The 72,089-nt window shown below is 34.5% G+C and overlaps 6 protein-coding genes, 2 long non-coding RNA genes and 1 pseudogene across 8 annotated transcripts; 6 read left to right on the top strand and 3 right to left on the bottom strand.

The window, feature by feature from the left end:
• Positions 1-3,810: 3,810 nt before the first annotated feature.
• LOC134275898 (uncharacterized) lies at positions 3,811-10,402 on the bottom strand. The gene is made up of 2 exons (XR_009993944.1): positions 5,518-10,402; positions 3,811-4,784 (listed from the first exon to the last, which is right to left on the bottom strand). It is a non-coding gene; the product is annotated as an uncharacterized LOC134275898 (long non-coding RNA).
• Positions 10,403-12,958: 2,556 nt separating this feature from the next.
• LOC134275896 (glycerol-3-phosphate acyltransferase 4-like) lies at positions 12,959-33,593 on the bottom strand. The gene is made up of 15 exons (XM_062758178.1): positions 33,197-33,593; positions 30,775-30,892; positions 28,846-28,991; positions 28,524-28,566; positions 28,195-28,249; positions 26,167-26,229; positions 23,811-23,885; positions 23,609-23,698; positions 23,339-23,429; positions 23,033-23,148; positions 22,882-22,937; positions 22,300-22,385; positions 19,408-19,536; positions 15,136-15,215; positions 12,959-13,375 (listed from the first exon to the last, which is right to left on the bottom strand). The coding sequence occupies exons 1-15, from the start codon at positions 33,341-33,343 to the stop codon at positions 13,288-13,290; spliced, it is 1,383 nt and encodes a 460-aa protein (XP_062614162.1). The 5' UTR covers positions 33,344-33,593; the 3' UTR covers positions 12,959-13,287.
• Positions 33,594-35,384: 1,791 nt separating this feature from the next.
• Positions 35,385-38,096, top strand: LOC134275871 (uncharacterized). Its single transcript, XM_062758154.1, has 4 exons — positions 35,385-35,539; positions 35,761-35,815; positions 37,408-37,509; positions 37,926-38,096. The coding sequence occupies exons 1-4, from the start codon at positions 35,489-35,491 to the stop codon at positions 38,018-38,020; spliced, it is 303 nt and encodes a 100-aa protein (XP_062614138.1). The 5' UTR covers positions 35,385-35,488; the 3' UTR covers positions 38,021-38,096.
• Positions 38,097-40,404: 2,308 nt separating this feature from the next.
• On the top strand, positions 40,405-41,457 carry LOC134275872 (uncharacterized). Its single transcript, XR_009993941.1, has 3 exons — positions 40,405-40,725; positions 41,048-41,124; positions 41,304-41,457. It is a non-coding gene; the product is annotated as an uncharacterized LOC134275872 (long non-coding RNA).
• A 2,531-nt stretch (positions 41,458-43,988) lies between these two features.
• Positions 43,989-46,965, top strand: LOC134275879 (XK-related protein 6-like). The gene is made up of 3 exons (XM_062758160.1): positions 43,989-44,751; positions 45,949-46,166; positions 46,391-46,965. The coding sequence occupies exons 1-3, from the start codon at positions 44,219-44,221 to the stop codon at positions 46,963-46,965; spliced, it is 1,326 nt and encodes a 441-aa protein (XP_062614144.1). The 5' UTR covers positions 43,989-44,218.
• Positions 46,966-47,594: 629 nt separating this feature from the next.
• LOC134275880 (uncharacterized) lies at positions 47,595-48,547 on the top strand. Its single transcript, XM_062758161.1, has 2 exons — positions 47,595-47,873; positions 48,316-48,547. The coding sequence occupies exons 1-2, from the start codon at positions 47,656-47,658 to the stop codon at positions 48,545-48,547; spliced, it is 450 nt and encodes a 149-aa protein (XP_062614145.1). The 5' UTR covers positions 47,595-47,655.
• Positions 48,548-49,287: 740 nt separating this feature from the next.
• On the bottom strand, positions 49,288-51,669 carry LOC134275881 (uncharacterized; annotated as a pseudogene).
• Positions 51,670-52,453: 784 nt separating this feature from the next.
• LOC134275899 (uncharacterized) lies at positions 52,454-53,365 on the top strand. The gene has a single exon (XM_062758179.1). The coding sequence runs from the start codon at positions 52,766-52,768 to the stop codon at positions 53,300-53,302; it is 537 nt and encodes a 178-aa protein (XP_062614163.1). The 5' UTR covers positions 52,454-52,765; the 3' UTR covers positions 53,303-53,365.
• A 6,539-nt stretch (positions 53,366-59,904) lies between these two features.
• LOC134275873 (XK-related protein 9-like) lies at positions 59,905-67,560 on the top strand. The gene is made up of 3 exons (XM_062758155.1): positions 59,905-60,617; positions 61,768-62,063; positions 66,724-67,560. The coding sequence occupies exons 1-3, from the start codon at positions 60,100-60,102 to the stop codon at positions 67,425-67,427; spliced, it is 1,518 nt and encodes a 505-aa protein (XP_062614139.1). The 5' UTR covers positions 59,905-60,099; the 3' UTR covers positions 67,428-67,560.
• The last annotated feature ends 4,529 nt before the right edge of the window (positions 67,561-72,089 follow it).

Below are 72,089 nucleotides of genomic sequence, written 5' to 3' on the forward strand. Positions count from 1 at the left end.
GCGGATCTGCAGAGTTACTAAATTTATATACTTTGCAAAGTAAGTGACCTTGGACCCCCTCTCCCCCTCAAAAACTTGGATATTGGTTAAGTTGGTATGAAAAGTCATAGGTACATGTATGAGTAGGTATGGAAAAGATTTGAAAGTCAATTATTGTTCATTATATTTTTATTAAAGAATGAAACTAACGTGCAACCAAATAAAACATCTATACTAATACGCTGTAATAGTTTTTTTTTTATTTCAGTGAAAAGATTTCAAATTACAATTATTTGTCATGATACTCTGCAAATTGATTGTTAAAAAGAAAATCATATTATACAAAATCAAATTAATCTCGATAACTTAATATCAAAATCATTTTAAAATTAGAAAGTTGGTCATCCAGTAATTAAGTCCTTTGACAGACAATAAATTACAATTAAGAGAATTAGAGAAGAGAGATCTTCAATTTTTTTTTTGCCATATTCCCGGAAGATATAGATAACACATGCTTGATCAGAGATGCTTTCCCAACTTCTCACACCAAACTCATTAATTTTTCTTTAAATGGATGCATGTCCACTTATTAATCCCAAGGGACAAATGGATTTACATGTGAAATCTGTTTTAACAACTGATGATTTTTTTTAGTTTTATTGAGCGGTTTTAAGCTGTTGTTCACATTTTGACTAATGTACCAATGTTCTAGATTCTATGCCTCAAACCTTACGCATAAACCCAAAATGACCAAGTCAATAGAAATAAAAAAAAATACCTGTAAAATGTAGAAAAATCAACAAATAATGTTGAAAATACCAAGTACATACACACTTTCATATAGTGAATAGTAAGTGTACAAATTTTCAGACAAATCCTTGCAGTAGTTTCCGAGAAATGGTCCGAAGATGCGGAAAAAGCAGCCCATTGTGATGAAAATACCAGGTGCACACCTTCATAAGGTGAATATTAAGTGTACAAATTTTCATACCAATAGTTTCTGAGAGACAAAATCTCATCTACAGACATACAGACAGACAAACAGACAAGCTAATTCCAATATACCCCACTAAACTTCGTTTGCACGGGTATAATTATGACTGCTATTTCAGTGAGAAGAGACACCAAAGAGTCTGGGAACTATTCCCTTTCCCCTCTGCCTTTGAGAAAAAAGGAGTAAAACACCATCCCCTCGTCCATTGAGCAAGGCAAAGTCGGGCAACATCCCAACTACTCCTTCCTATATAGCTGCAGGAACAGGTCGGGCAATAGTACCCCACCCCCTTCTGTTCCATCAGGATCCAGGTGCAGCACCCGTTCAAGTTATGGCAGGCATCCTCCTGCCCCATCAGGATCCGGGCACAGCACTAATTCCAGTCAAAGCGTGCAGTCTAGGTGCAATAGACCATCTCCTCCTGCCCCATGAGGATCCGGGCACAGCACCCGCTCAAGTTATAGCTCGCCTCCTCCTGCCACATCATGATCTGGGCACAGCACCCGCTCAAGTTATAGCGCGCCTCCTCCTGCCAAATCAGGATCTGGGCACATCACCCGCTCAAGTGATAGCACGCCTCCTCCTGCCCAATCAGGATCTGGGCACAGCATCCATTCAACTGATAGCGTGCCTCCTCCTGCCCCATTATGATTCAGGTGCAGCACCCGTTCAAGTGATAGCATGTCTCCTCCTGCCCCATCAGGATCCAGGCACAGCACCTGCTCAAGTCTTAGCATGCAGTTTACACACAAAAGGCCGCCTCCTCCTGTACCATCAAGATCCAGGTGCAGCACCCGTTTGAGTGATAGCACACCTCCTCCTGCCCCAACACGATCGGGGCACAGCACCTGCTCAAGTGATAGCACGCCTCCTCCTGCCCCATCAGGATCCAGGCACAGCACCTGCTCAAGTGATAGCACGCCTCCTCCTGCCCCATCAGGATCCAAATACAGCACCTGCTCAAGTGATAGCATGCCTCCTCCTGCCCCATCAGGATCCAGGCACAGCACCTGCTCAAGTGATAGCATGCCTCCTCCTGTCCAATCAGAATCTGGGCACAGCATCCGTTCAAGTGATAGCATGCCTCCTCCTGCCCCAACAGGATCCGGGCACAGCACCTGCTCAAGCAAAATAGTCCATCTCCTCCTACCCCATCAAGATCTGGGTGCATCACTCCTTCAAGTTGTAGCATCCAGTCTAGATGCAGTAATCCACTTCCACCTCCCTTAAGCTATGGGAGCTATGGGAGCAGCAGTCCTCCAGTTACCAGGCAGCAGTCCAGATATAACACCACACAATCTTCTCCATTACGCTCTGGAAGAGAATTGGATCCATCTGTTCACCATTTTGCCCAGTTAAGTCCTTACATAGTGGACAAATTTCAACAGAAGCAAATATGCAATATGGCATTCAAAATAGGTGAAAAATAATTCCAGTTCAAAAACTTTTGACGAGTTGACAAAGCCCTTATTTTAATAATTGCAGATCTGTATCATTATGGTTTTATATGACCATAACGCTACAGATCCTGTAATGCAAAAAAAGTGCAATTTATTGCGAAATATTTTTTGCAAACTTTTGGGGAGAATTTCTCCATTTTCTAGCATTAGTCAATCAACTACTTTTCACTCCCTAATTATAGACACATTTTGTAGCCAATATGTATATTTTATCCACCTCCCAAGCATTTATAGTTGTCTCTACAGGCAATAAACATGCTTGAAGTGAATTTTCAGCATTCTAACAAATAATTCTAATCAAGCACTCAGTTTATCACTTGTAGAGATGAGTATAAAGGGTTGAGAGATGGATAAGATATACAGATTTAGCTAAATAATGTGCCTAGATATTGGGAGTGAAAGGTAGTTAATTCAATTGATTGATGCTGGAAAGTGGAGAAATTCTCCTTAAAAGTGTGCAAAAAGTATCGTGCCATAAATTGCACCTTTTTTTAATCACGGGATCTGTAGTGTTATGGTCAAAGACATATATATAAAACCATAAAGCTACAGATCTGCAGCTATTATTTTAACAACCTGTTTAAATTTCCTAAAGAGGCTGTCTCCCCTAAAATTATACTTGCACAAGGTGTGTCAGAGGAGGCAGTGATAATGTTTCTCGAGTTTTTGTACTCTGGAACAATCAACATCAAAACAGCCGTCATTGCTGACCTTCTGAAATTAGCACGTTTTTCACGTCGAAAAAATTAAAGACCTTTGCCTTAATCAACTGAAAGAGGCGAGCAATGAGCAGTTGCTTGAAATTCTACCAATAATGAGAGCTATGGAAGAAGAAGAATACTGCAATATCATCATGAGAGGAATTGGGAAAAACTTAATTCATCAATGTTAAGAAAACCCCTCTTTTTTCAATTTGGATGTGGACACTTTGTGTCTTATTCCGTCAGACAAACAGACAAGCTGATTCCAATATACCCCCGACCCCCCTAAACTTTGTTTGCGGTGGTATAATTATGACTGCTATTTTAGTGAGAGTAGACACCAAGGAGTCTGGGAACTTCTCCCTCACCCCTCTGTCATTGAGCATAAGAAGTGACACACCACCCCCTTATCCACTAGGCAGAGAAAAGTCGGGCAACATCCCACCTACTCCTTCTTATAGCTGCAGGAACAGGTCGGGTAAATGTGAAAAGTTTACATACAGATGGGCGATGGGTGATCAGAATAGCTCACTTGAGCTTTCAGCTCAGGTAATCTTAATGAAAAATTGGGAACAGACGGCAAGAAAGGTCAGATGACTGACACATTACTAAAACATAAACTCTTCTAGTCTTTCAGACCAATACAGCTCAAAATGAAAATAAAGAGCATATAAAATTGAGGCAAGAAACTTTATATGCACAATAAATCATACGTCCAATGTATACAAATATTTTTTTAACAAATATTAATGACATATTAACAAATCAGCTGCACCAACCCTAATATGGATAATCATTGACACTCAGTGAGAGACGAAACTATGGACACTGATATAGAAAATTATTTATACTCTTAAGAAAATTGTAGAATTACTGGAATACATATGTAAGTAGTTGTACAGGCACCAAAATGTACTACATAATCAATATAATTTATATTTAAAACAAGACTTGACATTGTTGATAGATTGTATACATTGTACTGTGGAATCAAATGAATTTATGGGAGACAATTTTCGCAGATTGCTTAAATTTTACAGGTTTGTGGAAACGTAGCGGGTAATTTTGTGTATTTTCTTATTCCTACAAAAGGAATTTTGACTTTGTAACCCTAAATTATTAATTTGCTGAAGTCATAAACTCATGACAAAGAGTTCCCAATGAACTGAACAAAAACTGAGCCACCATAAAATCTAATGATTGCACAGTATCTTTAAGATTGATTGTGGATTGCTCTGTTTCAAACAAGAACATTTTTGGTTTTTATACACTGGTGAAAGTAAACTGCCAAAAATAAAACAAGAGGCCCAGGGGCCACATCACTCACCTGAGCAACTAGCTAGGTAAAAGCAAAAAGAAATTCAGTATTGAAAAGTTTAAAAGTGGGTTCAGGGGAAGGGGTGGAGGTATTTGAACAAACTTAAATCTATACCTCCTATTTTTTCACTAATTCATAATTATCTCCCCTTGGAATAGGGCCCTTTATTTGAACAAACTTGAATCCTCTTACCCAGGGATAATTTGTGGCAAGTTTAGTTGAAATTGCCCAATTGGTTCTTGAGAAGAAGATGAAAATAAAACACGCCAACGCCAGACAAATTTTGGTCAGAAAAGCTCACTTGAGCCTTTGGCTCCGGTGAGCTAAAAAACCTTTGCCTTAATCAACTGAAAGAGGCGAGAAGCAGTTGCTCGAAATTCTACCAATAATGAGAGCGAAAAAGAAGAATACTTTGAGGATCATAAGAGGAATTAGGGAAAAACTTCATCAATGTTAAGGAAACCTCCTCTTTTTTTCAATTTGGATGTGAACACTTTGTGTCTTATCATGTCACAGAACAAATTGACCACGGATTCAGAGTTTGACATTTTTTTGCTAAGCAATATCATGGATAAATCATCAAGACTTTGAATATAGAATTCAGTATACATGTATAGAAAAGATTGTGTCCTATATAAGATTCCCTCTAATGTCAAGAAAAGAACTCTTCTACTGCTTAAATTACTTTACCATTAAGTTCTAAGAGAGAATTGGATCCTACCGATGTCCCTAATCAGCACTTTGTCCAGTTGGGACATTATATTGTGGACAAATTTCAACAAGAGAAACTATGTGACATGGCCTTTAAAATAGGCCACAAAATAATCCCAGTCCACAAACTTGTGCAAGGCTCAAAAAGGTCCTTTTTTAACAATATGATTGAAGAGGAGGTCTTTTCGCAATAGGCTGTCGCGCCTTAAATTATCCGTGTATCAGGCGTGTCAGAGGAATCATTGACAATGTTTCTAGAGTTTCTATACTCTGGTAATATCACTACATAAAAACAGCCATCTTAGCTGACCTTTTTAGATTGGCACGTTTTTAACATGCCAAAAATCAAAAAACCTTTGCCTTAATCAACTGAAAGAGGCGAGCAATGAGCAGTTGCTTGAAATTCTACCAATAATGAGAACCATGGAAGAGGTAGAATATACTGCAATCTAATTATGAGAGGAATAGGGAAAACCTTCATCAATGTTCAGGAAACCCACTCTTTTTACAATTTGGACGTGGACACTTTGTGTCTTATCCTGTCTCAAGACACATTGAACACTGATTCGGAGTTTGACATTTTTTGTTTATCCATTTCATGGTTCAACCATCACAACTTCGAATATAGATAACAACAGAATGATTAACATAGATACATTAACTGTACTTATAATATTCCATTGGGTCAGGATTTCTAAATGAACCATAATTTGCAGTCTGTTTAATCTTCAAATAAAATATTAAGCAATCTATTTCCTAGCTTGAACATTATTATGCCTTAAATATACTTAAAGTATGCAGGAGCATATTTTTTGTTGGATAAATTGTAAATGTTTGCATATATAATGTAAACTTATAACTCATAGAAAATCTTATAATTTCTTACCCAGTAACTATTGAAAAAGAAGATTCAGTGTGATAGAGTGGTAAGACATTTAACTCAAGGAACAACAATGGGATGGAATGCTTCCATTCTCTTCCTTTAAAATGTATCATCAATTAAAAATTAATTATTTTGTTTGCACACTGCTAGAACTCATTCCCCTCAAACCATCTAATTTTTAAACAGGCCACTGTTAGTTTCAGACAATTGACTCCTCACAAAAGGAAGGCTGGCTTGGTGGGTTATTTCAATGAACCAAAATTAAGCATGTTTGGTACCAATAAACAAGCTCAAAAGTTCTTGAAAATTTCTATACTAAAGCCAGGAGCCTTGCCAATGTCCTTAATTCGTTGCTGCAGAGGTGCCAATGAATTCCATGAAAAGTGAGAGTTCTAACTCCAGTTATTTAAACAAGAGGCCCATGGGCCACATCGCTCACCTGAGAAGCTTTGACCATTTTGTTCTTTACCAGATTTCCCCCTTGTTATACATAATGCATCCCCACCCTACCCCACTGATCATAATTTAGACATTTTGAAATCTACACTACCCCATGATCCTTCCATGGGCACATATGTTTCAGCTTTTTTGGCCCAGTGGTTCCTGAGAAGAAGATTTTCAAAGATTTTTCCTATATATTTCTATGTAAAACTTTGATTCCCTATAATGGCCCTGCCCTTCCCCCGGGGGTCATGATTCCTATAATTTAGAATCTACACTACCCCAGAATGCTTCTACATAAGCTTCACTTTTTCTGGCCCAGTGGTTCTTGAGAAGAAGATTTTCAAAGATTTTTCCTATATATTTCTATATAAAACTTTGATTCCCCATTGTGGCCCGCCCTTCCCCCGGGGGTCATTATTTGAACAATTTAGAATCTACATTATACCAGGATGCTTCCACATAAGTTTCAGCTTTTCTGGCCCAGTGGTTCTTGAGAAGAAGATTTTCAAAGATTTTTCCTTTATATTTCTATGTAAAACTTTGATACCCCATTGTGGCCCCGCCCTTCCCCCGGGGGTCATCATTTGAACAATTTAGAATCTACACTACACCAGGATGCTTCCACGCAAGTTTCAGCTTTTCTGGCCCGGTGGTTCTTGAGAAGAAGATTTTCAAAGATTTTTCCTATATATTTCTATATAAAACTTTGATTCCCTATTGTGGCCCCACCCTTCCCCCCGGGGTCATTATTTGCATAATTTAGAATCTACATTATACCAGGATGCTTCAACATAAGTTTCAGCTTTTCTGGCCCAGTGGTTCTTGAGAAGTAGATTTTCAAAGATTTTTCCTATATATTTCTATGTAAAACTTTGATTCCCCATTGTGGCCCCGCCCTTCCCCCGGGGGTCATGATTTGAACAATTTAGAATCTACACTACACCAGGATGCTTCCACATAAGTTTCAGCTTTTCTGGCCCAGTGGTTCTTGAGAAGAAGATTTTCAAAGATTTTTCCTATATATTTCTTTATAAAACTTTGATTCCCCATTGTGGCCCCGCCCTTCCCCCGGGGGTCATTATTTGAACAATTAGAATCTACATTATACCAGGATGCTTCCACATAAGTTTCAGCTTTTCTGGCCCAGTGGTTCTTGAGAAGAAGTTTTTCAAAGATTTTTCCTATATATTTCTTTATAAAACTTTGATTCCCCATTGTGGCCCCGCCCTTCCCCCGGGGGTCATTATTTGAACAATTTAGAATCTACATTATACCAGGATGCTTCCACATAAGTTTCAGCTTTTCTGGCCCAGTGGTTCTTGAGAAGAAGATTTTCAAAGATTTTTCCTATATATTTCTATGTAAAACTTTGATACCCCATTGTGGCCCCGCCCTTCCCCCGGGGGTCATCATTTGAACAATTTAGAATCTACACTACACCAGGATGCTTCCACGTAAGTTTCAGCTTTTCTGGCCCGGTGGTTCTTGAGAAGAAGATTTTCAAAGATTTTTCCTATATATTTCTATATAAAACTTTGATTCCCTATTGTGGCCTCACCCTTCCCCCGGGGGGCATGATTTGAACAATTTAGAATCTACACTACACCAGGATGCTTCCACCTAAGTTTCAGCTTTTCTGGCCCGGTGGTTCTTGAGAAGAAGATTTTCAAAGATTTTTCCTATATATTTCTATATAAAACTTTGATTCCCTATTGTGGCCCCACCCTTCCCCTGGGTGTCATTATTTGAATAATTTAGAATCTACATTATACCAGGATGCTTCAACATAAGTTTCAGCTTTTCTGGCCTAGTGGTTCTTGAGAAGTAGATTTTCAAAGATTTTTCCTATATATTTCTATGTAAAACTTTGATTCCCCATTGTGGCCCCACCCTTCCCCCGGGGGTCATGATTTGAACAATTTAGAATCTACACTACACCAGGATGCTTCCACATGAGTTTCAGCTTTTCTGGCCCAGTGGTTCTTGAGAAGAAGATTTTCAAAGATTTTTCCTATATATTTCTTTATAAAACTTTGATTCCCCATTGTGGCCCCACCCTTCCCCCGGGGGTCATCATTTGAACAATTTTGAATCTACACTATACCAGGATGCTTCCACATAAGATTCAGCTTTTCTGGCCCAGTGGTTCTTGAGAAGAAGATTTTCAAAGATTTTTCCTTTATATTTCTATGTAAAACTTTGATTCCCCATTGTGGCCCCGCCCTTCCCCCGGGGGTCATCATTTGAACAATTTAGAATCTACACTACCCCAGGATGCTTCCACATAAGTTTCAGCTTTACTGGCCCAGTGGTTCTTGAGAAGAAGATTTTTTAATGACCCAACCCTATTTTTGTCTTTTCTTGATTATCTCCCCTTGCGAGGGGATATGTCCCTTCATTTTAACAATTTAAATTCCCCTTCACCCAAGGATGCTTTGTACCAAGTTTGGTCAAAATTGGCCCAGTGGTTCTTGAGAAGAAGTCGAAAATGTGAAAAGTTTACAGACGGACAGACGGACAGACAGACGGACAGACGGACAGACAGACGGACGGACGACGGACAAAATGTGATCAGAAAAGCTCACTTGAGCCTTCGGCTCAGGTGAGCTAAAAAGGAGAGATATGGGCCTAATTCTAATTTGGATTTTCATGATCAGAATTGGCAAGAACTTTTAAGAAGCAACTCCAAGACAACAATCAGTATTTCTACAAATTTGAAAATTTTAGGAGTATAAGATTTCTCCATTAGTCTAACAAATGCCATAAACATGTAAATGTGAGCAAATAGATTGATCACATCATAAAACTCAAAACTATACAGTAATTCCCTAAGTACATGTGATATCATACAAATTAAGTGACACTGGTCAATAAGTGAGATATCAAAGACTAAAAAGATAATATGAATCAATGATGAAACATTCAGAAAATTTACATAATACAATAAACTATTCAAAATATTCTACATAACAATGAATCAGGCTCAAAAAAAGTTAATCACTTATTCTAGTTTACAATTTACATTTATATTACATATATATGTTTTAATCATTACTATACATTAAATATGCAACAAAATTAATGTTTATAACCAAGCATGCAAGCACTGCAATACTACAGATGTCCAATCTGCAAAGTAATTTTCACACCTATAGCTTTCTACTCTATTACCATTCATTTTGTAATTTTTGTTACAAAATTGCAATACAAAAATACATTTATTCCCACATAACACAACACTATATTTAAAATATACTACAGTTGTACTAAAAATGCCCCCTTAGCAACAACATTCACATATTTTTTTTTAAATAAAGTAGCAATACATTACAAAGAATGACTAAATTATAACGTACAAAACAAAACTTCATGAGGAGCTCAAAAATAAATTTTCTCACCTAAAGAGTTCGAAAGAATGTGTAAATGTTAGATTAACAGATAATAAACTTTAGTCAGAAATACCTTTATCTTCAGTGAGCTATGATTCAGGTAATACTTGACATTGTCGATGTATTAATACTAAATTACATCACATGCAAAAAAAGTAAACTTTTCAAAAAAAAATCCTGATGAAGAATTTATTCTGCATGATTATAGATTACTTGCCCTTATAATTTCCACTGACAATTAAACACAATTCCCTCATTTATAAAAATCAACTTTTCTGTTTAATTTGGTTTTAAGGGGGAGGGTTACTTTTTAAATGAAAAATTAATCCTATAGTATATTGTTGAACAGAAAGTTCTATGAGACAATGTGTGAATGGAGACACAAATTTCCCATTGGAATGTTTATCTCATTTTAAGCACCCAACCCTATCCCTCCTTTCATTTGAAATAAGTATCTCTAAGACAAGTTAAGAAAATATATACACCACCATAACACAAATCTTTCATTACAAACAATATACATGTACATAACTACATATATATATATATATATATATATATATATATATATATATATATATATATATATATATATATATGTAAGACTCCAAGGTCCGATGGTCACGCCAAGTCCGATGGTCTCGCCAAACCCCGATGGTCTGCGCCAAACCCCGATGGCTCGCTGTCTTTACGGACGCCAAAGTCCGATGGTCACGCGAAAGTCCGATGGCTCGTTTCCTATGAGACGCGCGACGCTAAAGTGCGATGGTCTGACACGCCAAAGTCCGTTGGTGCGGAGGAACAGTCAATGTTTATGACGTCATAATAGTCCGACGTCATGACGTTGTCCTGCATTCAAAATCCACTGATTCCGTATTCGTCTCACATACATTTTTACTGATATTGCTTATTGTTTTCGCCTACCTGAGCTATTAGGGCTAGTCCTTGTAGACTATTCGACTGATAAGGGTTAGTTCTTGAACATCAATGTGTTTCACCGAGAGATTTTATGGTAAGTCCTCGCACACTATTGGACTGATTTGGGTTAGTTCTGCACCCATCCAAGATATCTAGCTTATAGTTTTAACACATTTTTCGACTGATAAGTGTTATTCTCGCACCTATATCTAAAAGATTAGGGTTGATCTTTGCATTTAATATTTATTTGTATTTTATTTTAAACAAATCGGGCTTGACATGGCGCGGTATCGCATTTTTGCGCAGTAGTACTATGACGTCATAAACGTTAATTGTTTTCTACACCGTCGGACTTTGGCGTGTCAAACCATCGGGGTTTGGCGCAGACCATCGGACTTTGGCGTGACCATCGGACTTTGGAGTCCCATCGCACTTTGGAGTCCTACATATATATATATATATATATATATATTGTGATCAAAAAAAAAAAAAACAAGAGTCAGATCAGAACTGAAAGTTGACTAAGGTGGGGGGGGGGGGGGCTTGAATTTTAACCCCCCAGGGGATCATGATTTGAACGAACTAGAAAGTACACTACCTGAGGATGTTTCCATATAAATATTACTAATCATGGCTTTGAAATACTTGAAAAGAAAATTTTAAAAGGTTGCCCTATATATTTCGGCCTATGTTAAATTTTGATCAGCCATTTTGGCCCCACCCTACCCCCGGGGGTCATGATTTGAACAAACTTGAATCTACACTACCTGAGGATGATTCCATATGAGTTTCATCTTTCCTGGCCCAGTGATTCAGGAAAAAAAGATTTTGAAAGATTTTTCCTATATATTCCTATGTAATCCTTTGATCGGCCATTTGGTCCCACCCTACCCCCGGGGTCATGATTTGAAGAAACTTGAATCTACACTACCTGAGGTTGATTCCACACGAGTTTCATCTTTCCTGGCCCAGTGGTTCTGGAGAAGAAGATTTTTAATGATTTTTACTGTATATTCCTATGTAAATCTTTGATCGGCCATTTTGGCCCCACCCTACCCCCGGGGGTCATGATATGAACAAACTTGAATCTACACTACCTGAGGATGATTCCATATGAGTTTCATCTTTCCTGGCCCAGTGATTCAGGAAAAAAAGATTTTGAAAGATTTTTCATAATTATTCCTATGTAAAACTTTGATCGGCCATTTTGGTCCCATCCTACCCCCGGGGGTCATGATTTTAAGAAACTTGAATCTACACTACCTGAGGTTGATTCCACACGAGTTTCATCTTTCCTGGCCCAGTGGTTCTGGAGAAGAAGATTTTTAATGATTTTTACTGTATATTCCAATGTAAATCTTTGATCGGCCATTTTGGCCCCACCCTACCCCCGGGGGTCATGATTTGAACAAACTTGAATCTACACTACCTGAGGATGATTCCATATGAGTTTCATCTTTCCTGGCCCAGTGATTCAGGAAAAGAAGATTTTTAAAGATTTTTCCTATATATTCTTATGTAAAAATTTGATCAGCCATTTTGGCCCCACCCTACCCCTGGGGGTCATGATTTGAACAAACTTGAATCTACACTACCTGAGGATGATTCCATATGAGTTTCATCTTTCCTGGCCCAGTGATTCAGGAAAAAAAGATTTTGAAAGATTTTTCCTATATATTCCTATGTAAAACTTTGATCGGCCATTTTGGTCCCACCCTACCCCCGGGGGTCATGATTTGAAGAAACTTGAATCTACACTACCTGAGGTTGATTCCACACGAGTTTCATCTTTCCTGGCCCAGTGGTTCTGGAGAAGAAGATTTTTAATGATTTTTACTGTATATTCCTATGTAAATCTTTGATCGGCCATTTTGGCCCCACCCTACCCCGGGGGTCATGATTTGAACAAACTTGAATCTACACTACCTGAGGATGATTCCACATGAGTTTCATCTTTCCTGGCCCAGTGGTTCTGGAGAAGAAGATTTTTAAAAAATGCCATTAATTTTTCTCTAATTCATTATTATCTCCCCTTGGAAAAGGGCATGGCCTTTTATTTGAAGAAACTTGAATCCCCTTCACCCAAGGATATTTTGTGGCAAGTTTGGTTGAAATCGGCTCAGTGGTTCTTGAGAAGAAGATGAAAAGTTTACGACAACAACGACGACCAGACGACGGACAAATTTTGATCAGAAAAGCTCACTTGAGCCTTCGGCTCAGGTGAGCTAAAAACCACTCAGTACAATAACTGTAAAATAATGTCACTTCCAAACACAACAAAACAACAACTATTGCTATTTTAAGTCCAATAAACTGACTGTTACCTACTGCAGTAGGTCACATTAACATGATTAAAGCAAATTAAAAAATAAACAATTTCATGTAGTTTCACTCAATATTATGAACCAGCTACCTTTGATAAGAGTTTAACAACAAATGCCACAAATGTCTATAATGCCAGCACAGTTCAGTAGATGAACGTGAACACAGTCATTCGACCTTGAGGATTTTGCTGAAGTCATCCTGTGCTTTGGATTTCCAGGACTCCTTGGCCTTCATCCTCTTCAACTGACCATCCCTATTAATGAAAGTACAATAATGGACATTTTTCATGATGCCAAAAATACTCGTATTACTCACTAAAACATTGGAATTTTAAAACTGACATGTGTAATTATAACTACATTGCCAAGGTCACAATTAAATTTTAAAAATTCATGACTGACATACCAGTAAATCCTTTAACTTGAAATTTAAAACAAAAAAAATCCAGTTCATAAAATCCTTTATAGAAATTGACACTATAAAACATGTATTATAATGATCAAGTTTCAAAGTACATTAGTACATGTACCTCTAAATGGGAATCAAAATACCACAACTACAAATATTCAACCCAGGCCTTAAACAAGTTTTACTCTGGAGCATGAAGAGGTGTGCTTGAGGAGAATGTAAGTTCAAAATATTCTGGAATAATAATACTATTAGCCAAACCAAATGTTGCTGTCCATATACTGTATAACGGGTATTTTATACGTGCTACTAGTTTTTATGAGTTTTATAACTTCCTAAAATTTAAACGTGTAAAATTTCACAGAAGTAAAAACGCCTCGCCAAAATTTTGAATATTGTATTATGAGAGTATTTCAGTGCTATCATTGCCATTTAGCTAAGTACCCGGAGGCTACAGAATTAGTACTGACACTCTTTGGTATTTTGGGGAACTTTTTAATTGATTATCAATTAGGATCAAACAAGTAAATCTTAATCAATGCACAAATTATACAAATATCATCAATTACCTGGTTCCTCTTACGGGACGCATAATTTCTGATAATGACTTAACTATTACAGATTGAAGTCTTCAAATTATATCCGTTTTTCAAGACTTTGACCCTTTCTTCTTTTTCATTTGCTTCCAGTAAAAACTTCGACATTTTAATACATCGTAATCCCTGACCCCTGTAATTCTGTCAACTTAATCATGATGACTTGATTTGTCTCTCTTTTTGTTTTCATTAAAATGAAGATGTGCACGTGGTGCGCAACAATAATGATGCGTAGACATGTATATTAATTGAAAAAGGAATAAATTCAGGGCATGTGATATTTAAAGTATTTAGATGAATAAAACATATCGTTTAAGGAATCGACACTTATTATCACGGGAACAATTTTGTTTTTTATTTTACATCGGGTTGTCCAGACACATATAAAACACGTATTTGTATGTTAACACATTCAAAACGTTAAGACATTGATCTTGAACTTCATCCCTGATGATTTTAATTTTTACAGACATGCTCAATTCTTAAAAAATTAACACATGAAAAATAAAATCACCCTATTCCAACAGAAATTCATAAAAATTTACAGCAGTAAAAATTACCCGTTATACAGTATTAGGTGGATAAGCAACAACAGAGATATTCATGTTTTGTCCTATCATTTTCCTCAGTATAAAAATTCATTTTTTGTATGTTGTTAAATGTCCCTCTTGAGAATTCTTCACTCATAGGGGGGCGCCACAACTTGCCAGTGGAGAGCTGCAAATTTTGTCCTATACTCAACACATATGACAATTGAGGGATCTTTTTCATGCTCGCATCTACCTCGTACCAGCACCTACAGCGACACGGGATCTCAGTTTATACGGACTCATACGAAGGACTAGTCTCCACATCCCTTGACTTAATTAACTCCTCACTTAGTGACTCTAGAGCAGATGCTCTAACCTCTGCCCCACGTCAGCGACAATAAAACTTAACATACATGAAAAGGCTATTTCAATAGCTAAATAGTAATGATACTTTGATCACCATTTACATTGAGACTTACCATGATAAATCTACCAGTCCACCTTGTCTGGCTATTTCTTTTTTCACTCTGTTAGCAAAATCAACAGCACTCTCGTTTTCCTGAAACAATTTATTTATAAGTAAGCAATACACAAAATTCACAAATTGTAGTACATGTATCTGTTAGCAGTAGCTTACTCAAGAGGGTGTAAAGAATAATTTTTTTGTATGTCTCAACAAATGTGATGACGTTAGCTTTTCCACCATAAAGTTTCAGTGTTTTAATTACTGTAGACGTACTTTTTTCCACAGGGTCATAATTCCGCAGAATCTCAATCTCTGTAGAAAATTACGCGGATTTCTCAGACTGTCCTATATGCCAAGTACATTTATATTAAGTAAGCTTGGACAAATTTCCGCGAATGTTTGTGACCGCATACATAGCGTAAATTAATACCACACAGAAAAAAGTACTTCTAAATTATCTGAGGCAGGCTACTCACAAATAAGTCAGTGTTTTAGGTATTCAACAACCTCATTTAAATGACAGCTTTTTGGAAATTTTATGGTTGAAAATAATTTGTAAGAAAATACAACTATCTTGGATTGTATATTTCATTCCAGATGCTAAGCCAAAACCTTATTAAAACTGAATTTGATTACAGAAAAATACATAGGGATCACGGTAGGTGTGATTATTTCAGAAGGAATGCTACAGTACCCGCATCGTTATTCTTTACAGGATACACGATACGATAGGATACACGCACGATACGATATGATACACGCACGATACGATAGGATACACGCACGATACGACAGGATACACGCACGATAGGATAAACGCAAAACACGATAAACGAAAAACACGATACACGCAAAACACGATAAACGCAAAACACGATAGACCTGATAAACGATCTTCACGATAGGATAAACGCAAAACCTGATAGGATTGTTTTAAAATGCAGAACGGTTTTTTGACAAGACGAAAAGATTATTTTTTATTTCATTACTGCAATATTTTAATTTAGATATTTGCAAAGCTTCAAATCCTAATTATAAATTATATTTAAAGTATTAAAAAAACAACTTGAGATCACTGTGGTAATTTTACAAAAGTTTATTTATTTATTTATTTATTTATTCATTTTTTTTTTCATTAATTAAATTATTTATTTTGAAATGCAGACTGCACTTTTTTAAAATTCAACTCAACGGTGGAGATTTCCAATTATTATTGTAAATATCAAAATTCTCAAACACTATACTTGTAAATGATATTACCGGTATTTTAATATTATAAAAATACTTTTGTACGTTATAAATTTATCTATAGGTACTAAGTTAGCATACGGAAGAAATATACTCAATGAATATATGTATTTAATCTCTAAAGCTTACAATATAGGTACTAAGTTAGCATACGGAAGAAATATACTCAATGAATATATGTATTTAATCTCTAAAGCTTACAATCTGCGGTGTATACAAAATCGCAATTAAATAATAAAAACTTAGGAAACAATACATGTAGAAGGTCGGCCAAAGAAATCGGCTATAACAAAATTGATAAATGTAACGTGATATATCTCTCATGAACTATATATACAGTTCAAAAAAATTATTTTCTTGAGTAGAATTCTAAATAAATGTTAATTTCAATACACTGCACAATCACTACTATAATAGCACTACATCAATATGCATTAATACATGTAAACTGTGTCAAAAGAATATGAATTTGCTACAACTGCACATGTACATGTACGTGAACGCTAAGCTCTCATATATATGCATGCAAATATTTATATATCATATACTTACAACCTCGCATTGAGTAACGAATATTGAATGATAAGATACTTTTTTTTCTTTACCATACAAAACACAAACCTAAATAAATAAATATTAAAAGAGTAAAATGCGACTTTTCCAACTTAAATTACTAATTATAAATCATTGCTATTAGACTTTGCGTGCACTGTTACTAAAAATAATTTAAGAAAGAATTAAGTCGGCAAATGAATTAAAACTCTGGAAACTATTATAGATTTAATCTCATATGAGGCATATTTGAAGGGCGGAATGGTGAAAGTCTATAACAAATTTAACATGAGATAAACACTATCTAACCAAATAGCCAAAAATAAAATCGAAAAAAAAAGTTAAATAAAGTAATCGATTAATACTATAAATTAATTCGGTGCAATGCATTTACTCGTCTTGCAAGGTCAACACGGAATCAGACTTCTTTTTTTATTGTTATAGTAAAATACCGTAAAATAAAAATAAAAAATAATGTGAGCAAATTGTAATAGTTTAGAATGTTAGAATTATCTCACCCTTTTCTACGATCAATGAACTTGTTTTCTAGAATTAATTCTGTCTGTAGCCCGACAAAAACCCGGTGATCCGAAAGAAACCCGATTATCCGAAAGTTCATTTACTGTAAGTGCAGCATTTTTTTTTTTTGTTGAGGTTATTAAAAGACTTATTTACATGTTATGGAAACATCGTATAAATAAAAATAAATCAGCGGGTTAAATTAAGGGACGTTATTTCATTAAATTGATTTATATGATTTTTATTTAAATTCAAGAAAGGATTTTTTCCCGTAATTGTACGATTATATAATTTATTTAGAAAAAAAAAATCTTTGTACGGTATGAACGAATCCCGAAAATAATTACTATTTGACACAAGGTGAGAGAGCAGTTCAGGTAGGTTGACGGTGAACACACACGGGCCGAGCTGTCATTTAGGGGGGGGGGGGGGGGAGGGGGGGGGGGTGTTGACAGCAGGAAGGCAGTGTGCTGATTAGAGAGGTACACATACGTGTCAGTTTTATGGCAAGGAAAGCTCTTGGATTTGACACTCAGATGCATTATATTTTCAGTTTATTCCGAAAAGTAAGCTGTTAGAGTCTTCATGTTTTTTCCTGTATATTATTTTTAGATTATCTAATGCCAGATAAAATTAAATGAAAAACTTCTACTTTTTAGTAACTGTCGTGGTGTAATAAATCGGGTAGAGCATATTGATCCATTACATTTTATAATTTTGATTTTAAAAAAAATAGACATATTAAGGTATTTAACTAATTAGATAGTGAAAAAATATATTTAAAAATTGAGCCCTTCGGCAAAGTCGGTGTTAAAGTTATCTGGATCAATATCTTAAATGCTTCGTTATTATTTTTTTTTTTAAATCAAGATTTTAAATAATTGTGCATATATGCACATCAGAGGCGAAAACACATTCCTAATATTATCAGACGATTAATCGGGGGAAAATGATTATTGTTTAAAAATATGAATATCAATACCATGCTTTTTATTATTATTTTTTGGGGGGGACGGGGTACGTATACCCCGTGGATTACCGAAAATCTTCCTCTATTGATTCTGACTAATTTAAAATAATCATTTTGACCCAATACATCATTCAATTCGATGAATTAAAAAAGACCAGGGGATTATTTCATTTTTTTAATTTTGATTCCCTGCTTGACCATGATTTAATTATTATTTTCTTTATTTCTATTATTATTAATGATTTATTTTGTTAATTATTTTGTTTATATATATTATTCTTTTCCTTCCCCACTTTAATATTTCTTTTAATGATGAAAAACTAAGGGATAAAACTTTCTTTTCTCTTTCTCTGTTAAAGTAATCTTATTTTAGTTAACAAAACGAAAAAGAAACTCGGAATACCTCGGTAGTTTTTTCCTGTAGTAAAGATAAAAAGCGAGGGTTTCCGAATGTACACGATAAACGCAAAACACGATACACGATAGAACCTGATAAACGATCTACACGATAAACGGAAAACACGATACACGGAAAACACGATAGAAAACGCAAAACACGATAAACGGAAAACACGATACGATAGGATACGATAGGATACACGCACGATACGATAGGATACACGCACGATACGATAGGATACACGCACGATAGGACACGATAGATTTGTAAAGAATAACGATGCGGGTACTGTAACTCCTAGGAATAAAATATCTAATTTGAAAATCATAAAATTAAAGTGATGTCATGACCACTTCTTTTGAAATATTATTTTAAAATACTTGAAGTTCTTTGCTCACTAGTGCTCAGTAGCTTTTTTCAACATAATACTTGTAATTCAATACCTTTAATGTAAAACCATCATTGAAGATGGAAGTCAAACTGTTTATAAATACTTAAAACGTTTTGACTAAACAGACCAAAAGACAGTCTGCTTCCCCTGATCACCAGACAAATAAAGTATATCAAAGAAATAGAACTGTTAAATTTATACTCACACTTCTATGCATGGGAGGGAGATACCACACCTCTGCCACCAAAGCCCAGCTTGTTAACAAATCAAATATATGCTGCACCATTCCCATTTTACTGCTATTCCAAAACGCATCTCCAAATCTTTTATCGTACTGAAACAAAAAAATTCCTTTTATGAAGTAGTTCTATGTGAAATCAAATATTAAAGAAAATTGGGGAAAAAAATTTTTAAAGGAAGCTCAAGGTCATAAAATTATATTATAAAATGTGAAAATTTCCTATCAGTAAAATCCACCTGTGATGTCATTCTTTTGTTTGAGCTCTCCATTACTTTTCAGAAATGGAGAGTTGCAAATTTCACTGATAACGGAATTTCTTTTGTTCTTATTCTCCTTTCCGTGCCTCTACTGAGGAAAGAACGTAGAAAATTTTTGAGAAGAGTTTATGAAAATTTTAGACTTGATTGTCACATTATAAAAATTTTATTGCCCATGGTAAGAATCGAACCAGGTACCCTCCGCTTTCAAGTCGGTTACTCATTTCACTTAGCTAAGGAAGCTGTTGAGAAACACGGATTAAAATGACTTTAGTACACTTTTTTTGCCTTACTTTCTATAGTATATAAAAAATACTACTAAATATATTATGTCCATTTACAGTGTATCATATAGATATTATATTTTATATTAATGAACAATAAAAACGAGGCCCATGGGCCACATCGCTCACCTGAGCACTGTGGCTAGGAAAAAGCAGAATTGGTTTATACTTGAAAAGCTTAAATCCAAAAGTAGTCCCATGACCAATCCTGGCTTTGCTATTCTTGAGAAGATTTTTAAAGAATTTTCCTATACATTTCTATGTAAAACTTTGGTCGGCCGTTTTGGCCCCTCCCTATCCCTGGGGGTCATAATTTGAACAAACTTGAATCTACACTACCTGAGGATGCTTCCATATAAATATGATCAATTATGGCTTTGCTGTTCTTGAGGAGAAGATTTTTAAAGAATTTTCCTATATATTTCTATGTAAAACTTTGGTCGGCCATTTTGGCCCCGCCCTACCCCCGGGGGGTCATGATTTGAACAAACTTGAATCTACACTACCTGAGGATGCTTCCATATAAATTTGATCAATTATGGCTTTGTTGTTCTTGAGGAGAAAATTTTTAAAGAAATTTCCTATATATTTCTATCTAAAACTTTGGTCGGCCATTTTGGCCCCACCCTACCCCTGGGGGTCATGATTTGAACAAACTTGAATGTACACTACCTGAGGATGATTCCACATGAGTTTCATTTTTCCTGGCCCAGTGGTTCTTGAGAAGAAGATTTTTAAAGATTTTTCCTATATATTCCTATGTAAAACTTTGATCGGCCATTTTGGCCCCACCCTACCTCCGGGGGTCATGATTTGAATAAACTTGAATCTACACTACCTGAGGATGATTCCACATGAGTTTCATCTTTCCTGGCCCAGTTGTTCTTCAGAGGAAGATTTTGAAAGATTTTTCCTATATATTCCTATGTAAAACTTTGGTCGACCATTTTGGCCCCATCCTACCCCCGGGGGTCATGATTTGAACAAAATTGAATCTACACAACCTGAAGATACTTCCATATAAATATGACCATTCATGGCTTTGTTATTCTTAAGAAGAAGATTTTTAATGACTTTATCTATACATTTCTATGTAAAACTTTGGTCGGCCATTGTGGCCCCGCCCTACCCCCGGGGGTCATGATTTGAACAAACTTGAATCTACACTACCTCAGGATGATTCCACATAAGTTTCATCTTTCATGGCCCAGTGGTTCTTGAGAGGAAGATTTTTTTAAAATGGCATTAATTTTTCACTAATTCGTAATTATCTCCCCTTTGAAGAGGGCTTGGCCCTTCATTTGAATAAACTTGAATCCCCTTCATCCAAGGATACTTTGTGGCAAGTTTGATTGAAATTGGCCCAGTGGTTCTTGAGAAGAAGATGAAAATGTGAAAAGTTTACGACAACGACAACAACGACAGACGACGGACAAATTTTGATCAGAATAGCTCACTTGAGCCTTCGGCTCAGGTGAGCTAACAAGCATTTAGAGAGGTGGAAATTACGCGGGTTTATATACTTGTGGCCTCGGCTCCATTACTTTTAAGGAATGGAGCGCTACTCCTACATTAACCCTTACGTATGTACCAGTATGTGAGTTTATCAAATACATATTATTAACTAGCTACTTTGAAAATGAGTTGAATAGGGAATTGCATAGTTAGAATAACCTGACAGTGTCTTTGGACAAGCCCTCACCACAGTTAGAATACCTCCCATATACTCGCAATGTAGAAGATAGAATGTTCTATCGTTAAAATGATATTGTCTTACCGACCCGGTGCATTTACTATGAACAATTCAGAGAGTTTCGAATGCAAACATCACGTAAAATTTGAGTTGAGAAAAAATGTTGAGAAAATCAGTTGTATTTTCTTCCTTATGTGGATTATATTTTATTCAGGTTTAAAGACATGAACAACCTCAAAAAGGTTTGTTACAATTAATTTGAAAGTTATTTTCAGTGCATATCTTTTTGTATTCTTCAAAACCATTTCGGAACGATTCTGCAATCATTTCCGAGTATATGAGAGGTATTCTAACTGTGGTGAGGGCTGCAACATTTAACTTTCAATCTCACCTTACTGTAAAAGTACTTTTTTCCGCGTGGTATTAATTTACGCTATGTACGCGGTCACAAATTTTCCGCGGAAATTTGTCCAAGCGTCTATAATATTATAAATGTAACACACATAGTGACAATCTATAAAATCCGTGTAATTTTCTACCCGCAGATTAAACAGAAATTGAGATTCCGCGTAATTATGACCCCGTGGAAAAAAGTACGTCTACAGTATTTCTCTAACCTTACCTTTATAGCTACAGGGTATATAGTATCACTGACTTCAAAACTGCCCTTCTTGAACATCATCACAGATGTATTATTTATACATGTGCCTGTGAAAGAAAAGGGATATTGCATTAAAATTAAACTGCCTTTTATCATTTAAAGAAAAGTTCTCTTTTATTAAAATTCACTGCCAAGTATTGCTTTGAAAATATTACATGTATTCTGTTTCAAAATTAGAGTAGAGGTGACTTCTTCATCTTAACTCAAAGTTACAATTTATGGGGTTTAATTTTTTACCAATTTGTACAATTAATTAAAAGAATATTCTTTCTAAAAATCAACTCCACCAAAAATATTTGATTTTGACAGCATAATCTATTCACCGATAATTTGTTGATAAACTTTCAAGGCCTGTTCAAGAGAGCGAAAGTTTGCGAGCACTTGACAAAATTCCTTTTACCTCTAATAGAAACTCGCTGTGTAGAACAGGCCTCAGGTTTTCTTTGAATTAGCATTCTGAGATTTTAACAATAGACTAACAGTATTTATAGCTCAAATCGGAAATTTAAGATAAAATTTTCATGTTTATGCATTTTAACCTACCCTCTGGGAAAATCAAAATAGGTAATTTATTTTTATCTTCTACATGCTCTCTTAATCTGAAAGGAAAAAGAAAGGGAAAAAATATTGCATATTTTTCATTGGAATGATTTACATTTCCACACACAACAATATTAGCTTAGTCTACCCTTACCTTTTGGCAACAATAAATCTATCCTTGACCTCTGACCTCTCGAAATAGATGTGATCAGCAGTCCTGGCCAAGAGTTTCATGACTAGACCCAGAAATCCCCCGTGTCTCTGGCCCACCTTAAGGAGGGGGTTAAAGAAAACTCATTACATGCATGTATTCATGTTTTTATCTCAGTCAATTTGTTAAAAATTCTCTGCATTTCTAATTGTACTTGACCTGTGTTTGACACTAATTTATGCTTTTTGCAATGATATAATTCTTCATTCTTTGATCTTGTCAATAATTGTAGCAGTAAGTACAACTTACAAGGGAGTAGCAGTTATCACAGGACAGAATGATAACATCCAATGGAGAAGTGTGATTAGCCACACAGATCCCATTCTTAACCATGTTCTCTCTGAAAATTATAATATTTTTACAGTCAGACAGACAGACAATGCTTTAAAAGAAGTCAGTGATAAAATTTTTAAAACACTTAAGAGATGAAGATACAAATTTTTTCACTTTTATACCCTCTTGTTCTAACCTGTATGTTGGTTAATTGTCTAATTGAAAAATTAAGTGACATTTTGTTACCTGCCATGGTACGTCACAACAGCAGAGCAGGCTCTACACAGGATTCTATGGCAGACCAAGGAAGCATATCTATTTAACTGCCTTCTCAATCTGAAAATAAAATTTTTACACAGCTTTTACTTAAATTTTTTCCCAAAATAGCAGAGTTTGAGTCTGTGGTACTACATGTATAAATGTTTGTACCTTTAAGACTTGTACTCACGGTATATCTGGTAATACTCCTATAACAGCTGTAGAAAATAGTAACCAACCAAGTCCAATGCATAACAGTATCAGCCTTAAATAAATCAAAACAAGAAATCTGTGAGCCAATGCTCACTAGTAATACCCCCGCTCTGATGTAAATAAGCACTATCATGTTAATATATATAAAAGTTCAATCACAGGCAGATGCACAGAAAAATATGAAGTTGACATCAGATTCATATCAAAATTAATCCCACCATATGGCATGCCTCAACAGAGATTGAAATAAAATTTAAAGCATCTGCTATGAACAGCTAATGAGAAAACTGCGACGAAAAATTGTTAAGTGTGAAACAGACAGACGCACAGACAAACACGAAGTTGATATCCGATTTGAAAAAAAAATGTATCCCAAGATATGGCATATATATGCAGAAAAAACTGTGACGAAAATTTGTTACATGTATGTATGAAACGGACAGATGCAGAGACAAACAGGAAGTTGACATCGGATTTGAGCGAAAATGTATCCCACCATATGGCATGCCTCAGAGAAAATTGTGTTTAAATTTCAAGCATCTACGATGAGTAGCTGTTGAGTAAACTGTGACGAAAATTTGTTATGTATGAAACGGACAGACGCACAGACAAACAGGAAGTTGACATCAGATTTGAGCGAAAATATATCGCACCATTAACATGCCTCAGAGAAGAATGTGTTAAAATTTCAAGCATCTACGATGAGTAGTTGCTGAGAAAACTGTGACGAAAATTTGTTACATGTATGTATGAAACGGACAAATGCAGAGACAAACAGAAAGTTGACATCGGATTTGAGCTAAAATGTATCCCACCATATGGCATGCCTCAGAGAAAATTGTGATTAAATTTCAAGCATCTACGATGAGTAGTTGCTGAGTAAACTGTGACGAAAATTTGTTATGTATGAAACGGACAGATGCAGAGACAAACAGGAAGTTGACATCAGATTTGAGCGAAAATATATCCCACCATTAACATGCCTCAGAGAAGAATGTGTTAAAATTTCAAGCATCTACGATGAGTAGTTGCTAAGAAAACTGTGACGATAAATTTGTTATGTATGAAACGGACAGACCCACAGACAAACAGGAAGTTGATATCTAATTTGAGAGAAAATATATCCCACCATATGGCATTCCTCAAAGAAGATTGTGTTAAAATTTCAAGCATCTACGATGAGTAGTTGCTGAGAAAACTGCGACGAAAATTTGTTATGTATGAAATGGACAGACGCAGAGACAAACAGGAAGTTGATATCCGATTTGAGCGAAAATGTATCCCACCATATATGGCATGCCTCAGAGAAGACTGTGTTAAAATTTCAGGCATCTACAATGAGTAGTTGCTGAGAAAACTGTGACGAAAATTTGTTTCGGACGGAAACACAGACACACGGACACACAGCTGCACAGACACACGGACAGACACACAAGGGTAAAACAGTATACCCTCCTCTCCTTCGGAGCGGGGGTATAGATATGATAAGATTTTCTGAAAAAAATTATGCTAATAAAAACTGATATCAAAGTAAAACAAAGTTTATCATTGAGGCATATATAATAACAACATTACAATATATATATACTGTGTATCTTAAAAATTTTCAAATAAGAAGATTAGAGAAGATGCACCAGCTGCAAATTCATGTACCGTAATTACAGAATTTAGGTCGATACTTTTTTCTCAGAACCGCTGGGGTCGCCCAATGTACAGAATTCGACATTTTTAAGGCTCAAGTTTACGAAAAATGCCCCCAAATCAGTAAAATTTACGTCAATTTCAAAGCAAATCTGTGCCACTTTCATAAATTTTTTCATTATTTACGCAGAAAAATTAATGCCTCGGTAAACAATAAAGAATAAAATATTTATTCCATTGCTTTCTTACAAAATAAATTCCATTAACGATCCGTTGATGACAAAACATTGCTCCATCTAGTAAACAATTTCAAAATATCTTAAAAATTTTCAAATAAGATTAGAGAAGATGCACCAGCTGCAAATTCATGTACCGGTATTATACAAAATGGTTCTTTGAATTTTCATCCACCTCTGTTTCAGATAATCTTCACTTTTTATCAATAATATAATTATATATGCTCCAAGCTATATATAGATACTGTATTTGGATTCAACACTCTAAATATTTTCCTTTCATCACTTTCAGCAAGAGGATTCTAACATTAAATGATTTGTACCAATACACTAACAGAAATAAAATATTTATCTTATTACCAGCAATATCAAAACCCATAACTTTTCAGTTCCTCGTCTTTGTAGATAACTGTAAACAACTGTGATTTAAAATTTATACATATGCAAAGTACAAACCTAAATGGTAAAAACAGGTATCTAAATAGACATCCCAAACACCATAAAACTGTAAGACGAACACTGAAAAAGACAAGATCACAATTAACAAGAGGTTCAGTGGCCTAGATCTCATCTAGGGATGTGCAATTTTATCAGTCCAGTCCAATACGAAAATTCGTAATATTACGAAAAAACGTAAGATTACGAGAAAGCGTAATATTACAAGTTATCGTAATATAAAATTTATATTACAATTTTTCGTAATGTAGTTAAATTACGAATACGCGTAATATAGCAGATTGTAAGAGACTATAAATTACGAGTTTTCATAATCCAAGACAAATTCAAGCATTGCAAGAAATTGAGTGGTGGGTAGCAAAGTATGACGTCAGTAATATATCAGATTCCATGGCTACTGATAGCACGCGGTCAGTTTGATCAGTTACGCCTATCATAAAGCATGGAAATTCAAGAAGAAAGTACCGCCAACGATGGGTGAGTGGACAATTTCTTTTATTATTCTTTTATAGGAATTTTCCCAAGGATAAGACCAATTTTCCAGTAAATTTCAAAATTTGCTTAAGCATGTCGCATTGGTCTATATCACCCGAACTCCCTACTTTTCTTGCGAAGTCTACCCTAAAAATCATACCTCGTCTCATAATTCAACTCTTCGTGCAATTCTTATATTGAAATACACAGAATTCAAATCTCAGTAAGAGTCGTACAAGTTATCGCCCATGGCATCTCGTAGTAAACGTCATACTTTGCTACCCGCCACTCAATTTCTTGCAATGCTTGAATTTGTCTTGGATAACGAAAACTCGTAATATAGTCTCTTACATCTGCAATATTACGCGTATTCGTAATTTAACTACATTACGAAAAATTGTAATATAAGTTTTATATTACGATAACTTGTAATATTACGCTTTCTCGTAATCTTACGTTTTTTCGTAATATTACGAATTTTCGTATTGGACTGGACTGTTTATATGCATACTGATATATCATGATTTTTAATTGTGTGATATGTACCGGTATCATGATACACAGACTAAAATACTGGTATTTACTAGGTACATAATTAGAAATTCCAAAATTTTGGTGATACCCATCATTAATCTCTTTAAGGAATGAAGCTTATTTCAACTTATATTATATGATATAACAAAACTTGGGGCAGTTTACGCTTTATAAACCACGAAGCGAGTTATAAAAAAGAGTACACTGCCCCAAGTTTTGTTATATCGTATAATATAAGTTGAAATAAGCTTCACTCCTTATGATTTTATTTCAGTGCAGACAATGTGAGACAATTTTTCCCCTAGAATAAGGCTTCACATTGATTATATTTTAAAAGTAACGTCAAGCAGAGTAATACGTTTTTTGACATATCTCATTGTGACGTAGGCAAGTTATGTTATACAAAATGGATAAAATCTTTTATCCAATCAAATGTCGTGTTACAAGTAAAATCAAATTATTCTCATCTACAGTGCACACTATCACTTACATTTAAAGCTTCTTAGTATCCTGTACATGTACCGGTAAAAATATTAAATCTACACCTCTAGATATGACTAATCATGAGTTTGCTGTTCTTAAGAGCAAAATTTTTAAAAAGATTTTTCCTATATATTCCAATGAAAAATATTCATTGCCCCTTGTGGCTCTACCCTACCACCCAGTTGTCTTGCTTTGAACAAACCTACAATGTACACAAGGTCTGCATGCAAGGTTTTACATAAGTCTCATCTTTGCTGGGCAATTGTTCTTGAGAAGTAGATTTTTAAATGAGGTTTCCCAATTTTCCTTATTAAGAGGGGGTGGCCTTTCACATGAACAAATCTGAATGCCCTTTATCCAAAGATACTGTGAGCAAAGTTTTGTTGAAAGCAGCCCAGTTGTTCTTGAGGGGAAGATGAAAATTGGAAAAGTTTACAACAAATATACATGTTCTAACAGAATCCAGCAGGTATACATATTACAACTTTTACAAAAAATTCATATAAAAAAAATACAACAATCATCTTCATATTCTACCTTATAAACTGGTGGCCATGCGTAGTTCTTGTTAAAAAATTCCATGTGCGTAATTCTGCAATCACAATTAATACTCAATATGTTAATCTTGCAAATAGAAACTGTCCTGAGGAATAAGATCTTTCAAAAAATTTCATTTCTCTATTACGGTAGTACATATACTACATATGTATTAATTAAACTATCGATCAAACAAATGGATTAAAAGCAATACTTGTACATGTACATATACTACGTAAATGCCATATATATTACTTAATGGCATAATTTATTATGAAAATTTTTTTTTTCATAACCCTTTTTCAAAAAGGGTAAAGAACATCGCTAACCTTCAGCTGAGAAACACTTGGTGACATCATCTTCAATTATGGCCTAAAACATGAATGAAAATTTAAATATTTAAAACGCTTTGTCCCGATTAACTTTTGCATATTGGTAGTATTAAAAGCAAATCTACATTACCAGGTAATAATAATTTCATATTATAAATGATGTTTACATAATTATACACACACTAATATTCATGATCATTACAATTTTATTCCACTAGCAAAATTTACAAATTCAAACACAATATTTTAAAACTTTTTAGAAATATATAAAATACTCTCCATTTACTGACAACTGACAAAAATTTTAAAATAAAATAACCTCAACTCCACATTTTGCAAAATACATGATATCCGAGATGTGGAATTCCTTTTTAAGGTTAGTGAGGTCATAGTCAGCCCTGTTGGATGGTATGTGTATACCCTGGAAGGCATCTATAGCTATGTCTCGCTGAATCAGGGGTTTCTCTACAAAATCAATCAAAATACCATGAAGATATTTTTTTCTGTATAAAAATATTTAAATATGCTAGCTGGAATGTACTTGCGGAATTTATAATTATCAAACTTCATTTGATCTTCTCTATTTATTAGAAATGGTAATAAAACTGTAAATACCGTATATTTAACATGATCAAGATAACTAATTTGTAACAGGGTAGATCCTCCTCTAATGGGTGTTGTAAGGGCAATATGCCAGAATAAACAGGGGTGGGGAAATTCCCCGAACCTAGGTCTTTACGCACAACCCTGAATGTCAATATATGTACATTTTTATAATCAAATGAAATACCGAGTACTTACACATTTATACGTATGCAAGTGTTCAAACAAATGAACATCGCTCGAAGTAATTGTGCATGGTAATGCATGTTTTTCAATTTGTTCTGCACACTTGCATGAATTTTTTATGGAAGCATGAAATGCAAAAGACGTCTATCTCTGAGAATACAAAATGCAGCTTTGATTTTTAAAAATGTCATTTCATACATTAGCTGACTTTAAATTATATTCTACAGATACCAACTCTGAAATATGACATGCAGCCTTGTCAATTGGGTATATAAACACCTGACATGTAATTCTGAATTATATAACATATATAACCTATATACGATAGTGATGTATATTAAAGACCTGCATGATCAGTGACATGTGCATTCATGTTTGAAAAAAACCTCGATACATGTGTACTCATGAATCTGTAACAAGTACCCACTTTTAGATCACCTATGGTACAATCACCTTTAGAAAGATATTTGATAAAAGTACATCCTAAAAACAAAGTCCTCTCCATTACTACTACATTATCTCATCGTATAATTATCAATCACCAAACATATACCTGTCGTTATAGCTATAGAGCAAGCTGTGAAGATTAGATAGTACAATATAATGCAATTATAGCGAACATTCTTATAACGAATTGATGCTTATAGCGAAGTGCATGATTTTCATTCTCCTTGACTTTAAATTATAAAGAATTACGATTATAACGAAGCAGATTTTTGGGTCCCTGGCCCTTTGTTGTAAGCGTGTTTTACTGTAATCTAGCTGTGTTACCTCCTAGCCTACTAGTTAACTGACAGACAGTTAACATTTACTGGTTTTCCGGCATTGGGCCAAGGCAACAAAAATGGTAAAATTAGGAACCATATTGCATTTTGGGAAATCCTGGAAAATGCAATGTATGCAGTCTGGAATCTGATCATAGCACTCTCCTACACATACCTGTTTATTGAAGTCACAAATAATGCCATTATCTTGAATAATAACGCCTGTATGTTGTGATGTCATCTTGCCAAATGAAAATAATTTTCTCACACTTGAAATTGTCATCAACAGTAAAACAAGAAATGTTCCGTAAACTGGAATTGGCCTTATAGGGTATTGGTAGGAGATGCATCAAAGTTTATGGTGTATGCAGGGATAATTAACGAATCTGATTTGGGAAAAAAAATCCTTTTAGAAATAGGAATGGGACCAAGGAGACAACCTAGAGCCCTAGCTAATCTACATGTATTTAAAGATTGATACCTAGCTATTACGATCTTTAGCTTGAATGAAATAGAAATGACAAACAGCTATACAGTCATGTATACATATATATGCATGCATTAATTGTAATCCAGGATTGAACTTTGGATCAAAATAACACTTAGGTCATAATGTACTCATAACTCTGGATTCTACCTACATGTATTACAGAAATCAAGAAGTTAAATTCATCACAGGACACACTATTACTTGCCTCCATTTTCTACGCTAGCTTTGTCGGATTTATCTGAATCGTCCTGACTTTCTGACTCTCTGGGTTCTCTGTTGTGATTTCTCTCTTTTTCATATCGTTCTATCTTTGTCCTACCAAACTGAAAGGAAAATAAATATATGAGTTACATGTAGATGCTAATTAATATAACTTTTAAAATATATCTATTTTAAGAACTTTATAAATTTCTTTGAATTTTCTGTTTCCCAGAAATTTACCATTAATTATTGATGGGGAAAATGATTACATCAAGTAAAATCTTTCAAATGTTTTGTATAGGTAAATCAGTACATTATCATGATTATAGAAATGTTTATAATAAGACACATAAACCATGTATACCTTTACAATGCACATCAGAACCTATCAGTCATTTGAACATGTTGAAATCGAACAAACAAAAGATATCTTACATCCTGTGGCTTGTGTGTACTAGCTTTCTTTAGGTATTGATTTAAAATTTTCTTCAAGATGCAAAACAGCTTGTATTAAAAACAATTAGGTCAGAGAAGACTAGAACTCAACAGCTATGAGTCATCTTTTTTTTTTTACCCCACTTCCCCTTTTCAATATGTATTCATTTTGTTGACCTATTAGATCTATTCAAAATTGGAATATACTATCTTAAGAAACTTCATCAATGATATTGATTTTTTTTTATTTATAAAACCTTATCAATAATCTTTTGTATGCATGCTATCATTTTATTTCCAAAGATTTGCAATGTACATGTATATGTATTAAAACTATGACCACTGTAATGAGATGTACTGTAACGCATGCAACCTAAAACATGTACAAAGTGGCATTAGCCTTTAACTAGAAGGTCAGTGTCCTTCTTAAATGGTTACCTGAGAATCTTTTAACATGTCCAAATGTTTTACACCTGTTTATGAACTTGTGGGCTTAAAATAAAGAAGTGTGTCCCCTCCACCTTGCCTTATTATGGTAATGCCTTGACTAATTTACGAGAGGGCATGGAATAAAATGCATGCAGTGTTAATATTGGGAGAGAAAATTACTTAGACAGGGAATAAATAATTAAAACTATATAATTTAATTTGAATAAATGCAAGGCTGTCCCTAAGACCTCGGGGCCAGTAAATTTCCCAACCTGTAATAATGTCATCCCCTGGTTATTCTGGTATTCACCCCTGTTTGGGGTCAGGAACCCCAGACCCATTCTACTTTTTCAATCGTCCCCTGCTACATGTATATCTTTTCAATTATCAAAGACAACCCTGAAATGCTATACATATATACATATATATCTACTGTAATAGTGATTATAATTAATAAAAACTTATCACAATCACATCATCTTGAAAATTGTACATCAAAGTAATGCAATACAGCACATCTAACATAATGCATACTATATCTTGAATTTTTTTTTAATCTAGAAACTTCCAGAATGTTGATATCTATTATATATTGTAATACTTTAAACATGTTAAATCTGAAATACTGTTACATTATGGTAACAGGAAAGGAGCTAGAGAATGTATGGCTGAACTACGAATCAAACCCATAACCCTGAACACTGTCAACTGAGCTACCCAGGCCAATATCCAAATCCTAACCCACCATTAATGTTCCATGTATATTTACAATGTAGCAGACCAGACCAGACCTGGATCACAGGAACCTGAATTCTTATCTATCATACGCACAATTAGCCAAATATAAAATAATTATAACCCCTTTACATATATTTATAGAGGGGGTATAGTTTTTTGATATTTGGCTTATTGAGCGTCTGAAAATAATTCAGGTGCCTTTGACGGGATTTGAACCCAAGTCCCCTGAATATCCCGGTCAGATGCTCTACCAAATAAGCTATTTAGACACCGACGATTGGGCCCGGCTGACTGTGTCGAAGAGGAGAAAAATGCAGTGGACCAGACCAGGATCCAAACCCTGGCCCCCTGAATCTTCAGTCAGGTAATTAATTAATGTTAGGCCTACAGAGATTTTGTTCAAAGCCTGTTACAACTGTTCTTTAACCCTTTACAGTGAAATAAAGGGAAAACACTGGGAATCTAGAAAAAAATTTAATGTTTTCAAAAAGGTGGGATGATAAATGTTGACGTTCATTGCCAAACTCCATGTTTTGGTTCCCTCATCTTACCTGTATTAGACCTACTGGTTCACTAATCACTACATTATACATATGCATATCATAATTTTTAAAGCAAAAAATCAGCTGGACCTCACGGGTCATGCATGCAAGTGTGGAATGATTTTGTGAAAGCATATGCAAAACTCTTTCATATTGCCACTTAAAGACCTAATTATTCATTTAATGAATCAATATTTCTCTAAGAAGTATCCAAATTAATCGAAAACCTGCAACAAAACAAAGTATGGTCTTTAAAAACTTCAGAAGCATGGCACTGTTTACCTCAAATATTAATATGAGAGTGTTTATGTATAATTTCCTGATTCCGAGTGATTTTCCTACAGCTGCCAATATCACTGTCACTCCTGTTACGAGAAAAACAATGAAATACAACAAAATTAAAGGTAGTCTTAGCCAGTCACTATCCATTTTCGTCTGCAAGTCTGCGTGAACATGGGTGCGGGTCAATTTTAAGCCCAAAACAATTCGGTCCTGTTCATTTAGCGACCCTGTTACATCAGATTGGCATCGCTGTAAATGAAGATGCAGGTAAAATAATCCAAATATCCAGAAACCTGGATTTATAAGAATAACTGGACCTTCAACTTTGAATTTTTCCTTGTTTATGATATTTACAATACGGCTACACTTTGCCACAATCACTGTCAACTACACGCTTACCACCTTGAGGAGATAAAAATATTTGCTTCGGGACAAAAACGGAAACTCGGCCAAGGTCATTAAAAAATTGCAAAGCTGGCATTTTAAGCCTTTTAAAACAAGTGCCGCGTTGGTCAATTATTCTCTTTTTTATTCTGAAACTTTTATTCCTTTTCTCTGCAAATCTGTAGCTTTCGTCCATACTTTCAGAATAAAAAAAATTATGAAAGTTAACCCAAAAACTGAAAAGTTTTTTGTGAAACACTGATGTCCACTTAAATGTCAGCCAATGGCGAGAGTTGAAGTCTCTCAAATGGAATTCAAGCTCCAAGGTCGGCTTTAAAAGGTCAAAGTTGTTAGTATCCAAAGGAAGGCGTGTCACAGGGAATACACATGTGAAATATGAATTAAACCCCTTGTACTAACTGTTGAAAAGTTATGGCCAAGGTTAATTTTTTTTTTTCAAAAAAGTGAGTCAAATTTCCAAGGTCAAGGTCATGTTTAGTTTAGAAATATAAATTTGTCCTCAGAAAAAAATCTTGATTTACATATGAGTATTCAAAAATGTCTCCGGGACAGAGTAGGAGGAGGCAACACTCATTCACCGTTAACGTTGTGTCAATAATTTTTTTTCGATTCACAACAAATACATCTGAAACTTTTTAAAGTGCTTGATGTGCAAAAAGAGTGTTTTAATTCAAATAGTAAAGATAAACCTGCAAAAAAGAAAGAACAATATGTGTAACACTGAAACCCCCATATTGCAGCTAATGGCGAGGGATGAAATGCAAGTTAAACTCCAAGGCAAAATGGTCAAAATCGTTGGTATCCAAAGAAATTTTAAGGTCTTCTCACAAGGAATGCACCTGTGAAATATGAAAGCCCTAATATTAACGTTTCAAAAGTTATAGTTAAGGATGTGAAAGATTTTGTTGAAGTGGGTCAAACTAAAGGTCAAGTCAAAATGTCAAATATTTTTATACCCCATGAAAAATCTTGTCACAGTGATTACACATACGTGAAGTATGAAATTCCTAGCACCAAATATTCTATTAAAAAAATTGGCTGCATGGTTAAAGCTCGGAAATATTCTGGTAAAAGTGGGGGGGGGGGGTGGTACCAAAAGAAAAGGTCTTAATTGTCACAAGGAATACACCTGTGAAATACGAAAGCCATACTTATAGCCCCATGTGCTCAAAAGTTATGGATATATAAGGTTATAAAGTCTGTGCGGACAAACAGACGGACGGACAGGGCAAAAACTCTTTACCCCCGAATCTCTGATTTATGTTTTAATGGGTCAAACTCAAAGGTCAAGGTCAAAATATTTATATCTATGGAAACTATGTCTTGTCACAATGAATACACATATGAAGTACAAAAGAACCCTTGATCCAAGCAATCAAAAGTTATGGGCAGTGTTAAAGGTTTTGCGAACAGAGATCACAAAACTATAAGCCTAACCTACCCCCCCCCCCCAATTCTTTGATTATGGGGGCATAAAATAGGGTAAGTAAAAGAAAATAAAGGTTCTATACAAAAATATTTAAAATGAAGCTTCTATGCACAAATACTATATAAAAAAGAGTGTAGGATATATAATAAATGTATATTGAAAGAAATGTCCATCATAAGCCACAGGGTTAAATTATCTGGGAGGGGGCTCGAACCTTTCCACACGTAAATAGTAAAAACTATAGAGTTAAATATAAGTTTTGTAAAGTTTTGGAAATATTATGAATTTTTGTTACCGAAAAGTTTCTGGGAACATTTTAAAGTATATGTGGGAGCAACTCTTATTCGTTTTTATCCGAACCAGTTCTTTCCTCCTTTTCAGGAACTCCTCGTGAGTTTACCTTGTCATCGGTTTTTGGGGCCATTCCAGTGTCGACTGACCTTCCACGACCGAAAACCATGTCGTTTAAATACTGGAAACATGTCCCAGGTGTTTCTCCTGGTCTAAAGGTTTGTCTTTGATGATCATGTTTATTTTCTTGACTTAGTTTTGAGCATAATTTAGATGCACCCAAACGAGTAACTGAATATTGTCAAAATTCGAATTTCCTCTATCGTTAGCTTTGTAAACTGTTCTGTGTTACTTACTACTTGTGTTCAAGTAAACACATAAATTCATGTGATGTCAATGATTTTAAATAAAGTTTTATGTAAATTTTCCTTATTTGCAGACTGCAAGATATTTTGCTCTTACTTTGGGAGTAGTGTATGGCTTTAGGAAGAAGAGTGAGTATTTCATGTTTCATTAACCAGTTAACATCATACACATAAGCATTTCCCATCTAAATAGTTGAAAAAAATATATATACATCTACTATACTATGTTTAATATGTTTTACGGTGTGACCGTTGGGGCGAGCGCAGTTTATTTACTATCAAAAACCTACACATGTACTGTCTATCATTCAAGAAAAAGAAAGCAAAAAGAATAAAACAAAACTATAAAAAGAAATCATTTCGCAAGCATCGGGATCGAGATTCCAAACTTCTTGGAAGTTTCCGACAAAATCGGAAGTACCCGAACCGTTGAAGTGACGAAAGTATGACGTCAGATGAAAAGTTATGTTGACTTAGGACGCAAACTCTAGTTTTATGGAAAAGAGATTGCATTTAATCGTTCTTTTCAAGTAAGTTGTTGCTATGCACCGCAACATGTTTTCCAGAGATCACAAAACTATAAGCCTAACCTACCCACCCACCCCCACCTTTCACGGAAGCAACCGACATAACTTCGTCAAAATTCGTAAGTTTCCGGTGACGTCATTTGTATCATTTCCGAAGGGCAAGGTGAAGGCCGGTGTTGTGGCATGGGGGTATTTTTTTGAATAAGGTAAGGCTAAATCATTTCGTTAAGATTTCGGTAAGAAACAATATTCCTTTAATTTTTTTACTATTTTTGATTTATTCGCGCAAAGGACATTGGGTAGTGCAGGAATTCTGGGAATGTTGCACAGAGAAATTTGGCTGACGTATGTACAGATTTCAATCCAAATTTCCTCTGTTCATACACGTTAGTCTATTGAGCTCTCTTCGCGAGCGTCGCTTTGCGACGCTCGCTGCGCTCGCTATAATATAGTAGATGTATCTTTTTTCACAATTAAGATGGGAGGCAGGGGTAGAAACTCCCGAAAATTACAACTCCAAATAATTGTGAGTACCAAAAAAAAATGAACTCTCAATTTCAAATGATGAGTATTGATGACTCGCAATTTTAAAATGAAAGCTTTTAAACATAAACCGCCATCTATCAATGTTTTTAAAAACTTGTAATTTTCCACATGATCATCAGACATGGCACATGTTCAATCATTTAAAAATGGCAGATATATACAGAAACTAAAGAGAGAAAGATTAATTCCATTTGAAAAGGATATTTTTCCACTGGTGAAATTTACAAAGAAAAAATCAGCTAGCAAATTTTTGTGAGTTACAAAATTTTAACTCGCGATTTGGATAATCTAACTCGTATTTTGCGAGTTGTACATATATAGTGAATTTCAAACCCTGGGAGGGGGATTTGACTGTATATACATTCGAAAGTAGATTAATAGGACTCACATGTATAATATTTTAACACTTTGATGTATGAGTGTTCTCTTTTGAGATGTTGATGACTCAATCATTAACATTAATATCTTGATGGAGAATAATGCATGAGTACCTGACTTCTTGTCCGCATAGCACTGTATATTCCCATTTCTGTATATACAGCTGTAATGTATTCTAACAATTCCTTTAAAAAATGTAACAGCTCAGTCTGTTTCAATTTTTTTGATGATATGAAACTTTCCTCTAAATGATTGTCTGACTTTTTTCAGGGGAGCTGCAGGCTTATGAAGAAGTATTCCAGGAAGATCAGATGAGAATTAAGATGGCCATAAAGAGACTAGACAAAGACATTGGGTGGCTTAAATACTATGGTGAGATGACCTTGAATACTGATTACAACAAGTCATCAAAAAAATCCCCTTTGGCTTGTATATATATATCTGTATTTGTAATTTTGGAATCGGAAAACTTCTTGGAGCTAAACAAAACCTTTCATGTTCTGCAAGGATAAATCAAAATAATGCGTACAATAACATAACGGTATATTTTTTCAACCTATAATTAGAAAGTACAAAAGCATTAACCAATAACAAAAGATAAATGTACGAAGTTCTCTGACCACACAATTTTAGCTGTCTGTTATAAATAGATGTTCCTCTGTGATAGATTTTGCCATATAAGTAGAGTAAGTCTGAGACAGTTTAGAAAATCTTGATCCCAGGCAATGGCATTACTGTTTTGTATACTGGAGCATATTTAAGTAATTTTTAATCTGTTTTTGTTTCAGATGAAATGAATGACTTAGCCTATGACTTAGGAGTGCCTAACAGAGTTGTACATGCAGATCGACCGTTAACACCACAGTTTATGCAAGATGATTAGACAATACATCATAGACTTATAATTATAATTTTTGTTTCTCTTTTACATTTCAAGTAAAATCTGTGAATCTTGTCAATCTGGCTGTTGTTCTCAATTATTGCTGGCACCACTATTGGAAATTAAAGGTTTACTTATTTAAGCACAGTACGAATATACAGGGAAAATCTTTTAAAATCAAATGATTAGTTAAATACTGTAAAGTCACATATTTTCGTGGGGTCAAATTTTTCGTGGTATGAGTAAAAACTCTTGGTTCTTGGGGATTTGAATTCGTGGATGAAGTATTGTTGAGTAGTTATGATATAACATTTTACATTTCGTGGTGGACATGAATGCATGGGTCTCTTCATAGCTTGAAACTAACGAAAATTAAACCCACCCTTGCGAAAATTTGTGATTTCACTTTATATGGAACCATCCTCATATTCAAGTTTATTCAAATCATAAAACTGGTACAGAGAAAGATTTCTGAATAAAAATTGTGCACTTTTACCATGAACAGTAATAGAATGCCCCTCTGACAGACTCCTAACATACCCAGTAACAGCCCCTGATTCAATGGCCACAAGAAGTTGTTCATTTTCACTGTATATATAATCAAGAGTCCCATTTTTCCAACAAGAGACGGTTAAGCTTGGGTCACAATGTAACAATTTTGAAAGAAGGATGTATAATCATGCACTCGCTTTGTTTGCTATAAAACTATATAGGACAGAGAAGATTTTGAAAGAATTTATAATTTAATGCATTTTCAACATATAAAATCAATAGAGACCAAACCCCTGGCCCAGGGATTGGAAATTCACAATTTTGAAAGCACCCTTTCACACTGTAATAATTATGTTCTTAGTTTGTTATCGCAATACCCGGGATCAGAGAGGATTTTTCAGAGAAATGGTATATTTTCACTGTAATCTATTAAATATCCCCAGGACCACAAATATAGATTTTGAAAAGACACTCTTGCTCATCATGCATCTAGTTTATATGCTAAAAAATAAAAGAATTTTAAACATGTTTACTACATGTATATGTTTATTCACAGGATTGTGAAGTTTTTATCGTCCAAAAAAATGTGGAATAAAATTTTCTCACCCTCAAATAATTTTTTTTTAATTTGAGGGTGGGAAAATTTTGGGGGGCATTTTTTTTATGATAAAAACTTCAGACTCCTGTAGTTTAGTAGAGCACCACCCTAACTCCAGAGTTCATAACCCCGGAGTCATGCAAGTGATGTCTTGCAATGATAGCATAAGAAGCGAAGTCTTGCAGTGTAAGTGACAACAAACGCCTTTTTACATTGTGTATTATGTAATTTACGTTTTCCATCGAATACCTGGAAACCAATAGTTTCTTGTACAGTGTATTTGTTTTTTATTCCTTCTTGAATAAAAAATGCATTTAACTGTAAAACTGATGCTTTTATCTCCGTTTTATGAAAATGAATTTGAGATAGATGTGATTATATTTTTAATCATTTAATTATTGTATGATATACGAGTACATGTAATATATTAATTATAACAATGAACATTAAAGAAACATTCTGAAATAACGCGATAAATACACATGTATGCATTACACGTATATTCAGAGATTTTTTGTGAGCAATTACTTCGCTGCTGATGTTCAGATCCTGAGGATCGGACTACCTTAGCTCCCAGAAACAGGCGAGCTTATGGCTGACACATGTTGCTCCAAATAACATGGACAAATTTTTGTGAAGAAATATGACAGAAGAAATTGATCATTGTGGGCTGGACGCTTATAATGAGATGTATACATGTATGCAATTACATCAGATTCTATTCTCGTGTATGAGAGTGTGAGATTTCTTTCAGCGAAAAGCACTATAAGTAATTCATAATTGGAGGGGGGGGGTGTCATAGATCGAGTCATTCTGAATCTCAGATATATGACATCAATGAAAAAACAGTATCAATTTCAGAATCTCTTATCAAAATATCAAAATGGTCACTACATTCTATAAATTCTTTCGCATGATTGTCTTTATAAACATTTTCAAGAATGCAGTTTGTAAATCAATAAAGATTAAATTTAGTTGTATAGATGGTCAAGCAAAACAAAAGAACAAATAAAAAAAAAACATACACACAAACAAAAAGGTTCTGTTCAAACATCAAACACACATAAAATTACTCTTGAAAACCAGAACATTTTAATCTTCATCTTGATTTTTACTGTTGCAATGCATATGCCCCAATAATTCTGCTGATATATAGAACAGCTGTAGAATACTAAAATAGAAAACATGGCTACTACATTTGCTTGTGTCCATCAAAAAATGAAATGACATTTATTTTTAAAAAAAACCCTCTTATAATGTTAATTGTATATATCTTGTAGATAGAGACAATGGAGAAAAATTCCCACCATTGTTTGCAAAATAGGTCCGAAAAAGCCCGAGAAGTTGCGATTTGTATTGCCCCTGCAACACCATTAGGAATGTTCCATTTGCAAAAGGGGATGTTGATATCAATCTCGTTTTCATTATTATTATTGTGACGTCATAATAGATATAACGTCACAATCTACTTGCAGTAGTTTGTTATTAGATACTAAGGAAAGATTTTCTCCAAGAATATCGGCCATTTTTCTGCTAAAAGTTTCTCATAGATTTAATCTCTGAAATATTAGCATCGACTTGAATATAATCTTTCAATACAGACCACAAATCCAATAATGTAAGTAGCAATAATCACAGGGGCCTGTAACATATTGTATTTGATTTTACGTAATCACTATATATCTCTTTTTGTATATATATAGTGATTACGTAAAATCAAATACAATATGTTACAGGCCCCTGTGGCAATAATGACTTCTGTTAAGCTAGAGTGATTGTAATATTATAAATTTTGATTTCAGTAAATGACAGAAAGCTATTTTACATCTATTTACATTAACGGTTTACGTTTTAAAAGTATATCCCAGGAATTTTATAATAGATGCCTCTGTGTTTCCCGTATTTAAAATTCATAATATGAATTCTTTTTGTAATTACAGCATTCAGAAAATGTTTCCAGGATTTTCTTGGATGCTTATGGGCGTGATGGAGTTACAGAAATGGTGGGCAAAGAAAAGTGAGTACCTGGACATTAATCATGAATAGTAGACAAGAGTTTAAAATTCTAAAAGAACAAAATTGGAATATATCATTCATTCTGTAAAATATTTTATTTTACATTGCCGGTAAATGATCGAAGCTGCTTAATAATGCAGTTTTTTTCTTAAATTCTTAATACAGGTATTTCTATTTCAGATATTAAAAGACATGAAAAAGGTCACATCATAAACCCGGATGATTTGGGAACTGATGTCGACACCGGACTGAAAGAAGCAGATTTTGAAAGACTTGTTTCAGATGAAATTGACAATTTGATTGCCTTAATCCAATCGTCCATGTAGATGTTTTTAATGTGTTATGTTTAAAAATAAATATATTTTATAAACAACATTTTTATAATGTCGTTTTTACGTACGCGTGTAAGGTCTAAACTAGCGGGTTTTTGCTTTTATACATGAAAAAGATACCTGATGTGTTATTGACCGATCAAGGGCCAAGGAGGCATTTTAACAAATAGAAAGTATAACAATAATTAATGATTTTAAGACGTTCTTCCAAACTCTTTTACCATAGACACTTGTATCTGTAATATTTTTAATCCATATAGGATTAAGACAACACAATATAAAATTTTCTTATTTGGCACAGAAGCTAGAGCGTATTATATATTAAGGTCGCGGTGTAAGGAATTGATCCTTACGTCGCGGGTTCGAACCCAGAAATGGGACGTGGAGACCGGTCTTTCCAATGAGGCAGAATTAACCGAGGTCCCGTGTCGCAGTAGGTGCTGTCTCGAGATAGATCCCTCACTGCTTAAATGACCGAAAGTGTCGATCATAATCATTATCAATCAGGGATTGGAAATAGCATCATAGCAGTATGAACCGGAGGACCTCCCCCCTTAATTTTGCCGATTATTATAAAGAATACTGCAGTAAAAAAAAAAGGATCTATTTGCTTGTGTCCCTTCAATAAATAATGACCTTTTTAGCTCATGCACCTGAGCCGAAGGCTCAAGTGAGCATTTATGATCAAAATTTGTCCCTTGTCTGTAGTTGTCGTCGTTGTAAACTTTTCACATTTTCATCTTCTCAAGAACCACTGGGCCAAACTTACTACAAAGTATCCTTAGATATCCTCGTCTCAAGAACAGAAAACTTATAATTATGCTTTTAAGTGAAATTGATATGTAAGCACCGACATGAGTATCTTACATGTAATTGTCTCAGGTGAATGATGTGGCCAATGGGCCTCTTGTTCTCTGTTTTGTCTTAAGGACATACGCAACGTACATCACCTATAGCTACTGATAATTTTTCAAGATATTCTAAATTTAAACTTACAATACCATTACATGTTCTTAGACAAAAAATCAGGATGCGTTACAAGGGGTTTCGAAAAGATATCAAATTGTGAAAATTTTTGCATTATTTAAAGAAAAGTGTACAAAAATTACAAAACATAAATTCCAGATTTTTTTTCATCAAAAATTGTTTTAGAAGAGGTGTACAAATCCATATATATATAGACATTAAAAATATTACACACGGGTCCTTCATTTAGTGGAACTCTTCAACTCCAAGGAAGAACCCCCAAGAAAGTTCAAACTACATTGCGTATGACCTTAAGGATATTCGATCCTCAGCCAGGAAGAATACCTCCAAAAATTGATATTTAAATTGAAATGCATTAAAATGAAGCTTGAAAATGAAATTTTCTCATACAACAATTTTCATTTTTATTCATCTTTATAAGATTCAAGGTTCTTGGAAGTCTTAGAAAAGGTCTAACAAATGTTGACATTTGTACCCTACAAAAGGGGAAAAAATTAATACAGTTTTAGAGAAATAAGATTTTCTTTAATCCAGCCTTAGATACCAATGCTTATTTTGAATGATATGAAAATTTAAGAAAAAGTGTTTTGTGGTGTCTTTTTGTGATAGCAAAAGCCTTTTACACTATGTATTATAGAATACATGACGGAAATAGAAGACAAAAAATACAAAAATAGTATAAAAATCATGACAATTTCTCTGAATGCCTGGATACCTATTTTTTTTTAACCTAAAATATATTTGTTGATCAATTTGCAATAAGAAAATGTATTGCTGATATTCTAATTCGCTTTTTCTGCAAAAATGTTGGAGATTTGACAATTTCCCTATTATGATTAGATTTAACTTTAATCCTTAACTCTACGGAAATCTGTGGATAAATTTACGTAACTTTGTGGATTTAGAGATACTTTTATGAGTATTTTTGATTTCTTAACTGCTAATTTTATAAACCTGGGGATCGGACTACCTCAATTTATTTATTTTGGGCTTGTCAAGGAATTTTTGGTGACTCATAGTGCCACCCCAATTGAAAATGTATCATAATGGTTATGCCCCACCCCCGGAAATTGTTTTTAGGGGTTCGACATGGACATTACCTCCACAAACATGACAAGTATGACTTTCCTGACGTTTGGGAAATTATAATTAAAACAGATTTTACTTTATTTGCTTGAAAAGAAACTAGGAAACGGTATTATTATGTGTTATAGGAGTATTAACTCGCCCTCAACAATATCACTTTATACACTGTTATACCTCAAATTCATAGTTTTAAATGATCAATTACCATGATTTTTGTTTAGAAATACTTAATATCATTCATCAGATCTAGAATCTAGAATGTTTGGACCTTTGGTAAGTTAAATAATATAATTTTAGGTCAACTAAGCTTTAATTCAGATGAATGTATATGAATGTATATAACTAATTGAACATTTTATTATACCTGCACATATCCGATAGACCTAGCAGTAAATGATATTTACACAGGTTGTCGGGTCGTCTGTGTGTTTTGACAAGGGCTAACAACGAGTGCATTGACCAGTGAACTTGAACTATTTCCAGATTAGTATACTATATGTTTACATGCCTTGTGAGATATTTATAGAATCGTGGAAAAGACCTAGCCTAGTGCGTCTCCGATTATGTAGTCTTTTATCTTGCACTATTTGGTATTTACACTTATGTATGGACACGATTGATCTAGAATCAGGACCTGTGTTCTGTAAGATTTTCCCTGGAACTAATGCAACGGTTTGGAGAATGTGAAACATGGGAGAGGATTCTTCAGTTCAAAACCATAACGTAATGGAGCACGGCGAGAACCGGAAATGTAAAGTGATATTGACAAGACGATTAGCAGACCAACTTAATGTGGATTTAGAAGGACTGTGTCTCAAACCGGTCAGGAATGGACACCATGTCCAGTTACAAAACGGAGAATCTACGGCCGATAATCCAAGTGCTTCCGAAGGCAAGAATTCTGAGGACGAAACCGACAATTTGGTCGGAGGACGCGCAGATCAATCAGAGGCGGTCGACCCTCTTTATCCATTTTCTTGCATCGATTTTATTGGCGTCAGCATTTCTGTGGTATTTTATTGCTTTGATGTCTTTACGGACATTTTATTGGCCAAAAGTTATTACGACGATGGAATGACGTTTGAGTGCGTTTTGACGTCATCTGTTGTTGCTGCTGCGTTTTTAGTAGCTGGAATTTTAAGTTCGATCTGGCATACTCAGGAACAACCCCGCCAAAATGTCTGTTTATTGGTTCTGATGTTTCCATTTGCTACCATAGAGAGGTAGATTGGACTTTATGTCATTTGACATGTCATTTTGAAATAAGAGTATTGATGGGAGAATATAGGGAGGGGACAATCAATTAATTTCTTTACAGCTACCTATTCTATTTGTCATTCCCTTTTTATCCCCTTCATTAAACCTTTACGCCTCCCCTTGCCCAGCGTTCTATCCATTTCTCATTTAAACGAACAGTGGTACGATGGATTTCAAGTTAGATAAAAAAAAAATAAACTACGTAAAATTTTTGGTCTTAATAAAAAATAATAAACTACGTAAAATTTTTGGTCTTAATAAATAGTACCCAAATATATATAAATCATTTAGGTCACTGTATATCTTCTAAAGAACATATATGGGGTATGTGGTCAAAGTGATACATACACGTACGTGCCTTTACAATATGCTCATCATTACTTTGTACTAAGATCATCAGCATAATACCCAGTAACAAAGGAAATATTGTAAGAGTCATCGGCTTTATACACAGGAGCAGAGGAGAAGATTTTCAAAGAATTTAAATGCATTTTCACTATAAAATCATTAAAGCCCGACCCTTACACAAGAACCCCTGACCAAGGGGCCATGACATTCTCAATTTTTGGCAGTGGCAACATTCCTCATCATAACTATGTATTTAGATTTTTTTTTCATAATACCAAGGACAGAGGAGAAGATTAATGCATTTTCACTATATAATCATTACAGCCCCACCCTACCACCAGAACCCCTTACCCTGAGGCCATGAATTTCATAATTTTGGTAGAGGCTCAATGCTGATTACAAACATGCAAACAGTTTGGCTACTTGATGTATTATAAGAAAAGAAAATGTTTTAAAGATTACATTAATTTTAGTAGTTTTTATCACATCCCATAAGCCCTAGGGAGGCAGGGGCCATAAAATTCCCAAATAATACTCCGCTTTACCCATGGATGTTATATATCAAAATTGGTTGAAATTGTTTCAGTGGTTTCAGAGAAAAAGCTGACTATGTTTAAATGTTAAAACACGACGGACGACGCACGAGGACGGACGAAAACAGGTCAACTGAGTAAACTAAAAAAGGACATGTATGTACATATATTGTATAATTCAATGTTATATTAACTTATTATAATACATATTTATGTATATATAGTTGTACCTATTTGTACAAGTCATGCATTACAACTCATATGCTTGCTTTTGTTTTGCAGAAATATAACATACTTAGTTCATGGCTATAGAAGCAAGCAGAAAGGCAGTAAGAAGCACTACCATTATATAGAGATGATCTACAACGATCGAGATGCGAGTCTACTAAGAATGTTTGACGCTTTTATTGAATCCGCTCCCCAACTGGTTCTACAAATCTACCTCATTCTCAAAGAACAAGAGAATCTCAAAGACTGCGAACATATATCGATTCATAGTCGTAAGATTTTTTTTCTGTTTGTATTAAAGTTCCATGAGCTGTATTGAACTCACATTGATATTTTAAAACTGTATTTGTGTGCAGTATTATAACCTGTCAATTTTTTGAAAGATAAATATATTGTTTTTTTTTTAATTCTGTTGTCTCATGATATATTTGCTCTTTTTTAAAATATAAATTTGAATTTACCTGCAGCAATTAACCGTTCCCTTTGTTATTTTCAGATATAATTCGACTGTTAACAGTTCTCTCCTCTTGGATATCTGTCACGTGGTCTGTGACCGCTTACTATCGAGCACTTCGTGTGAGCAACGCTATGCACAAAACGAGGCAAAAAACAGTTTTTGCTGCAATGGGATATTTTCTCTGGAGAGCGTTTGAAATAGGACCAAGAGTAATGGCATTAGTAATGATTATTCTCATGAACGACATCATTTTTGCAATTACAGTAGCGTTTCATTGGATTGTTATGGTCACGTGGTCATTTGCGACGAAAATGAGGCCATACAAGAAAACCCACGAAAACATTATCTTTATTTTATTAGTTGGATTTGTGCAGATATTTTCTTTCATGAATGTCAGTCCCGGTAAATCTCGATTTCATGCCCTTTTGTATTATTTGTTTGTTTACACTGAGAACATTATTATACTTATTATATGGATTTTGGCTAAAAATAGCTCCTTTTGTCCGTGGATTTATCACGGGTCAATTGGCATTGTTTCTAGTGGATTTGTTTTTAATATAGTTTTTATTATATCATTTTATAAATTATGTCACCCCAAAACTGCCATTTGTTGAATAAATGTTTTTTGTAGAATTTATGATTTTTCCTTCTTTGCGTCATTTAACCAGAGTGATTTGTCGTGGTTTCATAATCACCTGAATTTAATGTTGACACTTCCTAAGATCAGTTTAATGTATTGAAGTGAAAAACCTTTAACTTGTTTATTGAATGTCATTAAGGTAATCAATATATAAGTCAGTGAAAGCAAATGAATGCATTGGCGGAGAGATTTAAGACTTTAAAATACCATTTGACGTATACAAGTGTGTTTGTGATACACGGGTCCTCGTATGGTAGCCAAATTGAGTGCTGAAGTTTCAGATGCAAGTCAAACTCCAAAGGTTACGGTCAAAGGACAAAATTATTGGTATTCAGAGGAGGGTCTTGACACATACATGTAGAATACAACTGTGAAATACGATACCCTGGCCCCTAAACCTTATCATTCGACATTTTTTGAACAGTATACTGTTAAAAAATGTCGAATGATAAAGTTTTTTAAGTGGGTCAAACTGAGGTCAAGGTTAAAAAGTCAACAATATTTATACTCTTTGAAAGGTCTTGTCACAATGAATACACAAGTGAAATTAGTCCGAAATACTCGGAGTATCTGACGTTAACGCAGGCTCGGTCGCTATCACTTTCTGTGTCTTCGGTCAATATTAATTGCCTGCGTACGGTAAAGACGGGCAATACCAGTCTACATGCTGTACGAATCTACCGAAAGTGACACGGACGAAAGCATACCAGAAATCGACTTAACTATTAAAATGACTGTGCAGCCGTATCAATACGAGCCAGTTAAAAGACAAGAGACAGCAAGACAGCCACTGGATGATGAAAGTGACTCGGGGCAGTCGGCACAAGGCAGCGTCCATAGCGACGATGAACACCTACCTTCAGACATGCAGATCATGCACTGGTACAAAGTCATACATGTATCTTATCGTAGTATTAACTAAAAGTTTATGAAATTATTAACAGAAAAAGTCTATGAATATTGTATTTAGAAATAGATTTAAGTATGCTAACTCTAGGATTAAAAGTTCATCATGTAACGTACATGTACATATCAGCATATTGCCCTGTATTGGTATACACATGTATACAATGAAAAGGAAGCAAAAGGAGAGCTTTTGAACAGCGACGAAGGACAAGAATAAAAAGAAAAATACTTGAGAGTCGAAAAAGCCATTTAAGATATATGTGATGATTTAATTCTTGTATAAACAATTTAGATTGAACAAAATATAAGTATAAACATGATAAACAAATTGATTTTACAAAAATAATTTAAAATTATGAAAGGTAATCTTAATTTTCACACTTGTAGTGAGGGAATCATTTTAAATTTTTGGGTGCAGGTGTTCCTGTAAAAACTGCATTTCTATGCCAACTGCAAGAGAATGCAAATGTTGCCACTTTTATGCTGACATTGAGTCAAGGATTGAAGAGGGATCCGGAGGAGGAACCTGCATCACTGAACATGAGGGTTTTGCTGCAAATTGTCTCAACAGATGGGTTTTAGAGACATCCTTCTATGAATATCTAGAAGAAAATGGACAACTGGAAGAAAATGAATTAGTACACAAGTAGTTTTTTTTGTAAAATTTTAAGGTAATCCTGGCAATACAAATAAAGAAGTAGTATTTTATTCTATCCATACAGATGATTCTGATTGAAAGAAATACCTGGTATTAATTTAAGTAACAAGTTTAATATTTACTCAAGTTATACAGTATAACCTGGATTGAGACAGTTTACGCTATATTTTTTGTATAAAAATGTTAAGCGTTCCAACAATGGTTATTCAGTATAACTTGAGTAGCTAATAAGCTCATTCCTTATAATTAATTAATTACTAGGAAAATAGACAATTTCACCTCAAATATGACATTAAACTGTACAAAATTTAAGTGTAAAGTCAAGCAAATTGATATGTTTTTGTTTTGATAAGTCATTGTGACGTATACAACCCAGGGTATACAGTTTGAACTACAATGTAATTTTCTAGCCAATCAAAAAGCGTGTTACATTCAGAATTTATATACTGTCTAAACTAATAATCAGCACTAAAAAGGTGTATACTTTATAATTCTAAAAATTATTTGAATTGCCAGTTTCTTAATAATCATTATCTTATGTCAAAGAATTTAAAAAAAAAATTGAGCTGGTTTTGCATGAATGTTTGTGTGAGTAGGGAGTGTACTGTAATTGTAAAGGGCTTAAGGCATACATTTCAAATAAAACAAAAAACAAGAACCACAGTTATATGACAGTTTTTATAAATTTTACTTACTGTATGTTTGTTTAACTTTGACTTCCTTAGGTATGCATCAATGGAATCTTTTAAGGATTGTAATACATGTATAAACAAGCAAAAGCATTATCCCTGTTTTAGACTCAAAGACAATTTTATTTTTAACAGCTTGGGATGCCAGCTCCATTTCTGCCTTTAAAACCATTGCATAATCTGTAAAAAAAAAAGAGAGATATGACACAGAATAAATCAGTTGTCCATTTTTGTTCACAGCTTGATCCCGGCTGGAGTTCTCGTTAAAGTGAAGGGCTGCAATGTATATTCTGAAAAAGAGAAGAACAGTGTCATTCGCGATTTATGATTAAAATCTTTAAAAACATTTTTAGCATTTGAGTTTTGAATAAAAGGAGAAAATATTTACCTGGCCTTCATTGCACCATAAAAGAAATGCAGAGCTTTAGGTGCAAAATGACACACAACATTGTGGTATGCTTCCAGGGCTGAAGTTTGCTCTGCAGGGGAGAGTTTCTTGATGTCTTGTACCAAAAGTCTGCCATTAACAACCTTTTCCATCTCATGGAAAGCTAGACTACCTGAAACAAACTAGTGCTAATTGTAACGGGAACCGTTACAGATGTTCCCTAAACGCTCCCAAACTTCATTTTGGTGCCTCATTCCCCCTGAGCTTCATCAAATAAACTAAACTTGATGCATCTTAAACTTAAACAACGTTTTTCCTAAAGTATACCAAGTATATAGCAAATTTTTGCATTGCACGTGCGCACACTTGCATGCATATGCGGAATGACCATATCATTGTATCTACACTATTAATTTATTTTAATGCACTTAATATCAAGGCATTTGATCTAAAAGTAATCGAAAATACGCTAAATCAAGTGCGTTTATAATTATACGTATTGCACGTGCACGCACGTGCATGCATGTGCATGATGACCATACCCTTCTGTAGGGGTTCATTACGACTATCTATGTTCTAAATCCCATCCTGTTTGGCTGAAAACCAAGGGAGTTATAGCCATTTAAAGTTAAAGCCAATCAGAATGCAGCGCACGTGCATGCGCGTGATTTCATGAAAATTATTTTATATCATATCATAAGTTATCTTAATGCATGACTATGTTTTAAATTTCAAAGTATTTCGTCAAAAAACGAATAAGATATTGAGATTTTTGTTTCAGCCATTCAGAGCGAAGCGCACGTGCATGCGCGTGAGTTCATGATAATTTGACCATGTCCTCTTGTCTATAATACTAATATATTCTTATATTCTGAGTTTCAACACATTTCATCAAAAAATAGAAAAGTTACGGCTATATCAATTATATTGGTCATTTTACATGTTGCACGTGCGCGCTCTTGCAAGCAGGTGCGCGCAAATTGACTTTGATTCCGCAAATCTACATAACATGTCTACTTACCCTAAAAAGGTTTTAGTAAACCTAAATCAGATGAATAGTTTACAAGATCATTCGCGGACAAATAAGTACCCAGGAAGAAGAAAAATAATAATAAGAAACAGAGTAAAAACAATATGTTCCCAAACTTCGTTTGGGGAACATAATAAGGATACAATTTAGTAGTTTAGATCAATAGTGCTTCATAATGTACTAACTTATAATGTATATCTGCAAACTAGGGACTCAGAAATGTTTTTGTTATTTTTCAAACCCATGCTTACAAAGTTACCTTTCTTAATCCAATCTCTGTCCTCCAGGTCACCATGTAAGCACTTGGGGAATCGCTTTCCATGACCCTGGTGAACATCAGTGATATGGTTGAGGATAGACAGCCATTTCTCAGAAACCAATTCACCATCTCCTTCGCTAGATGCCGCGCACCAGTATAGGTGGTTTGAGACTGACCGTGACCAATCACCCACTTGCTTGTACTTTTTTTCTTCCCAATAGCCTCCAACTTTTTAAACACCCCTAAAAAACACAAATCAATTATTAAATGATAATTATATATAGTTATTCAGTTTAATAACTTCAATGAGGAATACCCTATGCATTTTAGATTGTATAAAACAATAGTGTATCATGTAAACTGAGTTTACCTTTGGCCATATGCCACACATCAAACCAATGGTTGATATCACTTCTTTCTTTTTTCATGTAAGCTTTAATCTGGGGATGTCTGTCAGTAACGAGGTCACTAATAACTAAACCCTCCTCATCCACTGTCTTAAGGCACCTTGTCAAACCCTCCATTTCCATCCAATAGGAGCTTTTGACTTCATTGCTCTATAAAAGTTAAGCATATATTGTTTTGAGAATTCGAACCATATTAACACATTAAACATTACATAATCAGTGCTGAATGTTGAAGTAATATATAGCAAACAGAGGTTCTGCATTCTTTTTACCTGAACTAGTTGAACATCAAGTATCTGTCTCAGCTCCAGGTCCATCAAACTATATGATCCATATTTAGCCGTGTGTTCTGGTGAACAGCATTTAGCATCTCCTCCGACAACTACAGCTACGTTATGTTGTCTTATTACATCAAATATTTGATATTATGAATAATTGTATAATATCTACTAGTATTTCTTATCTCAACAAGATCCGTAGCTCTTGACCATAAATGTTTATCTAGTGTCTCTCCGGATTTCAGACCATTGTCACATAATCTCATTCGAGATTTCGTTCCCAAACTTCGACCGCTTCTTTCGATTGACAGATGATACAAACATTTGTCACAAAATTTAAAAATAACAACTTGAATAGTGCTAATTGAAGTAAAATGAACAAGTTTAACTGTATAGTGTTTTTTATATTTTATTCAAAGTTTCATAAAAATGGAATTTGAAGTGACAAACACACATACAGATTATGAAGTTTGGTTGGTGAGAAGTACAATTTTCAACATAATAGAAGGTTAACAATTTCTTGATATTTTAGAAATGTATTATTTGCCTCATTTACAAGAGAAGAATTTATACTAATCCATACATCCATTTTTTTGTTTGTATCATATTTCCTTACACCATAAAGCTTTCCTTTCGTAAAGGTTTAAATCCATCAAAATATAAAGATTTTCATAGCAATTTGCTATTCGTTTAAACCCCCGAGTTCCAGCAATTTTCTGCTTCAAATACTTTATAGTACATTCGTTTTCCCTCTATTTCCTATAGAAAGAACCATATACAGACTCCAGACCAAAATATTTAGTCTCTATGGATCTCTTTAAGATAAATATGTATATTTCCAGAAAGTATTCTTTATGTTTCCACGGATATCAATGATATTACTTACACGGTATATTTCCAGATAGTATTCTCTCTGTTTTTATAATTAAATGCATTGCAAGATATTTATAGAATCGTTGAAAAGAAGCGCCCTAGTGCGTCTCCGATCATGTTGGGTTTTGTCGTGTACTATTGGGTATTTACGCTTAATTGTGTATTGACACGATTGATCTAGAAACAGGACTTGTGTGTTCAGTACTATTTTTCCTGGAACTAATGGAACAGTTCTGAGAATGTAAAACGTGGGAGAGAATTTTTCAGCTCAAATCATTATAACGAAATGGAGAACCAGTTTGACAGCATAGCGTGTGAAGTGAAATTGATAAGAGAATTAGCTGACCAACCTAATGTGGACGATGAAGAAGTGTGTCTCAAACCGGTCAGGAACGGACCCCAAGTCCAATTACAAACCGGAGAATCTACAACCGAGAATCCAAGTGCTTCCGAAGGCACCAGCAATTTGGTCGGACAACGCATGGATCATTCGGAGGCTGCCGACTCTTCAGTCAGCTTTGACGAATCAAAACAGATAGAAAATCAGTTATTATATCTATTTCCTTGCATAGATGTTTTTGCCATCCCTTTTTTTGTGGTATTTTTTTGCAATGATGTCTTTGTGAACATTTTGTTGGCCAAAAGCTATTACGACGATGGAATGACGTTTGAGTGCATTTTGACGGCATCCGTTGTTGCTACTGCATTTTTAGTAACTGGAATCTTAAATTTGTTCTGGCATACTCAGGAAAAACACCGTCGAAATATCTGCTTATTTGGTTCTGATGTTCCCATTTTTGCTACCATAGAGAGGTTGATCTGATTATATCAAAAGCTTGTGAAATTAGATATATAGAAGTTAAACATTTATTTTATTATAGAAATAAGCATAGTTAAAATGTCATTTTCAGCTCACCTGAGCCGAAGGCTCAAATGAGCTTTTCTGATCAAAATTTATCCGTTGTTTGTCGTTGTTGTTGTTGTTGTTGTTGTTGTCTCTGTTGTTGTTGGCGTCGTTGTAAACTTTTCACAAGTTTTCATCTTCTTCTTATAAAACTATGAAAAAGATTAATGGCATCTTTTAAAATCTTCTTCTTAATATCAAGAATCACTGGGCCAGGAAAGATGAAAGTCAGGTGGAAGCATCCCAAGGTAGTGTAGATTCAACTTTGTTCAAACTATGACGCCCCCTCCCTCCCGTGGGGGTGTGTAGGATGCGGCCACATTGAGGGATAAAAGTTTAACATAGGAATACATGGGGAAAATCTTAAAATTCTTCTTTTGAAGAACAGCAAAGCCATGAATGGTCATACCTATATGGCGGCATCTTCATGTGGTGTAGATTCAAGTTTGCAAGTTTGATCAAATCATGATCTCACTTGAACCCCCTCTTTTTTTTTTAAATTTTCAATACTGAACTGATTATATATATATATATATATATATATATATATATATATATATATATATATATATATATATATATATATATTGTTGCATTTGCAGAAATACAATCTACTTATATTATGTCTACAAGAGCAAGAAGAACGGCATTAAAAAGCATGACTATTATGAGAGGATGATAAAAAGCAATCATTATGCGAGTCTACTGAGAATGATTTACGCCTTTATTGAATCCGTCCCCCAACTAGTTCTACAATTCTACCTCATCGTCAAAGAACATGAGAATCCCAAGGACTGTGAAGACATATCGATTTATAGACGTAATTTTTTTCAAGAATTTATGAAAACTGCAAATTACCCCCAGGCAATTAAAAAATAACAACAGCTGCCATGATAGCTATTATAAGATAACACAATCATTTTCAGAAACCATTTAGTAAACTGACAATTTAACAAAAATATTTGTCTTTCTGATAACATGATAATAACTTAATAATAATTTACATTGATAAATGATTGATTGATTGTAAATTGTTTAACGTCCCTCTCGAGATTATTTCACTCATATGGAGACATCACCACTTGCCGGTGAAGAGCTGCAAATTTTAATTTTGTCCTATACTCGGCACTCAGGGCCATATAGTAAGGAGGGATCTTTTTCGTGCCAGCACCTACTGCGACACGGGACCTCGGTTTATACGGTCTCATCCGAAAGACCGGTCCCCACGTCCCACAGTGGGATTCGAACCCGCGACGTAAGGATTGACTCCTTACTTCGCGACTCTATAGCAGACGCTCTAATCACTGCGCCACGCGAGCGACTTATTGATAAATGAAGATTACGTGTTGCATGTATTTATACATAACTTATTTCTGTTCATAAAGTCCTGTTTTGGATTTAATTTCATATTAACAATTACCAAATCAAAATCCTGTTGTCTCATGAATGTATACATATTTTCATTTTTTTTAAACTTAAGCTTCTTTGTTAATTTCAGATATAATTCGACGGTCATCAGTTCTCTTCTCCTGGGTATCTGTCACGTGGTCTGTGACTGCTTCATATCAAGCAATCCGCGTGAGCAATGCTATGTACAAACCCAGGCAAAAAACAGTCTTTCCTGCAACGGGATGCTTTCTCTGGAGAGCATTTGAAATAGGACCAAGAGTAATGGCGTTAGTAATGCTTATTCTCGTAAACAGCTTCGGTTTTGCAGTAACAGTAGTCTTTCATTGGATTGCTATGGTCACGTGGTCATTTGCGACGACGGAAATGAGGCTTTACAAGAAAACCTACGAAAACATTATCTTTATCTTATTTGTTGGATTTGTGCAGATTTTTTCTTTCATGATATTCAGGCCCAGTAAATCTCAAGAAGATGCAAAGAGTACCAATCCCAATAAAACTCGAAAGGATGCTAAGAACGACAATTCCATTCAAACTGAATATCATGCCCTTTTTTATTATTTTTTTGTTTACATTGAGAATACTATTATACTGATTTTATGGATTTTAGTTAAAAATAATTCCTTTTGTCCGTGGATTTATCACAGGTCAATTGGCATTGTTTCTGGTGGACTTATTTGTAATATAGTTTTTATGATATTTTATAAACTATGTAACCCAAAAGCATCCATTTCGTGAATAATGTTTTGTAAATAAAAGTTAGTTTTTTCGCCTTTGATTTATTTACCCAGAGTGATCTATCGTGATTTCATCATCATCTAAATTTACTGGTGCCGCTTCCCAAGATATATAGGTGTACAAGGTGGGTTTGTGAAACACGTGTCCTCGTATGGTAGCCAAATTGAGGGTTAAAGTTTCAGATGCATGTCAAACTCCAAAGGTCATGGTCAAAATGTTGGTATTCAAAAGAAGGTCTCGTCACATAGAAATGAAAGAATACAAATGTGAAAAACGATACCCTGGTACTTACTGTTCAAAAGCTATCTTCAATTATAATCCTTTAGTGGGTCAAACTTTAAGGTCAAGGCCAAAAGGTCAAAAATATTTATACCCTTTGAAAGTTCGTGTCACAATGAATACAAATGTGACAGTAGTCCGAAATATCTGATGATTTTGATATTTTATGTGCCAGGAAAACGTCAAGGATATACAAAGACAATGCAGCCCAGAGGTCTGGAACGAAATAAAAGACAGAGGAACATGAAGTAATTTATTCGAAACCCTGTATACAGTCTGAAAAGGACAGATTCTCTGGTATAAGGGTCGACACCAAGACAGGGTCACACAGCAAATTCACCAGCATTGTGAATCAGAGTCAGTAGCGGATAAAAGGTCCATGGTCGGCCAGACAACCTCGGATGCGCCGTGTCATACTCCTAACGAGACGTCCCAGGACTTTTGGGGGAAGTTTATTCCATTCTTGTTGCGATGATGCAGCAAGTTCTTGGACATTGACAAGATGTTGTTGACATTGTCTGTCCAAGTCATACCCGATGGTGGAAAGATCCGAAATGAGTGCAAGCCATGGTAATGTGGTGATGTTCTGCTGTTGGAATTATCCAGTAACGATCCTGGCCCAATGACATCAGGAATAATTGTCATCTTGAAAGAAAAAAGAAACGGCAGTCATAATGACGTGCAAACGGCACAACATGGGGTGCTAAGATGTTGTTCCGGTAGTACATGTACTGCGCCCCGTGACACATTCAGCAATAACAGCGAGTTTCTTCTGCAGGCAACAGTGATGCCTCCCATTATAGATACACCCCATGCCGATCATGTCTAATGACGTTAACGACATGGAAACGTTCGTTTCTTTGTCGCCAAACACTCCTGTGCCTGTCCAGGAAGTCCATCGTGATCTTCTACTCATCTGAGAAAACTATGTGCATCTCAGCGTTGATGTGGGCCACATCGCGGGCAATCCCCCAAACAGGGAATGACACTAGCACGTCGTCACGTCGGGCGTGTAAGTAAAATCCGTGCAGTAGATTCCGGATGGTCTGGCCACTCACTACCAAGCCAGTATCCTGGTCTTTGAAGTTGAGACCTTATCTGATTTGATCTTACCAGTCTGGACGATTTCTCAAGGCGATAGTGTGGATGAATATGCATGTCCATTACATGAGTTGTTGCAATTAGTTGACCGGATATTAGTCGTGGTCTATTGATCCTGGACGGACCTTCGTAGCACGATGGACTGTAATCTGCTGATAACAGACTAGGAAATATTCATTGCCCTTGCCACATGCAGTGACCTGCTTTTTCTTCAGAATCTTTCGTTAGAGTGGTTTAACCTTCCAATTCAGACGCATGGAAATTTGTGGCACAAGTAACAGCTTTGATCAGTAGCATCCAGTGCAGATCGTGGGAGTGTGATTGATGTGCTTACGAGGGTTGTCCCAAAATTCCGTAAACAAGCGTTGTTTTTAGGAACCCTATGCCATACATTAATGAAACTTCGTATATCGATTAACCCAACATTATCTAACAAATTTATGGACAAATATGGAGTAACTAAACAAATTATTCCAATTTAAAAGCCACATTTCATTGTCTTGTGTAGGAAGGCGGCGCAATACCCAAAAGTTGAAATTTAAACTTAATATATTATATTTTAAATCCTTCGGAAAAGTAATTACTTCCCTGTATTTTTTTTAATGGAAATGAAATTCTTAAAACTGTCTTGTTAACTACATTTCCTAAAAGTTTGGTGCTCATGCTTTGATAAATATGAATTTTATAACGTTTTTTATAGATGGGGTTGAAATCCGACATTTTGAAAAATGGCGGCTGCCTTGGCACAGGCGGCGCACTGGACTATGAATATTTGTTTAGATCCCGAATTCACTCTTACAGAAATGTACTAGTCATAAATGTTTGGTAGATTAGGAAAGTTTCTATCGTCTTTAGTATTTTAAATGACTAAAACTGTTTCTCTATGTATATGTGAATAACAGTAACTTGAATAAAAGACAAGGCTAAGAAATGGGCTAAAGTTCCACTGTGCAACGCCATTACAGAAAACAGACGTAAAGCGCGTAGGAATATAGCGTTTTCAAATTATTATTATTTCATACCTATACATGTATATACTTTGTTTACCTATTTTAATGTTTGATCATATCATAGAAATTGAGATATTTCACATTTATAACTATAACCGTTTCGTTTAATTTAAGAATTTGATTCTGGTATTTGAAATATTTTCTCCAAAAAATTGAACCATTGACATTTGTATTTTTGACGTTGCAGATTGCTCCGTGTGTTATAGAACAGTTTCACTTTAAATGTCATTACTCGAAAAGTTTTCAAATAAACATGATAAAACTTCGTAATTTATCTGCTAAGAATACGCTTTATCCACCCTGAAAATTTTAGGAAGATACATTTATTTCTTTAAAAGATATGAGCTCAGTCTACGAAATTTTGGGACAACCCTCGTAGGTGATGGATTTCTTTGGAAATGCCTCCTCGAGCTCGTTAAAGGAACTATACGTACAGCATGTTTTAATTCGTATCTATTGTGTACATATGTGAACATTTCGATCACAAACTATAATATCTACTACTCTTTGTGAATAGTATATACATATTTCTAATTTCAACAAGATCCATAGAGACAAAAAATTTTGATCTGGTATCTCTATAGATCTCAGACCATTGCCTCATAATTTCATACGGGACTTCGTACCCGAACTTCAACTGCTTGTTTCTATTGACAGATGATACAAGCATTTGTTACAAAATTTAAAAATAACAACTTGAATAATACTTATGGAACTAAAATGAACACCTTTAGTCGTATGGTTTTTCATATTCTATTCAAAGTTTCACAAAAATGGATTTGAAGTGACAAACACTTAATATAGAGATTAAGAAGGATGGTTGGTGCAAGATACAATTATTTTGAACATAGTAGAAGGTAAAAAATTCTGAATATTTTAGAAATGTATTATTTGCATAATTTACAACAAAAGAATTAATACTAACCCATACAGTATTTTTGTATCATCTTTCTTAATTATCACTTTAAGGATATACGATCCTCAGCCAGGAAGGATAACTCTTTAATTTATAATTTAATTCAAAAAGTATTAAAATAAGGCTTGAAATTGAAATTTTTTCATGCAACAATTTTCATTTTATGCGTCTACATATGATTCAATGCTCTTTAAAGTTTTAACAAACGTTATTTAAAAAGTTAACATTTGTACCTCATAAAATGAAGTAAAACTTGCATATTTAAAAAAAATCAGTTTTCTTTAAAATTAGCTTTAGTTACTAATGTTTAGATGCATGATTTGAAATTAGAAGCGATTTACAGTGTTTTCTTTGAAAGGAAACACTTCATACAAACTATGCATTATGAAACAATAGTATATATATAGAAGGAGAGAGTAAAGTCCAAATAATTGTAAAATTCATGCAATTTTCTTTAAAAGCCTGGATACCTATGATTTTTATTCCTAAAATGTATTTCTTGATCAATTATCAATTAAAAAATATGCAGTAGGTAGTTCAAATCGCATTTCCTGAAAAATTATTCGAAATTTACTAATTTTCCCTATATAATATGATTAAATTTAAAGATGAATTTTCAAGAAGCACCGTGGGTAAATACATTTTAATTTGAGAATTTAGAGACATCTTTGTAAGCATTCTCAATTACTCAGTGCCTGATTTTCAGAACCTGAGGATCGGATAACCTTAAAACTTTCTTTTCGGAAAGGTTTAAATACATCAAAATATAAAGATTTTCATAGCAATTTGCTATTCGTTTAAACCCCCGAGTTCCAGCAATTATCTGCTTCAGATATTTTATAGTACTTTCGTTTTCCCTCTATTTCCTATAGAAGAACCATATATATAGACTGAAGACCATAATATTTATTCTCTACGGATCTCTCTGAGATTAATATGTATATTTCCAGAAAGTATTCTTTATGTTTCTACGGATATCAATGATATTAAGTACACCGTATTTCCAGATAATATTCTTTATGTTTATATAATTATATGCATTGAAAGATATTTATAGAATCGTTGAAAAGAAGCGCCTTAGTGCGTCTCAGATCATGTTGGCTTTTAACGTGTACTATTGGGTATTTACGCTTTATTGTGTATTGACACGATTGGTCTTGAAACAGGACTTGTGTGTTCAGTACTATTTTTCCTGGAACTAATGGAACAGTTCTGAGAATGTAAAACGTGGGAGAGAATTTTTCAGCTCAAACCATTATAACGAAATGGAGAACCTTGACAACATAACGTGTGAAGAGAAATTGATAAGAGAATTAGCTGACCAACCTAATGTGGATAATGAAGAAGTGTGTCTAAAACCGGTCAGGAATGGACCCCAACTCCGATTACAAACCGGAGAACCTATAACCGAGAATCCAAGTGCTTCCGAAGGCACCAGCAATTTGGTCGGACACACGGAGGCTGCCGACTCTTCAGTCAGCTTTGACGAATCAAAGCAGATAGAAAAACAGTTACATCCATTTTCTCGCATTGCTTTTATTGGCAGCGTCTTGTCTGTGGGATTATTTGTGTTTGATGTCTTTACGGACATTTGGACAGCCAAAGTCTATTACGACAATGGAATGACATTTGAGTGCATTTTGACGGTATCTGTTGTTGTTGCTGCATTTTTAGTAACTGGAATCATAAATGCGATCTGGCTTAGGGATAAAACTTCTGAGAAACATCCCCCACGACCTTTCATTTTATTGATTCTGACGTTTCCATTCGCTACCATAGAGAGGTAAATTTGACATTGTCATTTGAAATGGGTATAGGGCTTGGGAGGAGAAATCTTCACTGAAAGAAAAACCTAGTGAATTTAGGTAGTGTGCCTCGTAAAGCGTTTGTCATGATTAGTAATCTTTCAGTTTACTGGCTAAGATAGTGAGTTTTGAAGCGGGGGTCGTATAGATACTTACATACATAGTGAAAGTTACTTATCAATTCTAGATTTACTAATCTTATCTAGTAAATATACCCAATACCTAGTAAAACTGCTTTTAAGGTAGTGATTGTATGGACAATAAATTTACTAGTCTCCTTAGTGACTTTAACTAGCTATTTTTTTTACAGTGTTCTCATGATAACGCCCTTTTCTTTTGCCTCCCCTTTTTATCCCTTTGATTTAACTTTTTCAATTTCCCTTATCGTACTTTCCATAAATTGTAATTTCTTTGAAAATAGTAAAAGAATGGACGATATATTTTTCTAATATACATGTACAACAAACAGTGGTACAATTAATTTCAAGTTACTAGTATTTCAATGTTATACTTTTGCTCCTTAAATAAACCTCAATGTCAAACCTTGATTGGAGTGGAAATAGCAAACAAAAGACTCCTCGCGATAGCATGCGAGGGAGCTCATTACTCAAAAATAAGATTTAATGCGATATATGATAGCACATTTTCTAAATGTAAGCGTGAAGAATCAGATATAATGTCTACATTACAATAGGTTTGCAACCCTTATGTATACAAAAACTTACGTGTAACAACATTCGTGTATTGATAATAATGTAAATGTGAAACATACAATTCGTGTACTTTTAAAGTATATTTTCTGTGCAATAATTCTTATAGAACTAACTGGAAATACATGTACCAGTAATCTTCAGTCACATTTTTGAGTCATATTGAATAGCCCGGTCGATTGCTGCGAAAAATGAATTGATATCGGATAGGCCTACTTACTAGTATGGAAAAGAAAAAAAAAACACAAATGTACAAAAATTTGAAATTAAGAATGTACATAATAAACAATTGATTGTCATAATGATTAAAGAAATTTGCTGAGTAAAAAGAAACTTTTTTAATAAGGGCACTGACAAAAATATATCTTATCATGATCCCATTTTTTTTTTTTTACATTGAAATTAACTTTTTCCCCAGAACTATAACATACATATACCATGGCTGCAGAAGCAAGAAAAGAAAACAAGAAGACAATAAGGAGGGCTCAAAAGACAATAAGGAGGACACAAAAGACAATAAGGAGGACACAAAAGACAATGAGGAGGACATTGCCTACCATTATGAAGAAATGATCAGCAACAATATGAATGCGAGTCTACTAAAATTGTTTGACGCCTTTATTGAATCCGCTCCCCAACTGCTTCTACAGATCTACCTCATTCTCAAAGAACAAGAGAATCTCAAAGACTGTGAAAACATATCGATTCGTAGTCGTAAGTTTTTTCCCAGATTTTATGAAAGTTGAAAATTACCAACCAAACAACCATCCAACCTACCCCCCCCCCCCCCCCCCCCCCAGTACCGTAAATTCAAAATTAACAACATGATAGCAATCTTAAACTAGAGGTACTGTGTGCGATGAGCTCACTAAATGATACCCCCCGCCTCCCATATGGTTATAACTGGTGAAAAAGTCCACGTTTTCCTGTGGCCGGGAAACCCAAAATATGTGTCGGATCAAAAAGTAAAATAGAAGGTGCACAATGGCAATATGTAATAAAGATTCTGTGAAAGTTTCATCAAATTTCATTCAGTGGTATGAGAGGAGTTGCGGATAAGAGATGGGTACCCCAAAGCGTAACAGACGGACGGACGGAATTAACGATTACTATATACCCTCCCGCTTTTCAAGCGGGGGGTATAAAGATAACGTAATCATTTCATAAGTCATTTAGTAAGTTGTCACTCTAACAGAGAATCTTTTTATACTTTTTGTCGTGTCCGTCCGTCCGTCGGTCTGTCTGTCTGTTTGTCCTGAAAAACTTTAACAATGCCCATAACTTTTGATTTAGTTGAGCCATGACTTCCACATTTCATATGTGTATTCCTTGTGGCGAGACATTTCTCTTGGTACAATGTACTACCAAATTTGACCTTGATTTTGTAGTTTGACCAACTTTTATACAAAAATTCCAAACTTTAACTTTGGCTATAACTTTTGAATACCAGGACTTTTATACTTCAAATATGTATAATTCTTTGTCGCAAGACCCTTCATAGGATACCAACAACCTTACCCTTTTGACCTTGACCTCGGAGATTTCCGTACTTACACAGCACAGTTATGGTTACAAAAAGGGGGCAGAGCCTCATTTGTACGAGAAAAATGAAACTGTGAAATCATACAAAACCAAAGATTCTTTAAAAAAAACTACATAATAAGGTCATTTGCTATTTTAACTTGTCAGAAAGCATCAAGCTACATAAATAATTAACTACAGCATGTTTCTTTCCATTGGATTAAATGGAACTCATGTTAGACAATTTTAAAAGCAACATGTTTTGTCATCACGGAGCACGGTTAATAACACCGTGACGTCAAAAACAACGTCGAGAAAGTTTCTCAAACGTACTCTGCCTTTCCATTTCATACACGGTTTGTAGAGTCTTCCCCATTCATAAAATTGTATATATAACACTTGACACCTAGTGTGTTTACAATCATTTGAGTAGCATAATTTGGATTGTCAGTGACTTCAAATTCTTTTCCGCGTAGCTTTGCTTTCACAAGTTCCGAAAAAATGAATCACACATCAAGTTTCATGACGTTACTTACTCTTAACTATAACCTTGTCTTAACAGACCATTCAAAAAAATTTATCGCTACTTGCTGCTCTTCGTTTTTTGCTTTTTCAATGAAGTCTATCCGTCTTTAGAAATTGATATCTTTTAAACGAAGCGATGAATTACATTAAATTTTGGCATCTGATGTAATAGATTATTACTTTATTACTTAATTTAAACATTTCAATTTTATTCCGTATAAACGACATTTATTAGATTGAATGATTATTGTTTTTTTTTACGCCGAGTCGGCGATATTTCAGCCATATTTCGGCGGGACATTTATTAGAGTAATGAGTAATAACTATAGAAATTATAAAGTGTATAACTAGTAGATTGCTCAAATTGAACCCTGCTCCGTGACCCAATTTTTGCTACCTTACATCTTTAAGAATTTCGACAATTATCAAGGTAAATTCAATTTTTTTTGCTCAAATTATTTGAATTGATTGTTATAATATGTGTACTTAATTTGTTTATAATATGACGTTAAATAAAAAGGTTATGACAAAAGTCTACGAACTTTTTGAATGACCATCGTATATTCCTATCGCTGTATATTGTGAATTTTCACACGACGAAGATAGGCCTATAAATGAAATATTTTATTATTGTTTGTATTCTAATATTCAAACTTGATTTAAAAGAAGATATGATTACTTAGCAGTTTCAATTTGTGTTCTTTTCTTTAATTTTACAATTATTATTTTGAAATCTGAAACAATATTTCTTTATAATTTTTATTTTTCTTCAATAGATATCGATAAAAGTGTTCATCAATAAATTTTCTATTGAAATATTTCAATCATTTCGAGTAGTTTCACTCAAAATTAGACATGAAACACGGAATATTGACACTGATTACCAAACATAGACTTCCTGTGTAATGCTTTGTGTATATAGATTTTCGACATCCTGAATATTAGGGATCTCCAGGTCATTAACACCACTGTTACTTAGACCACTCCCCCTTTTCAGGTAACTCTAAATCCCATATAAGTTGTGAACAAGTCACTGCGCAATGCAGTTGTCAATGTGACGTCATTTCGGAAAACGTGAGGCAGATCAAGTAAATAAATGTTTTCTCAACGAAAAATGTATTCTATAATTTAATAAAATATTATTTATAGATACATGTATTCTATAAGCATTTACTTCGATTCAATGTATGCTTCACAATTTTATTAATATATTTTCTGTATATTTAAGGAATCACTGTCTAGCAAGTATAGTATGCCAGGGCATCAAGGATAGTGGGAAACGTGGAATAATTTGCGAAGCCCGTTACGCATACATTATCCCATGTTTCCCACTATCACTGATGTCCCTGGCATACTATACTAACTAGAGAGTGACTCCTTAAAATTCCATTTCATCGTGAAATATATTGTAGATTTAGATTTTAAAAATGTAGACATAGATTTATATTACACGAGGACTCCTTCGCCAATTTCAATAGTCTTCGGCCAATGACGTCAAACAGAGAGGGAGCAGCACGAGATTTACATAATATGCATATTTGGCCTCCTTAGCGTCACACACAGAGACAGATGTGCACGAGATTTGCATGCAAAGGCCTCCTTAGCTCCTTGCCTACCGACCTGCCTAATTTACATTTCGGTAGAATTATCAAGAAATCAACTCCATAAACTTTCAATGAGTTATCACAAAGAAAAAAAATAGAAATGGAAATATTTCATATTTAATTGATACTGCCTTGTATTTGTATGCAAGTTCATCGGAGGGTAATTAGGGTGTCATTAGTTAATTGATCTAGTGCAAGGGCATACACTCAATTGATCATAGTAAGATTTTACAAATCAAATCTAGAGTATTAAGGTATATTAAAAGTGCTTCGATTCTGATGAAATCTTAAAAATAATTTGATTATCACTGTCAATATTACATGCTGTTGACCAGCAAAACAAATACAGCATTCGGTCATACAAAAAGGATTTTAACAATGAAATTTCAGAATCTACCTAGATATAGGATCGCATCACTTTTCAGAAGTGTGTTGAAAACATTATAAACTGAACTTTTCATTTAACATGTTTATGTCCTTGAACCAGTGAAATTTATAGGTAACCTTCATACTGCAAGTTGGCTGAAATATTGCCGACTCGGCGTAAAAAAAACAATCAATCATCATACTGCAAGTAATGTGCTAAAATCACGCGACTGCCATATCACGTGACAACTCTAAATATGAAATCTAATTGAACTCAATATGTAGTTATTAACCATAATTACAATTATCCGATATACCGGTCAAAAATTTGACCCTTTGACCTTAACCTTGGAATTTGATCTACATTTTAAGTTTTTAACCTTGACCATAACTTTTGAACGGTTAGGGCTATGACTTTCATACTTCACACATGTAATCCTTGTGACATGAAACCTTTCTTAAGAGACCCACCACTTTGACCTTTGGACCTTGAAGTTTGACCTACATTTCAAACTCTTATCCTTGGCCATCACTTTTGAACGGGTGATGCTAGGTCTTTCATATTTCCAATTGTATTTCCAGTGAGAAAACCCTACTTTGGGTACCAATATGTTCAATTTGCATTTAAGAAAAGTTTAACATTTGCTATGTTGCCATACGGGGGCATCGGTGTTTCGCAAACACATCTTGTTTCTGTCTGATACTAACAATTAACAATGTTTTATATAAACAAATCAAATTTCGTGGTCATGGTTTCTAGTGTTAGGGCGGGACATTATAAATGCATTACAAATGCATTAATTCTTTGAAAATCTCTTCTGCCCCTGGGTTTTAAGCAGATGATTTATCTATTAGCTATGATGAGCCAGGGATCATCTGTCAGAATTATGAATTTTAAAGCCCTTAGGTCAAGGGTACTGTAGAGGGGGGGGGGGGGCTCTAATTATTTACTGAAAAAGACCGAATGCATTGAAATCTGCTCCTTGGTTAAATCAACATTAATGAGGATTACTTTTCCGTAATTTTAAAGTGTGTGGACCTAGGGTAAAGGGGTTCATGTGATGTGGGAACTCTACTGACTATTGCTGAATATTAATGATTGGCTAAAATGCATTTTTGTCCCCCTACTCTACTCTTGAGTATTAAGTAACCAAATTAAGCATGCTAAGTGAATAGTTAGGATGCGCAATAGTGCCTCTTTCAAAATTTTGAATGTCATTGCCTCTGATTTAAAACAGGAACCAAATTCAATGGTTGGAAAGTTGTTGCATAATTCTCAGGTTACCTATAAGGTCATTGGGCCTCTTGTTTATTTCATTTTAGCTGCAGCATACTACCGTTTCCTTTGTTAATTTCAGATACAATTCGACTGTTAACAGTTCTCGCCTCCTGGATGTCTGTCGCGTATTCTGTGACTGATTTTTATCCAGCTCATCGTGTGTTCAATGGCAATGATATGCACAAAACCAAGAAGAAAAAAGTCTTCGCTGTAATGGGATATTTCCTCTGGAGAGCGTTTGAAATAGGACCACGAGTAATTGCATTGGTAATGATTTTTCTCATGAACGGCATCATATTTGCAATAACAGTAGCCTTTCATTGGATTGTTATGGTTATGTGGTCATTTGTGACGAAAACGAGTCCATACAAAAAAAAACGTCATAACGTTATCTTTATTTTATTCGTTGGATTTGTGCAGATTTTTTCCTTCATGAATGTCAGTCGCCTTAAATTTCCAGACAAACCCGTTGACTCTTCATATCATACTGAGGAAGTCAATCTCCTTGAATCTTCAGATCATACTGAGGAAGTCAATCATGATAAATGCTATCCCACTGAACCTCGACATCATGCCCTTTTATATTATTTGTTTGTTTACACTGAAAATATTGCCATACTTATTTCATGGATGTTGGTTAAAAATAGCTCCTTTTGTCCGTGGATTTATCACTGGTCAATTCGCATTGTTTCTAGTGGACTTATTTTTAATATAGTTTTTATGATATCATATTATAAACTCTGTCACCCAACAACGTCCATTTTTGTTGAACAAATGTTATAGAAGATACGGTATTTTCTTTTTGCTTCATTTACCAGAGAGATTTGTCGTGGTTTTATGAATCACTTGAATTTACTCAGGTGTCGTTTCCTAAGATATAAGTTTAAGGTATTGAAGTGAAAATTTTTATTCATAACTTGTTTATTTGATGCCGCTAACCTTTTTAAGATATTCTATATATGTTAGTTAAAGCAGATGAATGCTTTAGTAGTGAGATTAAAGATTTTAAAATTAATACCATTAGACTTGTGAAAAAGTTAGCTTAATTATCGAAAATATATCTATATAGGTCTAAATATTGTGATAACTCAAACTAAATAAAAAGTCCATAAAACACGCATCTTTCATGCTTATTTTCAAGCAACTTGAAAATTAAACAGTCCAAATGTAACAAAGACAAGTATGGCCAAAAACATAACAAATTTACCTTTAAATTTATGAAAATAAAAATTCCTTTCATGATTTTCCCTGTAAAAATTATTTTAAAACTTATGTTGAATCTGTCCACTGCATTCAGAAAAAAAAATCACAAAATATTTTAATTTTGATTAAAATTTACATCTTACAAGTTTACCTGTCATTTTTTCGTAAGGTTTTTTGTAAGATTTACTCAATATTATATCTAAGGTTCACTAAAACACATATTTTTTCATTGTTGACCCTATAAAGTTTACAGAATAGTTTTTTTAAACATATATCTCCATTTTAAGTATATCAAGTATTACAAATGCACTATCATTCTTTCCAAAATTTAGGAACAGAAAATTAAATTAAATTCAAACAGATGATGTAGTCCTAAAATTTCTCTTTTTAGACTTTGAAAAAGCATTCGATTCCGTAGAATGGAACTTTCTTTTTAAAACCCTTGAAAAATTTAACTTTGGTAATTGTTTTATAAAATGGATGAAAATCCTTTACTAAAATCCTACTTTCAGATTAAAAAATAATGGTTGGATATCCAAAACATGTTGAATGAATAGAGGAATTCGGCAAGGATGTCCAATATCTGCAATATTATGTATTTTTGTAGCTGAAATATTGTCAGAAAGAATTAAAAACAATATAAACATTGAAGGTTTTAAATACAAAAATTCAGATAAAGAATTCAAGAATATACAACATGCAGATGATATGACTTTGGCGCTTAAAAGCATTCAATCGCTATCCAAAGCAGTAAGTACAATAGATCTAAACATGCATGATCGAAGATAAGACAGAATGTATTCTTTTAAGCTCTTTAAAAGACCAATATAACAATATAGAAGGTATAAACGTAACAAACCACGAGGTGAAATGTTTAGGAATATACCTAGGACATGATAAAATTGAATGCTACAACAAAAATTGGATGAAAATATATCATGAAACGGAAACTTTATTTGAGTCTTGGAAAAAAAGAAAATTAACACTTTATGTTCCTTAGTTCTCCTGCCAAACGACTGAGCTTGTTTTTTGATAAACAGGCAAAAACAAATAACATCATGCTGAAGTGAAATATGTCATTTATTAAAGTAAATGACGGAAAAGTAAAACACATTTAACAAATTGGGGGTCAGAAAAAGGAGGACTCAAATATAGAGTATTACACATCTTAGTCAAAATATTACACAATCTGACCCCCAGCACCATAATGACATTGTAACATGATGTACATAGGCAAAAGGGGGGTCAACCAGACTAGAATAATAATTCCAACCCTGTAATCTTTCACAAGGTACAATATACATGCATTTTAAGTTGACCCCCTTATAAACATCATAAGTTTGGAAGACATATACAAAATGCTCTAAACTGCTGCCTGTCATCAAAAAAGGTGGGAAAACAAAATAACAAACAGCCAATAACAATACAATCGCGCAGGCATTAAATTGAACACAACTATGTTTCTCTCACCGCCGAGGAAAAACCATATATAAAAAGCCACACTGCTTTATGCTGAAAAATCATATGGAAACCTGCAGACATAAGCAAAATTGCAAGGTACACAAAATAAATGTCGGACTCATTCTCAGTAACCTAATACATGGATTTGCCATTTATTACAATGTACAAAAAGTTTACTTGTTCAGTAAGAACCTGCGGTAGAAATAAGTACTATAAATCTCTTTTAAACCTCTTCAAATACTATCAAAAAGGATTGGTAAAACATAACAACAAAAATATCAACCTGAAAGAAATTACAAGCATTGGTGGCAGAAGGGGTGGATGGTGGGTTCGAAAAATTTATCAGTTCAATAAAACATGCTTTCCCGTTTGGTAAACGGATCAATAATGATCACGTGGAAAAGGGTAAAATTAGTTCAAAAAAGGAACCGAATAGCTACTTAGTATAAAACTATGTCCAATACAGACACTGTTTTATAATAACATAATAAAACAAGAACATGTCACATAAATGAAATTATTTGCAATAATTACTATTTTATGTTCCTTAGTTCTCCTGCCAAACGACTGAGCTTGTTTTTTGATAAACAGGCAAAAACAAATAACATCATGCTGAAGTGAAATATGTCATTTATTAAAGTAAATGACGGAAAAGTAAAACACATTTAACAAATTGGGGGTCAGAAAAAGGAGGACTCAAATATAGAGTATTACACATCTTAGTCAAAATATTACACAATCTGACCCCCAGCACCATAATGACATTGTAACATGATGTACATAGGCAAAAGGGGGGTCAACCAGACTAGAATAATAATTCCAACCCTGTAATCTTTCACAAGGTACAATATACATGCATTTTAAGTTGACCCCCTTATAAACATCATAAGTTTGGAAGACATATACAAAATGTTCTAAACTGCTGCCTGTCATCAAAAAAGGTGGGAAAACAAAATAACAAACAGCCACAATCCAATCAGAGATTGGATCCACCCACCCAAAGGCGTCTTGGCAGGAGACGCAAAATTCCTCAACAGGATGATTAATACAAAAGCATTTAAACATCTTCTTTTTTTTTTTTTAAATTGACATATACTCAGTTCAAAAGACAATACAATAGTTATTGTGAACAAGAAAAAGAAACATCCAATAAGACTGAGTGAAAACATTACAAAGGGCAAAACATCAAATAATTTTAAAAAGTGTACAAAACACCTGTCTGTAGTAAATATTAACCAGACAGCAAAATGGGAATTTATAATCATGGACACTGACCTTGTAAACTGCAGACAACTTCTGACCAGTCAACAAAGTTGTTAAACTTACATCATTCTGCATCAAAATGTGCCTCTTGACTGCAGACAATTTCTGACCAGTCAACAAAGGTATCAAACATACACCATGCTGTAGTCAACAAAGTTGTTAAACTTACACCATTCTGCATCAAATATGCCTCTTGACTGCAGACAACTTCTGACCAGTCAACAAAGGTATCAAACATACACCATGCTGCAGTCAACAGAGTGTTAAACTTACACCATTCTGCATCAAAATGTGCCTCTTTACTGCAGACAACTTCTAACCAGTCAACAAAGGTATCAAACAAACACCATGCAGCCTTTAAGTGCCTCTTAACTGCAGGCAACTTTTGTTCAGTCAACAAAGTTGCTAAACATACACCATGCTGCCTAGACATAAAAATATGTCTCGTGACTGCAGACAGTTAACTTCTGAAGCAGTCAACAAAGGTGTCAAACATACACCATGCTGCATAAAATGTGTCACATGACTGCAGACAACTTCTGACCAGTCAACCGAGATGTCAAACTTATAAAAATGTTCCTCTTAACTGCAGACAACTTCTGACCACTCGAGAGGAAAAACAGATTACCAAACTGAGGGTTTGAATTTGTGAGGATAGGTATAAGGAACCAACAGACAACTTCTGGCTTGGCTTGGCGGAATCTGACAATACAGATAATGTCATACATATGGTATAACGCTCTGACATACTATTGGTAACTGATGTCAGCAAGAGACATTTCAAATAAATTAATAAATACTGTGTATATTTAAAGTAATGAAACTGCCTCAACACGTATGGCCCCGTGCTCAGTGACATATAGCATATACAAAGTGGTATAAATTCCTTAACACGTATGGTCCCGTGTTTAGAAAATCTTCCATTTACAACATGTGACCCACTAAACACGTATGGTCCCGTGTTTAGAAAATCTTCCATTTACAACATGTGACCCACTAAACACGTATGGTCCCGTGTTTAGAAAATCTTCCATTTACAACATGTGACCCACTAAACACGTATGGTCCCGTGTTTAGAAAATCTTCCATTTACAACAGTGACCCACTAAACACGTATGGTCCCGTGTTTAGAAAATCTTCCATTTACAACATGTGACCCACTAAACACGTATGGTCCCGTGTTTAGAAAATCTTCCATTTACAACATGTGACCCACTAAACACGTATGGTCCCGTGTTTAGAAAATCTTCCATTTACAACAGTGACCCACTAAACACGTATGGTCCCGTGTTTAGAAAATCTTCCATTTACAACATGTGACCCACTAAACACGTATGGTCCCGTGTTTAGAAAATCTTCCATTTACAACATGTGACCCACTAAACACGTATGGTCCCGTGTTTAGAAAATCTTCCATTTACAACATGTGACCCACTAAACACGTATGGTCCCGTGTTTAGAAAATCTTCCATTTACAACATGTGACCCACTAAACACGTATGGTCCCGTGTTTAGAAA

The sequence above is a fragment of the Saccostrea cucullata genome, unplaced genomic scaffold (genome assembly GCF_032062105.1).
Source record: "Saccostrea cucullata isolate Sc308-1 unplaced genomic scaffold, CSIRO_AGI_Scuc_v1 ctg628, whole genome shotgun sequence".
Taxonomy (NCBI): Eukaryota; Metazoa; Mollusca; class Bivalvia; order Ostreida; family Ostreidae; genus Saccostrea; species Saccostrea cuccullata.

Excerpts from the sequence above, each read along its gene's own strand:
- LOC134275871 (XM_062758154.1), top strand. The coding sequence starts at position 35,489 with ATGTCGTTTAAATACTGGAAACATGTCCCAGGTGTTTCTCCTGGTCTA. Across the intron at positions 35,816-37,407 it reads GTATGGCTTTAGGAAGAAGA|GGGAGCTGCAGGCTTATGAA; the intron begins GTGAGTATTTCA and ends GACTTTTTTCAG. Across the intron at positions 37,510-37,925 it reads TGGGTGGCTTAAATACTATG|ATGAAATGAATGACTTAGCC; the intron begins GTGAGATGACCT and ends TTTTTGTTTCAG.
- LOC134275896 (XM_062758178.1), bottom strand. The coding sequence starts at position 33,343 with ATGGATAGTGACTGGCTAAGACTACCTTTAATTTTGTTGTATTTCATT. Across the intron at positions 30,893-33,196 it reads CTCTCATATTAATATTTGAG|TTTGGTAGGACAAAGATAGA; the intron begins GTAAACAGTGCC and ends TTTTCCTTTCAG. Across the intron at positions 28,567-28,845 it reads TTGCAAAATGTGGAGTTGAG|GCCATAATTGAAGATGATGT; the intron begins GTTATTTTATTT and ends TTCATGTTTTAG.
- LOC134275899 (XM_062758179.1), top strand. The coding sequence starts at position 52,766 with ATGGAGAACCAGTTTGACAGCATAGCGTGTGAAGTGAAATTGATAAGA.
- LOC134275880 (XM_062758161.1), top strand. The coding sequence starts at position 47,656 with ATGCTGTACGAATCTACCGAAAGTGACACGGACGAAAGCATACCAGAA. Across the intron at positions 47,874-48,315 it reads GACATGCAGATCATGCACTG|GTGTTCCTGTAAAAACTGCA; the intron begins GTACAAAGTCAT and ends TTTTGGGTGCAG.
- LOC134275873 (XM_062758155.1), top strand. The coding sequence starts at position 60,100 with ATGGAGAACCTTGACAACATAACGTGTGAAGAGAAATTGATAAGAGAA. Across the intron at positions 60,618-61,767 it reads CCATTCGCTACCATAGAGAG|AACTATAACATACATATACC; the intron begins GTAAATTTGACA and ends CTTTTTCCCCAG. Across the intron at positions 62,064-66,723 it reads AAACATATCGATTCGTAGTC|ATACAATTCGACTGTTAACA; the intron begins GTAAGTTTTTTC and ends TGTTAATTTCAG.
- LOC134275879 (XM_062758160.1), top strand. The coding sequence starts at position 44,219 with ATGGGAGAGGATTCTTCAGTTCAAAACCATAACGTAATGGAGCACGGC. Across the intron at positions 44,752-45,948 it reads CCATTTGCTACCATAGAGAG|AAATATAACATACTTAGTTC; the intron begins GTAGATTGGACT and ends TTTGTTTTGCAG. Across the intron at positions 46,167-46,390 it reads ACATATATCGATTCATAGTC|ATATAATTCGACTGTTAACA; the intron begins GTAAGATTTTTT and ends TGTTATTTTCAG.